Genomic DNA, 72,089 nt, shown 5'->3' on the forward strand with positions numbered 1-72,089 from the left:
CATCTATAGCTTTTAGTAACATATAAGTGGTGTCACTAATACGTTTGTACGTGTTGGAGTTGCACAGGAACATTTCAGGGGGAGGTGGGCGAGGAGTGGAGCAATCGACATGGGAGACGTGAGCGTTGTGATCGCGAAATCGAGGATGTAGAGGAGTGGAGCAACCGACATGGGGGACGCGAGCGTTGTGATCGCGAAATCGAGGATGTACAGATGCCTCTTGGGTTCATCGGAATATCTACATCAAAACGTCATCAAAGTTGGAATGTTTTGTTTGTTTTGGAGTTTTAATGTGATGAATAATGTGCGGGTGCTTTTGTGTTGAGCATTGGCATGGTGTTGAAAACAAATGCTTTCATGCATGTTTGGTTTTTGGTGTTGAACTTTCATATCAATTAAAATATATAACATATATTACGTTGTCGGGTTATTTATTTGTTGTTTTTGGTTGTAGTAGCGAGATTGAACCCATCCTTGCGACGGTAACATTCAAGGTTCCGTCGCAACGCACGGTGGGATAAAAAGCTAGTTCCATTGAAAAGTGGAAGTTACATTAGGTTTTCGACGAATTATTATTACATTATAACGAATGGTAATATATATATATATATATATATATATATATATATATATATATATATATATATATATATATATATATATATATATTTTGAACGGCTGGTAAAATATATATTACTTTAAATTTTATCATGTACCAACAAAACATGTTTTTAAACGTAAATATTTTCAAATTCAAATTCTATTTCCGTAGATCAAACAAGACATTTTTGAAAAACAACCTTTTTACACCACAACACCATCTAATCCTGCACTTGTGGTGACTTTACCCACGTTAATTTTATAAAGAGATTATGGATGTAAATCATATCACTAAACCAGTAGATTATATTATAGATGCAAACCTTAAATATTAAGCAATACAATATAAAGTTTGGTACGGGAAAGTAACCTAGTGGCATTAAACCTCTTTTTTTTCCAATTAGACCAAGATCTGATTTTTATGCACCAAAAACTAAATTCAGTTCAAGCCCTGGCCACCAGTTATAACGTTGGATCCTGGTTTGAACTCCGGTCACCAGTCCGACCGACCAGCCACCTTCAAGACGGTTCTGCACCCTAAACCGGACCGGGGTAGACCACGGTTCCCGGTTCAACCGGTCAGATCGGCCAGTCTGGTCCGGTTTTGAAAACGTTGATAAAACCTCAATAAAGCCCTATAATCATTTCTATCATTTATTAATTTCATTTAATTTTATTTTTTATTATTGCTTTATTTAAAAAAATTATAAATTTAAATAAAAGTTACATAAAAGAATTAAAAAAATACATGATTAAACAAAAAATGCATAATAAAATAAAAGATACATAATTAGAATAAGATTACGGGGCTGTTTGTTTACCTCTTACTGAGGCTCTTAAGGGTTCAGATCTCTTGCTGGTTCAACACTTAATGGTTCAAATTGTTTATTTGGTGAGCAGATGTCTGAATAGTTCAGACATTTGCCTCTGAATGATTAAGTATTATACATAGTCTGAATGGTTAAGACCTCTAATCTGAATTGGTAAGACATTTGCCTCTGAAGGGTTAAGCATTATACTGACTCTTAATGGTTCAGACCTCTGACTGGTCAGCACTTACTGGTTCAAATCACTTACTGGTTCAGCACTTAACCATTCAGAAGTTGTCAAACAGCCCCTACATTAGAAACAACTTAATTAAAATAAAAAGTTTGTAACTAAAATAAAAACTACTTAATTATGTAGTTATCCCACTGGTCATGGTTTCTCACAATTCGTCTAACCGTAAAGTGAGCAAATTTTCGGGTCGCGTAGAGGCGTCGGTACTCACGATAGGTTGCCTCAATTGCTTCATCCTTTGTTAGCATCTCCTCGCGGTTCATCGCTTCGTTCAAGACTTTCTCGTATCTTTTAGACATTGCTTTGATCTCCTTAAACTTAGGGCTGTAAACGAACCGAATGTTCAGCGAACAGTTCGTGAACCGTTCGGCGGGAAGTTCGTTTATGTCCGTTCGATTAGCTTAATGAACGAACACGAACAAAAAATTTCGTTCGATTAGCTTAGCGAATGAACACGAACACAGGTCTCGCTCGTTCGACTACGTTCGTGAACGTTTGTTAATAGGTTCGTTTACGTTCATTCGTGTCCGTTTAATTATATCAAAAAAAATAATAATAAACCTTTTATCTAAACATATTGAAAACTTGAAACCCTATTTTTTTCTAAGTTAACTAAAATTTGGACATTCTAAGACATTTTTGGGGATAATTATGTCTAAATTAGTTAAACTTGATTCATCGTTTGGTGGTCTATTAGACTTCTTGTGTTTTGATTTATCATTTGATTGTTGTATTTAACTACTTATATCCAATGTTTAAGGATAACAATGTTTTTATTTTCAAGTTAAATGTTCGTTTGCTTTTGTTTTTATTTGTTTGCGTTCGTTTGTGTTCGAGACCAGTGTTCACAAACTGTTCATGAACAACTGAATTTCCTTAACGAACGAACACGAACATAAACTTATGTTCGGTATGCGTTTGTGAACAGTTCGTGAACATGTTAATTTTCTTAACGAACGAACACGAACATGGCATTGTTCGTGTTCGTTCGGTTCGTTTACAGCCCTACTTAAACTTTGAATGAATATCATAAACCTTGCGGGGGGGGGGGGGGGGGGGGGTTCACCCACATATTGACGGAATTATGCAAAAACGACATTCTAGAACTACAACGATGCTTCAGACCACATTTGCTCGGCGACATTCGCCCAACCCGTAGTCAAAGCGATCTCCTCTGTCCAACGTCTTGCCATTTGAAAACATAAGAAAATAACCCAGAGTGAAAGATTAGGTGTGAGTTTTGGTTTGGTTTGGTTTGATTAAATACATGTGTATTTAGATTGAGAAAGTGTAAAATACAAGAGTACTTATCGTGCGTTGTGTATTTGAGCAGGAGTTTGAGATACATGCAGTGGCGGAGTATTATGGGTGCCCGGGGGTGCACCCGCCCACCCCAATGTTTCGGTTAGAAGTGTATAAGTTCCGATTTTTCGTCCGAAAATTTTAAAATTATATAAGTTGGCCCGTGATTATTTTTCCTAAATTGTATATCATAAATATTTATAAACTTTGTATATAAATGATGGGTAGTTTGGTAAATATACATTTTGTTTTATTTGGAACTATTATTATTTAACCCGACTTGAATCGAATAACCAACCCGACCCGACCCAAAACATAACAAAAGGGAAAAAAATTTTGGGTCCCATCACTTTACGCCCCCTCGAAACTTTTGGTCAAGCTCCGCCACTAGATACATGTTATTATTGTTTATGGATATAACATGTGTGATTACTGATTAGGGTTTGTTATTCGTAATTATATGTGATTGTTCATGCGTGATTTTAACCACATGCATGATTTCGGTAGTCATGGTGATTTATGTTTTTTTTTTCTTTTTTATGCGTGATTTCCGTATGAATGACATATGAATGTATGGCGATGTATATTATAATCTCCTACTAACACGTATGCATAGGTAATATATTTCCCTTTAAAGCTTTCTTCTCCAATTTAATTCCCTTCCGTAGGTGTTTTTTAATGATATTCTAATATATAATGTTCATGCGTGATTTTGAGTTACTTAATTCGTGATTAGAGTTTGAATATTATAACATGAGTAATTTATTCAGGTTCGCTTTACACGTTAAGGATTATTGTACGTTAACCGACCTCTATATATATATATATATATATATATATATATATATATATATATATATATATATATATATATATAGATTTTAAAATTTGAAACGACTTTTTTTTATGTGTTACCGTTTATCAACAGTCAAAAAAGAGGTATCCCAACATTTTGTAACCTTTAACGCCCGTTAAGGGCTTGGCGAGACACTCGATGATGTCCCTTTTTGTTGGAGCCAGGGCGGTGTAGGAGCCGCTACCCGATGAGGTTGCTAGAGGCGTTAATGGAATGGACGAGAGAATGGAATGGATCATTACCATTCTATGTCTTGTTTGATTACCATGTGGGAATGTAACGAATTATTACCGTGTATTGCTTGGTAAGCAAGAAAAGACGAAGGGATAAAATTGGCGGTGAGTGGTGGTCGGTGGCAGCGGTGGGTGGCGGTGGCGGCGGTGGTGACGGGTGGGTGGCGGCGTCGGTGGTGGTTGGTGGCGGCGAAAACAGCGATAGGTGGCAACGATGATGGGCGGGTGACAGCGGTGGATGTCAGTGGTGGTTGATGGCGGCGACGATGGTAGTGGTGGTGGCGAGTGGCGGTGATAGCGACGACAATGGAGGGCTTCTATGGTGATTGGTGGCGATGGAGGCAGCAGTGAGTGGCAACAGAGGCGAGTGGGTGGCGGCGAAAGCGGTGGAGGGTGTCGGCGACTGGTGGGTAGCGATGGCATTGGGCGTCGGTGGTGGCGGCGACGACGATGGTAGTGGTGGCGAGTAGCAGTGATAGCGACGACAATGGAGGGCTTCTATGGTGATTGGTGGCGATGGAGACGGCAGTGGGTAGCAATAGTGGCGAGTGGGTGGCGGCGAAGGCGGTGGAGGGTGTCGGCGACTGGTGGGTAGCGGTGGCATTGGGCGTCGGTGGTGGGTGGTGGCAACAATGTTGGGTTGTGTTGTTGTAAACGAAGGATGCAAGAGGGGATATAATGAAAAGAAAAACATATGGGCAGATGGAATGATTTTGAGATAATGAAATAGCTTATGTAACGAGTGATTTTATTCCATTAAACAACCAAATTGTTCCTTTGTAATGGTTCATTTCATTCCATTCCGTTTCTCGTTCCGCATAAACACTTAGGCCACCCGGGGCAGTGGCTTTTTTGCACGTTATACAATTTATTCATGCGTGGAAGAACGGAACAAACTACTGCCACCGCATAAGTTTAACGCGTGGACTTGAAATCACGTTAACATTTTGACGCGTTATGTTTTGTTGGTTGGGGGAAATTGTTGGGTGTGGTGGTGAGTGATGGACATTTCCACTAAGACTAAAGGGTATGGGGAGGGTCATCCCCATGAGGATGGGCCGCCACGTAGGACGCCACATCACCATCCTCCATGGGATGGCACTGCTAGCAAAATGAAGGGGGTGGAAGATGGGCCTACCCCACACCAATTATTCTATAATTTTTTAACTTTTTTTGGTTAACTTGATAAAAACATCTTAAAAATTAAATAAAATTAAAACATAAAACAACATAATTAAATCCATTACATAACATAAAATTACATTTCCTAAAAATTAAAATTACTAATTCTAGAAATGGAAAACATAAAAGCGAAAAAAAATAAATAACGATACGACTAAAAAGTACGAAACAACCTACGACGTTCATTTTTTATTAACTTCCTCTTTCATCCTCCGGTAAACCTCGCGTTCATCCTCCGGAACCGAGTCGAGATCCAACCTCATAATCCTAAAATCCTCCGCTCGAGCATAGTCGGCCAACAAGTTTTTCTTATAACTATATTTTTCCGCCGTGAGCTCTTTGAACGAACGGAATTCGGATATCAACTCGTCCATTTTCAAACCCGCCCCAGAAGACGTTTGGCTCGAGCGCCCCCTTTTCTCTTTCCGGCCGCCTCTTTTTTTGCTTTGTCCCTTCCGGGGGGACGTTCCGACTTGTGAACGGCCAACACCTCCTCGTCAAATTCCGTGTCGTCGTTTATGTCGATGTGACAACGAGCGGTGGAGCCTCCCGCACTATAACTTCCGTACTCAGAAGTTTTACTCCGTTTGGCGATTGCGACCTCATTTGGAACCGACCTCCATTTGTTTTCTTTCTTTAAAATGTTCCATGCTCAGAGGTGTTGGAAAGGAGTTGTATTCTTAGAGTCTTATTTAGCCAAAGCATGGTTGAGAATGTCCTCGTCGTTACTCCCACTAGGATGATTAGTGTAAATTTGGTTATAAAACCCGCTAAAGGTGTTGATGGCCTTGCTTATTTTACGCCACTTTGTAACACATCGCAAAAATCATGCTCAATATAATAAAGACACGTGTCATGAACTTTAAACGTGTTATAAACCCGAATCATGTTAAAAGATAACTGGAGGGATTAAAAGTGTCAACATGTTAATTATTACCTCTGAGTGACCTTTTAACGTTTCCAACCCTGGGTAAAACATTAATATACTCTCATGAATATCTGATAAGGATTTCATAAATATCCGGTTCAATCTTGTGATAAATAATTCAAATTTTCAAAGAAATGGGATCCTATATGCAAACACGACAATTCTTCATTTCATGGCCTTTTACAAAGACTCCAAATCAACACTAATGCATGGCAACACTTCCAAGAGCATTCAGGCATGATCATGTGGTCCCCTTCTGCTGAAAGTGGCCTTATATTCCAGTTAAGAAAGTTGCATGGTCAAATGTTAAGGTTCTCAAAAATTTGTCTTCTGCTTTGAGGCTTACCGACCGCAAAGCATCCACCTTACGGACCGTAAGGTGGCTTAACTGGGCGATACAATTTGAATTATGGATACGGACCGTAAGGGCTTAGGCTTACGGTCCGTAAAGACTGTATCTGGGTAGTAAAATGGACAACTGCAGGTTACAGCCCTTCCACTGCCTTTGCAAGCTAGTTTTTCGATACCAGGGACTGTGCAACTGGTTTTACTACCCTAGGGATACTTGGGAACATCTGGTAACATCCTAGGGACAGTTTCAATGATCCAAGAGCATAAAACTTCCTATATAAAGGGCCTTCTTGTTCTTTGTTCATGCACAAATCTTTTTGAACTCTCTCAAGCTACTCTCTGGAGCATCCTGACTTGGAAGGAAGCTCTTTTAGTGATTATTTTCGTGCTAAGGACTCTTGTAAGCGTTCTTAGCTTCTTTAATTAAGGTTTTATTAGCTTAATGACCGAAAGTCAAAGTTATCGTAATTAAGCTTTGACTTGGTGATTAATCACTAACGGTTTAGCCATTTTTCGAATTGAAAGTGGCTATGTGTTGGTAATTATGTAGGTGATAAACCCTTAAAAGGGCACCTCCTAATTACCACGTTATCTCAGTCAATTGTCGGGTCAAAGTTATGAACAAAAAGTCAAATGAGTCAGTTTTTACAAAATAATCCATAATTGATAATGCAGAAGTTATGGAACATGTTTTAACACTTAAATAACTTGGTAAATAATATAAGAACATGTTTAGGCATGTTCAACCCGACAATTCTGAGTTTAGGCTCGGTTCGCAACCGAAAGTCGCAAAAGTAGACTTTTGCTTTGACTTTCAGTTCTGACCCGATTTATCTTAGTTTATTTATGCCTTAGGGTTCCTTTGGGACCATATTATATGTTAGTGTAACTCTCTGAAGTTATACTACATTGTTCCTTAGAAATCGTAGTTTACATGCATGTTCCGTTAATTGCTTAAAATTGACCATTTTGCCCTTTTAACATTAAAACAAGATTTTTGAAAATGTGAGAGAACAAAAATCTTTATTACTGAATTATAAGTATGTCCTAAAAATTTGACATCAGTTTCTGGTCTAAAATGAAAGTTATGCGCGATATCGTAAAATGAAAGCTTTTTGTTAATTAAATAGCATTTTTGGCATAGATCATATTTAAACCCAATTTTTGGCACCAAACTTTCTACCCACTGATGTAATATAATATTTAGGGATTTTTGCAAATTTTTATCAAATTTTATACTAACCATAGCATAGAGCTCTAGCATAAATTCGGTATATGACGATAATGCCCTTTTTGTTAATAAAATGAGTTTTACATATCATTTTGATACCAAACCTTTTTCTACTGACTTTATACATTAAATAAGACATTTTAAACTGTTGAGACTGATCAAACTCTTAGATTTCCTTAAACAACCCGAGCATCGTCAAATATCGACTTTTATGCGATTTAGGCGCATAGTATGGTTTAAAACCATATTTAGCACCTAAGACTTATTACCTACTGATTTTAAAAATAAATTTTTATACTTAAACAGTAAGCTTAAGTCTTGAACTCAGACTTCCAAATTTGACCCTTAAAGCATATGTGAAATGACCAAAATGCCCCTACGGTGCATAGTTTGGCCATAAACGATTAAACACACATATGTATGATATCTTGCTGATATAACAACATAAAATAAATATTTTTCACAGAAGGTTTTGGACCAGAACCTCAGTTTATGTTTAAGCCTCTTTTATAAACTTTAGAATGACCAAAATAGCCTTTCAGGGCTTAAATTGGTTTTAAATTCATTTTGGGCATAATGGAAGGTATCCTACTGATATCACAACATAATTTAAGCATAATAGCTTATGGAACTTGTATATGACTCATTCGGTTACCCATTATGCATATACGCGTTCGGTAAGGTTTATGTAACTGGTTTGCATAAATTAGCCGAAACGGGTCAAACCTTATCATTTTTACTTCAAAATCCAGAATGTATTTATCATTAAGGCAAAGAATGCAATATCTTCGATTCAAAATTTACGATAGAATGTCAAAGGAGTTTACCCATTTTATACAAGTCTTCATACTTGTTGGGTCTAAATCACATTCTAATCCGGTCTTCGCTTAATCTTGTGTTTTGAACCGTATACCTTTCTTTAAAACTAACCGGTCTAAGTTATAACTTAAATAAGACCCGTTAGGAATCTAATAGGTTATTAAAATATTTGTTCCGGATTAGGAGCCCAGTAAAAGCTACTTGTACTTGCTGATTCGATATACGACTGATGTGTGTAAAATGCAACATATAAAACACATCATTTAAGGCATAAAACTAACCCTTTTTAAGTACTAATGTTGGAAAAAGAGTGTTTTTGTCTTCCTTTTGTATTTTCAGGATGAAATGAGCTCAAAATCACAAAAGAAGCAAAAAGACCACTAATTCTACCATAAATACAAGAAAAGGAACAAAAGTAAACTGCCTGGACCCTCAACGGCACCTCCCAAGACAAAGAGAAGAGAACAGAGCCTGAACACGCCCCGTGTCCAGTGAACACGGGGGCGTGCCCAGGAAGCAGCAGAAAAGACAAACCAGTAGAAGCTTCCATTGCTCACCACGGGGCCGTGCCCAGCGGACACGGGGGCGTGTTGAAAGTACAGCAGGCGCATTAATTGTAATTCGCAATTACAATTAATGAAGAGAGAGAATGTCAGACGGGCACGGGGCCGTGTTCAGCGAACACGGGGCCGTGTCCAGCGTTCTGTTCAGCCTATAAATAGAGGAGCTTGGCTTCATTCTCTCTCATCCCTTGGCACACCACCTCTCTCACACTTCATCCACCACCCACCACCACCATATCACCATCATCCACCACCATCATCCATTGTCCATCATAGAGTGTGTGAGTCGTCTCGGGATCCAAGATTGATCGTAAGAGTTCTTGACAATCAAGGCCATGTTTGCCTAAGTCTCTTACATCACTTGGTGAAGACAAGTGTTTAGTATAATACTTTTTATTTTTAATCTTTTGCACTTTTTATTTGGTTTTGTATTAATGACTTTAATAACTAGTTACTTATGTTGAAGGTGATCTTTCCTTATCGTTTGTCCGTGGTGTCTTGGCATTATTTTACTGTCTATATAAAATAAAAGATTTTCACCATTCATATCTCCACGGTCTATATGGAGGTATGTTGGCTACCTGGTCGGGGGTTAAGGGAACGGTTTGGTAAAGGTCTTGCCCTTGTTCAGCGTTTAGAGGTCCTGCTTGGGACCTGGGTCAAATTTAGTAGGATCTCCTTCAATGCCCATAGGTATTGGATGGCGGGGATCCAAACTCTTTGACCCCCTCATAAGCTAACTACTATTAATACTATAACCCGGCTATTTAGGACTGTATCCCTGCTGACTCAGACTACTTAGCCGAGGGTAACGTCACCGCCAAAAGCGGGGCCTACCATAATTTGCATTAATAACTTAATTCATTATCTTTCAATAATCCGACCCTTTAGGATTGTATCCTTGCTGACTCAAACTACTGGGTTGAGGGTAACGTCGCCTTCAAAAGAGGGGCCTACTACAATAACTAAGATAATCTCTTAAACAAGTGCAAAAGTGCGAAAATAATCAAAGGTTATACTAATACACGTGTCGGACCCAAGTGATTCATCTTGTCTATCTGTTTTTATTTTATTTTCTTTTTCAGCATTTAGTTAGTTTTTATTTTTCTTAGTTTAAAACATTTTTCTAACTTTTTGATTTGATTAGACGTTGAGGATAAACCGGTATTAAAAGCTCTTGTGTCCTTGGACGACCTCGGTATCTTACCAACACTATACTACGTCCACGATGGGTGCACTTGCCCATATGTGTGTTTAGTGTTAGTAAATATCGTGTTTTATAAATTTAAAACTTGGCTAAAAGTGTAAAAAGGGCTTAAATATATATCTAAAAATATAACACACTTCACGCACATCAAGTTTTTGGCGCCGCTGCCGGGGACACAAGGATTTTAAGAAAGCTTAAAATCGACGGCCTAATCAGTTTTTCAAAACGCGCGCATTTTTCTGCATTTTAGTTTAGTTTTGCATTTACAGTAGCTTGAACACGGGGCCGTGCTCGCTGAACACGCCCCCGTGCTGCATATTTTTTAGTTAGATACCCAGATACAGAGTCTGAACACGGGGCCGTGCTCACTGAACACGCCCCCGTGCTCAACGTGACCAGTTAATTTAATTAAAACGCCCAGATACAGTCCCTGAACACGGGGCCGTGTTCACCCAACACGGGGCCGTGTCCAGCTTCTGTTTCCGTCTTATTTTTGTTTTCTGGTCCCGAGACTCAGTTGTGGTCTGTTGAGTGATTCTTATGGATCAATACTCAAGAGATTACAACTACACCTATGATGAGGATGATTATAGAGGTAATTATTGCACTAATTGTCGTAATGCACACTCGGTTCAATATAATACTTCATATCAACCATCCAATTCATACAACCATTATGAGGAGCCCAGGTACGAGCCATCAACTTCATACACATCCTATGAAGACCAAAGGTATGAACCTCCTTCCTCATACTCATATTTTGATGAACCAAGGTATGAGCCTTCATACTCATACTTTGAAGATTCAACATATGAGCCACCACCTTCATACACTTATTATGAGGAACCATGGCGTGAACAACCCACCTCATATGAGTACTATGAAGAACAAAGTTTCGACCCTTATCCATCATATACTTATAATGAAGAACAATGGTGTGAACCATCTACTTCATATGAGTACTATGAGGAACCAAGGATCGAACAACCGGATTCAAGCTTAGAGGATCCAAATTCTTTCAATCTCACCGAAGTGACCAATAGGATATTAGAACACATTAAAACTATCGAACGTTGCATGAAAGAATCTCGCGCAAGGGAAGAGGAATCCCGCGCGAGAGAAGAGTTAAAAAGTAATAATAACGTAGAGATAGTTGAAAATGTAAAAATGGAAGAACAAGAAAGTGAAAAACAGAGACATGAGTTAAACAGCGAAAATGGTGAGTCCGATAATGTTAAAATTCAAGAAGAGTCTAATTTAGATGAAATTATTCTCTTGTCACCTACTTTCGAAAACCATTGTTTAATAACCCCTCATGCTAAGTTTTTAAAAGAGTTAAACACTAGTGCTAAAATCAAAGAAATGGTAAGTGTTAAGTTAACTAATGATCAAACCTCGCTAATAAAAGAAGATCCTTTTGAAATTAACATCACACCGGTTCCATGTTTCTTTCAAAATTCGTTTATTAGTAATGTAACTATTGATAAAGATCTTTGTGTTAACATAATGCCCAACTACATTTTTGAAAAGTTAAGTATTAGTGATTTTACTCCACTTCAAATACCCATTTTTCTATCCGACCGAAAAGTAATGAAATCAATCGGTGTAGTCGAAGATATTTTGGTTCAAACAAATCAAATGGTAATCCCAACCGACTTCGTCATCTTAGATGATGCCCCCCTAGTCTTGAGAAAACCTTTTGTACAAACTCACAAAGCTTTGAAAAACCGGAAATTCAACACTCTAACTCTTCAATTAGGGGCATTCAAAAGGAGCATAGATCTTGAGCGCTCAATGAAATATCCTTTTGGCAACAATGACCCCCTAATTGAAGATGAAGCTGAACCACCTGATACAAACCACGAGGAAGACCACTTTGTCGACGAAGAGGTAGCCATAGAACAAACTTTTAAAGTTCTTGATCTAGATGAGCCACAAAATAAGGTGTCTCCTAAAGACCCACCCATCGAGCTCAAAGAACTCCCTAAGGGTTTGGAATATGCTTTTCTAGGCAAAGATGGTAGTCTACCTGTAATTATTTCGTCTAAATTAACTAGCATAGAAAAAGAAAAATTAGTTAACCTACTTAAAAAACACAAAAATGCGATCGCTTGGAAGCTTGTAGATATTAAGGGAATAAGTCCTTCCATGTGCACGCACAAAATTTTAATGAATGATGACTACAAAACAGTGATTCAACCACAACGAAGAGTGAACCCCAATGTTCAAGAAGTGGTTAAAAATGAAGTCATCAAACTACTCGACGCCGGACTAATCTACCCTATCTCCGATAGCCCGTGGGTAAGTCCCGTCCAAGTAGTCCCAAAGAAAGGAGGTATGACGGTAATAACTAATGAGAAAAATGAATTAATACCCACAAGAACCGTCACAGGATGGAGAGTCTGTATAGACTATAGGAGATTAAATGAAGCAACAAGGAAAGACCACTTTCCTTTGCCCTTCATTGATCAAATGTTGGAAAGATTATCCGGTCATAAATTTTATTGTTTCTTAGATGGTTTTTCAGGTTACTTTCAAATACCGATAGCACCAGAAGACCAAGAGAAAACAACTTTCACATGCCCCTATGGAACTTTTGCATATCGACGCATGCCATTCGGTCTATGTAATGCGCCTGCAACATTCCAACGTTGTATGGTCGCCATTTTCCATGATATGATTGAAAAAACCATGGAAGTCTTCATGGATGACTTTTCCATCTTTGGAGACTCATATGATCAATGCCTCGATAATCTTGAACGAATGCTATCCCGATGTGAGGAAACTAACCTCGCCCTTAACTGGGAAAAATGCCATTTCATGGTAACAGAGGGAATAGTACTCGGACATAAAATCTCAAGCGAAGGAATGGAAGTTGATCGAGCAAAAATTGAGACTATATCTCGATTACCTCCTCCATCCTCCGTGCGAGCAATCAGAAGTTTCCTAGGGCATGCCGGATTCTATAGAAGGTTTATCAAAGACTTTTCGAAAATTTCAAGACCTCTAACAAAATTGCTTGAAAAAGATGCACCCTTCATCTTTGACAAGGAATGCAATCAAGCATTTCTGACCCTCAAGGAAATGCTAGTCAATGCACCTATCATGATAGCACCAGATTGGAAATTTCCTTTCGAAATCATGTGCGATGCAAGCGACTTTGCTGTTGGAGCAGTATTGGGACAAAGAAAAGAAAAACATTTCCACCCAATTTATTATGCTAGTAAAACTCTAAATGATGCACAAGAAAATTATACAACTACAGAAAAAGAGTTACTAGCGGTGGTGTTTGCTTTTGATAAATTTCGTTCTTATCTTGTTCTTTCTAAAACAATAGTTTATACAGACCATGCAGCCATCAGGTACCTCTTCAAGAAGCAAGACGCAAAACCCCGTTTGATAAGGTGGATTCTACTCCTCCAAGAATTCGACATTGAAATCAAGGACAAGAGAGGAGCAGAAAACACTGCTGCAGATCACCTCTCACGCTTAGAAGACCCAGCTTTGGAGACAACCAGGGACGAGCAAATCAACGAAAAATTTCCCACGGAGTCCCTGGAAATGATGGAAAGCAGACAAGAACCATGGTATGCCGACTACGCTAATTTCTTAGCCAGCGGTATAGTCACCAAAGGATGGCCACATCATCAAAGGAAAAAATTCTTTGCTGATGTAAAGCATTACTTTTGGGAAGACCCCTATCTTTTCAAAATGTGTGCCGATCAACTCATCCGAAGGTGTGTCCATGGTAATGAAGCACGAAGAATACTCCGTCATTGTCATGAAAGTCCATACGGAGGACATCATGGTGCCGCAAGTACCGCAAGAAAGGTATTTGATTCAGGATTTTACTGGCCAACCATTTACAAGGATGCACAAAACCTTGTAAAGACATGTGATGCCTGCCAAAGATCGGGTAATATTTCTTCCAAAAACGAAATGCCTCAAAATGGCATTCTCGTTTGTGAAATCTTTGATGTGTGGGGACTCGATTTCATGGGACCTTTCCCACCTTCAAAAGGAAACAAATATATACTTGTGGCGGTCGATTACTTGTCTAAATGGGCAGAGGCCGAAGCTCTTCCAACAAATGATGGAAGAGTAGTAGTAAAATTCCTAAAAAAAATTTGTTCTCTCGTTTCGGCACACCAAAGGCATTAATAAGTGATAGAGGTACCCATTTTTGTAATCATCAACTCGAAAAGATCTTAACAAGATATGGGGTCTATCACCGGGTTTCAACAGCATATCATCCTCAAACAAATGGGCAAGCCGAAGTGACTAATCGAGGTTTAAAACGAATACTTGAGAAAACCGTAGGGATAAATAAAAAAGAATGGGCTGACAAACTAGATGACACTTTATGGGCTTTTCGAACCGCTTATAAAACCACTATAGGCACAACCCCATATAAACTAGTCTATGGAAAAAGTTGTCACTTGCCAGTAGAAATTGCTCACAAAGCCTACTGGGCAATTAAAAACGTAAACTTAGACTTAGAAGTTGCCGGTAAGAATCGATTTTGTCAAATAAACGAATTAGAAGAACTTAGGAATTATGCATATTCTAACTCCGAAATTTATAAAGAAAGAATGAAAAATTTGCATGATAAATATATTAAATCTAATGAATTTCGGATTGGAGACCAAGTTCTACTGTTCAATTCGCGACTTCGATTGTTTCCTGGTAAGTTAAAATCTAGGTGGTCGGGACCTTTTTCAGTCACCCATGTTTTTCCACACGGTGCAGTAGAAATTAAAACTCGAAATGGGACACCATTTAAAGTCAATGGCCAACGGCTGAAACTCTACAGAGGATCCATTGAGGATGAGGAAGAGGAAATCGCACTTCAAACGGTCAACGAATAAACTCATACCCGACATATTACAGGTAAGTATACATTCGAAACCGGTAAAATCGTCTAACCACTATTCGGAGATAAGGGGCATGCACACGAACACGAAAAAAAAAAAAAAAAAAAAAAAAAAAAAATTTCACCCGGCACGGGGCCGTGTTCGCTGAACACGGGGCCGTGTCGAGGCGACTGTCGGGATAAAACCCTCTTTTTCTATCAGTTACACCATTCCACACGCCCCGTTTCGCCGAGAACTCTCTGGTTTAGAGCGATTTTCTGCCGATTTCGAACGTTACCACCAAGCCTAACAACGTCAAGGTATGATTCTATCCTTCTTAGTAGTTAGATTAGTTACTTGCATGTAGTTAAAACATCAAAAAAATTGGGGGAAATCTAGGGTTCTTCACGTTCATCCGGATCAAACTCAAAATTTTTGATGAAAATTGTTAGTAGTAGTTTAGAGTAGAGTAGTAGGAAGTAAATAGCCATGTATTGTTGATAGATTTGTCCGATTTCCAACTAAAAACACAAACCCTTGTTCTTGAACCGAAAAACTCAAAATTGAAAGGGTAAATGGTTTGATTTTGGAAAAATGACACTTAGGGTTTCATTTTCGGGGGAAACCGCTGCTATTAGGCTAAAAATTTTCAGATTTTCGAAACCGGGACGAAAAAATGAAAATTAGGTGTTACAGACGCCTGAACACGGGGCCGTGTTCGCTGAACACGGGGCCGTGTCCAGCCCACTGTTTGCAGTTTTCAACCCGAATTTCCATGTTTCGCACTAACTTTTGTTGTATTCTTTTCAGATGTCCAAATTCACACGGTTCAATGCCAGCGAACTTGACGCCAGGGCTCGCTATGAGGTCCTACAAACAAGGCCCGAAGAGTATCCAAGGCGGGCATGTACCGATCTTCTGACAATGGTGAACCAACTGGACCGCTTCAACAACATAGTGACAGGTCCACTGCACGTAGCATTAACTACCCGACTTCGGTCGGTCCATCAATGCACATTGGAGTTCTATAGCACGTTCATCTTCAACTCGAGACGCGACCCGTTTGATCACGAGGCGGTCGAGTTTCGATGTGGGGGTACGACCTATAGAACCTCCATGGCGCAGTTCGGATCAATCATTGGGCTGTACAAAGACGAAGAAGCGGGGAACGAAGAGAATACCGGGGGATTGCGAGACCTGGACGCAACAGAACGCCAAGCCGCATGGGCTCAAATCGGTGAGGGGATCTACAACTCCAGCAGCACAAAGAGTACCAAACTGAGAGACCCGTTATATCGCTACATCCACAGGCTCCTCACGTACTCGCTGAACCAACGCCATGACAGTAGTGGCGTTGTTGGGGTTAGAGATTTGGTTGTCCTTCACTGCATCCACAACCGGAAGCCTCTCGATGTTCCTTACCTCCTACTGCGGAACATGCACTTGAACCGCCTTGCCTCTGCTCCTACACCAATCTTCTTCGGGGGATGGGTGTACCGTCTTTTCAAGCACTTCGCGAACATCCCGAAGTCCTTCGAAAGGAGCCCATGGTCGGGACGGGTTGATTACCATATCTGCCGGGCCATGAACTTGCTCTATGAAGCGGAGGACGGGACGGTGAGCTTTCAGAGGACGCAAGGCTACGCATGGAACCCGCAAGAGGCTCTAGTTCTTCATGCACCACCTCCACAGTACCAATACCCTCCCCAAGGCGAACAGGGTCAATCCTCCTCTCAAGGAGGCGGTTTTCCTAATTTCCAAAGTTTGCATGATCTTTTGCAGGAAAACCTCATGTGCACCCGGAACACCTACAACCTCGCCAACAACACACACCTCCGGGTAGGAGCTATCGAACGCAGCGTCAACGATATACAAGATGATATCGGTAGCATCCGGGAGTACATGGCGAGGCAGGGAGGCGGAGGTGAAGACAGTGATGAAGATATGGAGTAGGAGGCTGGGAGGAGCAAAGGGCTAGCTGGTGATGAGCCCACAGGTTTGATTACCCTTCTTATCCATCGAACAATTCATGGCCTGCGTGCCATTTGTCAAGACAATTTACTTTCCTTAACTACTTTTTATCTTTATTTTGTTTTTACTTTATGTTTGGATAATATTTGACTATGGTAAGATTAGGATGGTTTGTGCTTGGTTGGATGGTATTGAATGCTTGAACAGGTGCAATGCAAGGGTTAGAATGCTAAACATTAGCACTCGCAGCCCTAGGAGGAAGAAACCGGGAGAAAACCCTATTTTTTTCGGCTAACAGACTGTCACCACGGGGACGTGTTCACCCAACACGCCCCCGTGTCCATCTCCCAGTTCTGCTGTTTGGCTACTGACCTGCAGATTTTTGTCGAACACGTGGCCGTGTTCACCCAACACGCCCCCGTGTTCACCCTCTGTAAGTTTTTCGTTACTGGCAGTTCACCACGGGGCCGTGTTCAATGGACACGGGGCCGTGTCCAGAGCGCCAGTAACACAAATCTTTGTCTTTAAACACGATTTTACATATTCAAATCAACCAAAAACTTTATTTTTGGACACATTGAGGACAATGTGTAATTTAAGTGTGGGGGGGATGCTAAAACCTTGGAATTTTGCAAAATCCTAAAACAAGCCTTACACAAAACTCTATTGGAACCGCTAAACACCCCAAATTTTTTTTTTCAAAAACTTTTTCAATTTTTTTTATTTACTTGTCTTAGTTTAAGTTGGGAATAACAAGTTATAAAAAGGTTATATTTTTACAAACTTACAACCGATAGCGTCGTGATAAAAAGAACTAACATAAGAAAATTATGAAACGGTATAACAAGTCTAGCTAAAATTCGATTATATATGCTTGGTCACATTAAAAACCCATTCCCACAAAAAGTGAGTTTTGAGCCTTTATTGAGCATAAAAATACACATATTTAGATTAAATGCTCATTTTTCGTTTCTTGTGTGAATAGCCGCTCGGTCTTTACAAATCTAGAACTTGCCACGACGATACATTCCCGGTCCTTACCAACTTAAACCCAAGTAAGTAAATGATGGAGGCATTAGGACTAACTATTTTTCTTTCAAAACCATTATTTTTCATTTTTTTTACCTACCCAAAATCCCCCTAGAAAACCCCTTTGAGCCTAAACCTTTCATTTCATTACCCCCAAAACAATTTTCTACCCACCAAAAACCTTTTTCATTTTTTCACCTTTATTTTAGTGACAAACTCGGTTTTTCATAAACATACCTTTACGTGATCAAAAAAAAAAAAAAAAAAAATAAGGTATTTCACGAAAACCGACACTTGTTACGATTTTCGCCCTTTTTACTAACCACTAACCAACCACCCACCTTTAAACCCAAGCCTTCACCCCAAAAGACCTCTTGATATTTACAAAGGTAAAAAGTTAAAAAGGAGGAGGATTGATCGCTTGGCAAGCATATGGAAAATGTAAATCCGTGCCGCTCTCGAGCGATTCACTTAAATATACACCTTCGGCCGAGTGATTGAGTGATCTCCCGTGAGGTATGTGAACTTGTATATAAATGGAATTTTAATAAGGCATGCTATGCCCAAATAAGTAGTTTATCTTATGAAAAGTTCAAAATAAACCATGACGAATAAGATTGTAAATAAGGTAAAAATAGAACCTATACAAACCTTGGATTCCCGACACTCTAGGACAAGACTTCTCTTCTACCTATTCCATTTGGGAGTGTAAGCCACATTAAAAGAGTTTTGCTTGAGGACAAGCAAAAGTTCAAGTGTGGGGGTATTTGATGTGTGTAAAATGCAACATATAAAACACATCATTTAAGGCATAAAACTAACCCTTTTTAAGTACTAATGTTGGAAAAAGAGTGTTTTTGTCTTCCTTTTGTATTTTCAGGATGAAATGAGCTCAAAATCACAAAAGAAGCAAAAAGACCACTAATTCTACCATAAATACAAGAAAAGGAACAAAAGTAAACTGCCCGGACCCTCAACGGCACCTCCCAAGACAAAGAGAAGAGAACAGAGCCTGAACACGCCCCGTGTCCAGTGAACACGGGGGCGTGCCCAGGAAGCAGCAGAAAAGACAAACCAGTAGAAGCTTCCATTGCTCACCACGGGGCCGTGCCCAGCGGACACGGGGGCGTGTTGAAAGTACAGCAGGCGCATTAATTGTAATTCGCAATTACAATTAATGAAGAGAGAGAATGTCAGACGGGCACGGGGCCGTGTTCAGCGAACACGGGGCCGTGTCCAGCGTTCTGTTCAGCCTATAAATAGAGGAGCTTGGCTTCATTCTCTCTCATCCCTTGGCACACCACCTCTCTCACACTTCATCCACCACCCACCACCACCATATCACCATCATCCACCACCATCATCCATTGTCCATCATAGAGTGTGTGAGTCGTCTCGGGATCCAAGATTGATCGTAAGAGTTCTTGACAATCAAGGCCATGTTTGCCTAAGTCTCTTACATCACTTGGTGAAGACAAGTGTTTAGTATAATACTTTTTATTTTTAATCTTTTGCACTTTTTATTTGGTTTTGTATTAATGACTTTAATAACTAGTTACTTATGTTGAAGGTGATCTTTCCTTATCGTTTGTCCGTGGTGTCTTGGCATTATTTTACTGTCTATATAAAATAAAAGATTTTCACCATTCATATCTCCACGGTCTATATGGAGGTATGTTGGCTACCTGGTCGGGGGTTAAGGGAACGGTTTGGTAAAGGTCTTGCCCTTGTTCAGCGTTTAGAGGTCCTGCTTGGGACCTGGGTCAAATTTAGTAGGATCTCCTTCAATGCCCATAGGTATTGGATGGCGGGGATCCAAACTCTTTGACCCCCTCATAAGCTAACTACTATTAATACTATAACCCGGCTATTTAGGACTGTATCCCTGCTGACTCAGACTACTTAGCCGAGGGTAACGTCACCGCCAAAAGCGGGGCCTACCATAATTTGCATTAATAACTTAATTCATTATCTTTCAATAATCCGACCCTTTAGGATTGTATCCTTGCTGACTCAAACTACTGGGTTGAGGGTAACGTCGCCTTCAAAAGAGGGGCCTACTACAATAACTAAGATAATCTCTTAAACAAGTGCAAAAGTGCGAAAATAATCAAAGGTTATACTAATACACGTGTCGGACCCAAGTGATTCATCTTGTCTATCTGTTTTTATTTTATTTTCTTTTTCAGCATTTAGTTAGTTTTTATTTTTCTTAGTTTAAAACATTTTTCTAACTTTTTGATTTGATTAGACGTTGAGGATAAACCGGTATTAAAAGCTCTTGTGTCCTTGGACGACCTCGGTATCTTACCAACACTATACTACGTCCACGATGGGTGCACTTGCCCATATGTGTGTTTAGTGTTAGTAAATATCGTGTTTTATAAATTTAAAACTTGGCTAAAAGTGTAAAAAGGGCTTAAATATATATCTAAAAATATAACACACTTCACGCACATCAACGACTGAGAATAAAATTATATTTTAGCTCAGGTAAATACTTTTAACTTATTTTCCGATATACGGGCTTGGGATACGGTATTATAATAATACCGCTTGGTCGGGTATGAAATCATTTAATTGGATTGTGATTAATAAATTTACATAACCCGTTTTAATCTGTTTTGTTTGATGCAATGCCTTTGGGGGGTTAATGACCATGTCCTGATATCCTCGACTTATTCATTTGAAATGGCCACGGCTTAAGCACGGGGTGTAGGCATACACCTGACAGTTGCGTATGTAAAAACGGTATCTCACTCTCTTGTGGGCCTATACTTGTGGTGTGTTTATTAATCTAATCCGGCTCTTCTAACCAGGTCCTGAACGGACGACAAACATGTAAATCTGTATACAAGATTATTCTAAATAATTGTCCCAAGTTATAAAAGAATATTTGTACCTTGTGCATTTAAATCAATTTTATAAACATTTTTCAAAAGAGTCAGTTAATTGTATTTACCAGTGTAAACTGACGTATTTTTCAAAAAGGTTAAGTGCAGGTACTACGCGTAATGGGCTGGAAACTCCGAGTATTAAATAAAAAGTCTTGCAAGCTATTAATACTTTGAGTCTATTGAACAATATTTTCTTTCTGTTTTAGATCCACATGTGGATCCACTTACAACCGTTGTGTAACATTTCATTATACTTTCAGTTCGGTTTGTATTATTACTTTAGACTTCCGCTGTGCATTAAACTGTGATTATTGACTATGATGATATCAACTACGTCATGATACTCCCCACCGGGCCCATCGGTAATAGGTGGAAATATCGGGGTGTGACATTGCCAGAGACGAAGTCGATATCACGCATTGGGCCTTGCTCCATATGCGCGTTAAATTTTTCCGTTATCGCCTTCCAAAAACCGGTACCCGTTTGGCTGTTCCCTAAATTTAAAAAAAGAATGCCTTAGTAAAATAAAAAATAAATCTTTTTAAATTTAAATTAAAAAAAAAACTTTGGTCATACCGATAATCGGGCAAGTTGAGGACTTAACCCACGCAATTGCTAGCGCCTCCTCCTCTAATTTTGTCCAAGGTCTCGCCTTTGGTTTCGACTACGGTTTCAACCGCCTTCCACTTATTTTTTTTTTGCCCTTGAGATTTTGAGGTGGCAATTCGAGGATGACTTCTTCATCATCCTCAAGTGGAAACGGGGGGGGGGGGGGGGGATGTTGGCGGTTGCGATTGGAATTGCGATTGAGATTCAAACGTGTTACATAGCATCATTTGTTGGAGTGCTTGGTAATGTTGCATTTGTTGGACTTGAGACATTTGTTTGAACGCGTTGGGTGATTGTTGGAAACCTTAAAACGTAAATTGCGGAGACACCCATGAAGGATCGATAGTTGGAGTGTAAGCGGGAGTCGAAAAAAAAATTAGTTTGATTCGGGTTCGGGTTGGGATTGTTCGGGTGGGGATTGTTTGGGTTGAACAGATTCATGATTTTATAAAAAAGATGGAGTCTTTTTATAAAAATGGATGAGAGAAGGGAGAAGTTGGGAGATTTTGGATATAAAAAATGGATTGAGGTGGGGTATTTATTTAAAGTGAAAAAACCTTTTTTAAAAAAAATAGCCGTTGGCAACGGCATTATTTCAAAAAGTTTGCCCGTCGCCAACGTGCTTGGGCCGACGGAGAAGACGGGACGCTCCACAGGGGGGCGGTGTGGCGCCGGGCCTCGCCGGGCCAAGGCCGACCTCCATACCGTTTAGTCTAAAAAAAGTTGTGAGTGATTGAATATAGCTCGATGACGTGGCAAAACTTGGTTATAAGTTGTGAGTGATAAATTGATATTAAAACACTAAACTTTGGGGGTGTTTGGCCTAGCTTTTTTTGACAAAGCTTATAGCTTTTTTTAGCTTTTTTTACAAAATAAGCTTCATTTGGTGTTTGTTTTAGCTTTTTAAACTTATGCTTATTAGCTTATATAAGCTAATTTGAATAAGCTTATTTGAGGATGGTTTTTAAGCTTATTTGAAGAATGATAGAAATAAGCTATAAGCTAATCCAAACACTTAAAAAAAGCTTATCAAATAATAGAAAATAAGCTATAAGCTACTTTAAAATATAAGCAATAAGCGAAAAAATAAAAGCTAAGCGAAACACCCCCTTTATCTAACCAAAGAACAAAAACTTGAAGTGCATGAGCTTTCAAACATCTATCTTCCTCAATCTTCGATGCCTCTATCCTCAATCCCTCTACAATGTTATTGAAACCCACCTTCAATCTATCCCTCAAAACCCTAATCGCTTACAAACCCCCATCTTTCTTCCTCAATTGCCGTTCATGCCGCACTCGTTCCTTAAAACCCTTAAACCCCATCACCCAATTCATATTTCCCAAACCCTCTCAACACTTTTGCACCGCCGCCGCCGCCTCCGCCGCCGATGACGGAGCAACCCTGATAAAAAAGCACCAATCTTTCATCACCAATCGACACCCACAATCCCAAATGAGCCGCAACGCAGAGAAACGACGTCGTTATGAATCCCCATCTGGTAAACTTCTGTTTTTATTAGGTCTTTGTTCTAAAGATAATAATCTTGAAGAAGCCCTTCGTCTATACGACGACGCATTGGTTAATAATGTTCCACTTAATGTTGAGCATTATAATAAGCTGTTGTATTTGTGTTCTGCTAGTGATTCTGATTTAGGGTTGAAAAGGGGTTTTGAGATTTACAAACATATGGAAAGTTGTAAAAATAATAATGGAATTAAAGTGATTCCGAATGAAGCAACATTTACTACAATGGCTAGATTAGCAGCTGCGAAAGAAGACCCCGAATTGGCATTCGATTTGGTTAAAAGAATGAAAGAAGGATGTGGGATTTCGCCGAAACTGAGGTCTTACGTGCCGGCTTTACTCGGGTTTTGTAAAAAGGGGATGGCGGATAAAGCGTACGAGGTTGATTGTTACATGGTTGAGAACGGTGTTGCGGCGGAAGAGGCGGAGCTCGCGATGTTGTTACGGGTTAGTTTTGATTCGGGAAGGACGGATAAAGTGTACGAGATGTTGCAGAGGTTGCGGGCGAGTGTGCGGCAGGTTGGTGAGGATACGGCGGGGTTGATAGAGGATTGGTTTAGGTCGGATTGTGCGGCGGGTGACGGGGTGGTGGATTGGGATGTGGGGAAGGTTAAAGAGGCAGTGGTGAAAGGTGGTGGCGGGTGGCATGGGCAAGGGTGGTTCGGGAAGGGGAGATGGCAAGTGACGCGAACGGAAATGGATGAGACGGGTGTTTGTAAAGCGTGTGGTGAGAGGCTTGTTTGTGTTGATATTGATCCGTTGGAAACCGAAAACTTTGCTAGCTCTTTAAGTACTTTGGCTTGCCAGAGGGAGACACGGGCTGATTTTTTGCAGTTTCAGGTATAATCCTGTGTCTCTAGTTATGTATTCATGATACTTTATCTTGTTCAGTTAAAGGTAGGGGTATTGTAACCGAAATGTTTGGTTTTTGGTTATTGAAAACCGTTTGGTTTTGGTTTTTTCGGTTTTAGCAACGGATTGGTTTGGGTTTTTGGTTTTTTCGGGTTTTGGAACAAAATTACGTAAGATTCAAAAATAAAAAGTATAATCCATGATTCAAGAATCTTTCTTAGATGTTTACATTTATTTATTATATTTAATGATTTTAATTAATTTTGTTTACATTAATCTAACCTTCTAATCTATGTTTATGTTTCTCCAAAGTTTTTATTAAGACATTTTCTTTTACAATATTTTGAAAATCATTTAATTTATATGTTAAATTTTGTTATTTCTTCTAGGCAATGGATAAATCATTTCAAAGAGAGATAAACATGTTAATGTTTTTATTATAAGTTATAAATACTTAACATTCTAGAACAAAACTAATAATTGCTAAATCAATATATAACAAACGGTAAAAAAATTATTTTTAGGTTATTCGGTTCAGTGCGGTTTTTTCGGTTTTCAAAAAATGTAAAACCGTAACCAAACCGTAAATTTCGGTTCGGTTTTTTCCGGTTCGGTGAAATCAGTTTTTTCGGTTTTCTGCTCACCCCTAGTTAAAGGGCGTTTGGTCGTGTGTTTTAAAATGTATTATGTTGCATAATCACAAGGAGATAATCAACTTGAAGTTGTAATAATCACGTAACTAGTGTTGTTTGAGTGTTAAGATAAATTCTGATCGCTGATCGTTCTAGAAGTTAATAGATGAAATGAATAGAACATACTTTTTTATTTATTGTTAAAGTATCGAACTTAAAACACGACAGTTTCTTTCTTTCCATACGCCTTAAACTATAGTATCAAATAATTCGTTTTATAACACACTTTCAAACACATCCTAAACCAACTTATGCTGCCGCTAACCGTACTCATTTAAGCAAACTCATGCAGGAATGGCTTCAAAAGCATGGTCCATTTGACGCAGTTGTGGATGGTGCAAATGTGGGTCATATCAAGCAGAATTATTTCTTATTCAATCAGGTTTAAATTAAACAAAAAGGCTTGAATCAAGGCCGTTCTTTACTGTCTTTGATGTTATAAACAAAGTCACAAAGTAATAATATATATTTTTGTAGCTTAAATCTGCAGTGAACTTAGCACGTAAACTGAGTCCATCAAATAAATTACCACTAGTAATTCTGCATAGTGGGCGCGTAAAAGGTCAACACATCGGGAATCCAAAGAATAAAACCACATTGCAGCATTGGCAAGAATCTGGGGCACTTTATGTCACTCCACAAGGATCAAATGATGATTGGTAAAGCTTATATTTTTAAAATCCGGGAACTTCTATCCATTCATATACAAGCGGGTTGATTTGGGTTATGCTACAAAGGGGAAGGTTTAAATGAGAACGCTAAATATTGTGAGAACCGTGAGAACAAATGAAAAAACCGCGAGAACTTTGTAAAAACAATTCAAATTCAAATTTTTTTGCTACACTTATCATTATTATTCGAATACAATGTTAGAAATTTAATTTACACGTTTAAATTTACGTGAATTCGTAAATAAAGAAAATTTACACATGTGTAAGTTTGTCATTTGCACATGTGTAAATCTGTTATATTTACACGTGTAAAAAATCCAAAAAGAGTGATTTTGAAAGGATAAATGAATTATTTGATGTTGTAAATTCTTTTTTTGATGTTGTATCTTAATTACAATGACGTTTGTATTAAAAAAAATTGGTTTTGATTGATTTTTTCATTCGTTCTCACGGTTCTCGCAATATTTAGCGTTCTCAAGATAACCCTCCCCTATATAAGGTTAAAGCTAAAAAATTGACTAGAGGAAATGGGTCAAATGGTTCGAAAGCCAAGGAAAATGTGTTTAAACTTCTAAATTTATTTATTTAAAAAAAGCTGAGATTTTTATTGTTATATTTGATGCAATATGTTTATACAAAACTATAAAATTGTATAAAACGAGAGATCAATTGCATATAGGCTCGATTTTTATGTGGTTGTGGAGGCTCGTATAATATTAAACTCAACTTTTTAAAGTTAAACTACACAAGCTGTTTGTTAATTTATACGTGGATAACTTTTTCCAGGTATTGGTTATATGCTGCTATAAGTAGCAAGTGTTTGCTAGTGACAAATGATGAAATGAGAGATCACTTGTTTCAATTGCTAGGCACAAGCTTTTTTCCAAGATGGAAAGAAAAGCATCAGGTATGATTTAATTCTTTCTGTTTTATTAAACATCTAAAAGCGATTGACTATCAGTCAGATGTCTAAAATACCATGCAATTATGATATATAGAGAATCTTGTGAACTGAATTATTATCATCATTAAGTTATCATGTCCTGTAATGAAAGCATTCTGCAACGTTTACTAAATGTGTCAAAATGATTGGGTCAAACATCATACATTTGGACTACTTTTTAGTTTGACTTGGGTAAGATAAAACACAAAGTAGTTGTTGGTTAGCCCCCAAACAATTGGACTACTTTTCATGTAGCTTCTATGGAGTTTTTATATTATGTCGGTTTGCAGGTTCGATTGTCAGTTACAAGAGAAGGACTTAAATTCCACATGCCTCCACCATATTCCATTGTTATTCAGGTGTGTTTCTTGCTTTTAGTCATTTTGTTTATTAATAATAAAAAGATTAACTCGGAAACTTTTAATTATCTAATACAATCTTTAAACACTAGAATCATATCCAAACAATATGTTCTTGTTTTGTTATATCTGTGGTTATTTATTATTATCGAACAATGGGTTGCGATTGCAGGAGTCGGAACAAGGCAGCTGGCACATACCAACTGTGATCGGAGATGACTTTGAGACACGTAGGCAATGGGTTTGCGCCAACCGGACCAAGCGTTAACTTCGCTATATTACGTCCTCCCATCCGACCCCTCAAACCCGTTCTTTCATTTTCACAGTAAAGATATCCTACATGGAGAAGTCGGAAGAGAGAAAAAATATTGGTTTGATTCAAAATTTTTCATTTATGATTTGTATAACCTTTGTAGCTCAACATAAAGCATTTGGTTTCATATATGATTCAAATGGGAAGATATCAAGTCAAAATGTTTAATAGGTCAAATGAGTTTGACTATTCTTTGTATAATGATTCATATATTCTCAGTTGGCTAAGTTCTAATCAATTATAATTATAACAAAAAATATAAATATTTAATAATTAATTAAATCATTCATTCATTTTTATTAGTTTTTAAAAGCTAGTAACATTTGTTATTTTGTAATGATCAAGTCATTTGCAACCTTAGCCACATCTTAGCTTATCTATATTACTATGCATGGTTGTAAAAATCCCGACTAGGCGCCGATTAATCCTCGATTAATCACCGATTAATCTCGATTAATTACAATTAATCGCGATTATATCCGGTTAATCCCTGGTTAATCCCGATTAATCGCTAGTCCCCACTCCACCGACCGACTAGTGACTAGCGATTTCAACAACCATGCTACTATGTTATACACAGTGAAAATTTTTGAAACCGTGGCGTTTTGGCACGAAGAGTATGAGATTTTACTCGGTGGGTAAATCATGTAAACTTATTTAGGTTTTGTCGATAGATGAGATAAAACAACAGGGCAAGCCTATTTAGCTGAATGAGAATCACCTCTTTTTCTACGCAAAAAACAAATGACCATTTTGTCAAAACGACTAAATATTTTCTGGATGAGGAGCGCCCCTTTTTCTACGCAAAAAACAAATGACCATTTTTTCAAAACGACTAAATATGGGAACATTTGAGAGCTTAAATGTAATTTCTTAAACCTTAAAAGCAAAAGTGTCATTTGACCTATCCATGTAATTAACTTTAAAATAATACCAAGAAAAAAACTCAAGAGACCAAAGAGAAAGTAAACATTTAATTACTATTTTTTTCATAAACGCACTAGATCAGCCGTATTAGATTAAAATCTAATACAACATAACTGGTCTGGTTGAGTCGATTTGAACTGTCTGACTACTGGTCAAACCGATGAGCCTACGGATTTCGAAATTTCTTCTAAAATCTTATTTATTAGCAAGACTCCAGAATTTATATTTATATGTTAAATTCATTAATAATTGCTCAACTTTTATATTTTATTTATTTAAAGCTTTTATGTGTTATTACTATAGTAAATCCATAACAAAATATTACATAACTGTTATTGTCATGAAAACATTACGGTCACTGAAACATGATTAAACTTATATAAACATTATTTTTTGAACTGCTAAATGTTACATTTCTCGGGTATTGAACCTATAACCTTCTCCTATCTAAAAATCTAGAGAGTTTTTTCTTTTACCACTCAATAGCCTTATAATCTTATATAATTTCCTTTACCACTCAATAGCCTTAGGCTGGAGGGTATAATCCTCGGTGACTTGCTCGGGGAGTGGGTGTCACCGATCGGTGACCACCCCCACCTGTTTGAGTTGGAGAGAGGATAGGGAATTCGGTGTGTAGTCACCGATTGTGTTGAGAGGAGAGGAGAGAGAGATGAGAGACCAATCAAGTTTTTTTTTTTTTTTTTTTTTTAATTGAGGGGTGTTTGACCATACCTAGTGATTGAGTGTAAAATGGGGAGTAGAATGGGGAGTTGACATGACATAATATTATTGGGTAGGATTTCACTCAAACACCCTAGGGTGATTGACTATACCCTCCACCCTTGCCTTATAATCTTATATAAACATTATGATAAGATTTTTGATTATTCTCTAATATATATATATAGCCTTAGGATCCTGTAAAAAAAATTTTCGTGAGAAGTGTGAGAAGGCATAAAAATTGACATGTAGGCTTGGTTTGGACTTGAATCTATGTTGTCAAAAGCGAGCTAGGCGCACAGGCGCAGCGAGGCGCAACAAAACCGCCTGGTGGAGTCTTGGGCGCGGATCTGCGTCTTTTTTCAAAAAACGACATTCAGGCGTGCGCTTGGTGTTAGGCACAGGCGACTCCAGGCGCTCTTTTGGCAAAATTTTGGCCAATAAGGGTTTCCGGCTACCTTCCAGCCAAATTCCGGCCAAAGGTAAGCTTGAACTCCTCGGAATTGTTTCAGATACCTGAAGAGAGAAGAAGGGTAGAAAAGAGATAAGGTTAAAAGAAAGATGCTTGTAACAACCCGCACTTTCGTGCGTTGTTACTATTCGATACACTCGTTACGCCAAGCACCAGAGATTCGGATAATAATGTAACTATATCAGATATATCGCTAAATCGAAGTATAATCGAATAATTACGCATATTCTATCGCTATTACAAACCTATTTTCAATAAATTATAACACTCACGATGATGTTGAGTGAGGACTTAATCTACCCTCCTCGATAACCGTGAGGTGTCAAAACGTAAACAAGCAATGCTAACAAAGACTATCGGGTGAGTACCATGTCTCCAGCCATCATGACGATGACGGCAACACGAGCAAGTAGTGCCCCGATAATCATTGTGGCACATCGCACTCGAAGGCATGAATAAATCGATCATCACACCGAATATTGGATATATAAATGCGTATATGCGACCTTTTTGTGATTAATTATAATAAATAATTAAATAATTATATAAATATATGAAATTATGGCCCAAACTGTCGAAATCGCACCAAAAACGAGGATCAAGGGCTTCCGTACGGACGAGCCAGCCAAACGGGTAGGCCAGTCGATCGGACGGGCCAGCCGAGCGGCTGGGCCGCCCGATCAAACGGGCCAGCCGATCGGCTGGGCCGGCCGATCGGACAGAACAGCCATCCGGCTGGACCATCCAATCGAACGGGCCAGCCGATCGGCTGGGCCGTCCGATCGGACAGGCCAGCCGATCGGTTGGGCCATCCGATCCAGGCCACTTTTCCTCCTTTTTCCTCCTTCCTTGCCTATAAATACCCCTCTTCACCCTCCAAGCACTTGTTGTTGCTGCTGCCACTCGACCAAGACATTCCAGCTCCTTAATCTTCCGATTTCTCGCGATTCTTGTAAGTTTTTAACTCAAATCTTGTACTACTTCGATCTATATGCAATCCTTCATCTTTCTATCTTTCAAAATCCGACTTTTAACCGTGAAATCAACGGATTCGGAGTGTTCTAGGGTGATGTCACCATGGAGTTCTTCAAAGGTGATGTCATCCTATGAAGAACAACTCAGATCCGAATGGTTTCCATACGATTCTTCATGAATCTCGTCCAAATCCATGTTTTCTAATCAAGAAGTTACGGATTTGAGATGTTCTAGAATGATGTCATCATGAAGTCCCTATGAACTTCAAGTGTTGGCCTCATTCCACTAAGAACAACTCAGATCTAAGAAATTCCGTAAGGATAATCAAGGTTTTCATATCAGATCTATACACAAAAATGGTAGAAACAGAGCTTAGACCGACCTTCTACTCATTCTTAGTGTCGTGTTGGTCAGGGATCTGATTCCTACCGAAGAGACGACCAATTTCGGGTTAAACACGGAAAAACCGCCAAGAACGGCCAGTTCTGATGGAACGGGGTGATTCCCGGCCGATAGAACAGGTCGGAATTGATGGAATTTCAGTTGTTCAATGCGTCACAACAACGTCTCGACCAAAAACAGCGAAGAACACTCGAAAATCATCGAAAACAGCTGGACAGGCTGGCCGATCGAGCGGCCCAGTCGATCGAGCGGCCCAGCCGATCGGCTGGACCAGCCGATCGAACGGCCCACTCGATCGAGCAGCCCGGCCGATCGAGCGGTCCATCCGAATGGGCCAGCTCAATCTAACTTTTCGTCCAATTTCACGTAATTCGATACCGTTTAACGCGTAATCCAACACTTATGCAATTAGTCTGAAATCAGGACATTCTCAGGCACCATCCCGTCAATCCAACCGAATACGCACTGTGAGTATACTTGACCCCTTTTATCGAATTTTGGGTGTAACATACGTTCCTTATAAATCGAACTTATCAAACGAATGATTCAAATTGTTAATCTATCACTTGCGAATAACTGTTTGCATAGATATACGTGATGCTAGTTGCATGTATGCTAGGACTTATACTCGTGACGTCCCACCCAAACTAGTATAGTACTATTGCGCCCGACGGGGTCTAGTTATGCCATCGAAGAGTCGAGCATCGAGGACTTAGCTGGTAGTATCAGTTTTGTGAGTATATATGTCGTGTATTACGTTTATGCATATGGAAATTCGCAGCACTTTTAATCTATCATACTATTACATATCAAACCTGTATACTCGCCAATACTTTTGTATTGATGATGTGTGTAAAATGCAACATATAAATCACATCAATTAAGGCATAAAACTAACCCTTTTTAAGTACTAATGTTGGAAAAAGAGTGTTTTTGTCTTCCTTTTGTATTTTCAGGATGAAATGAGCTCAAATTCACAAAAGAAGCAAAAAGACAACTAATTCTAGCATAAATACAAGAAAAGGAATAAAAGTAGACTGCCCGGACCCTCAACGGCATCCTCCAAAGCAAAGAAGAGAAAGCAGAAGTCTGAACATGCCCCGTGCTCAGCCAGCACGGGGCCATGCCCAAGAAGCAGCATAAAAGACAAACTTATAGAAGCTTCCATTGCCCACCACGGGGCCGTGTCCAGCGGGCACGGGGGCGTGGTGAAAGTACAGCAGGCGCATTAATTGTAATTGCGAATTACAATTAATGAGGAGAGAGAGTGTTAGACGGGCACGGGGGCGTGTCCAGCGGACACGGGGCCGTGCCCAGCCTTCTGTTCAGCCTATAAATAGGAGTGCTTGGTTTCATTCCATCTCATCCCTTGGCACACCACCTCTCTCACACTTCATCCACCACCCACCACCACCATAACACCATCATCCACCACCATCATCCATTGTCCATCGTAGAGTGTGTGAGTCGTCTCGGGATCCAAGATTGATCGTAAGAGTTCTTGACAATCAAGGCCATGTTTGCCTAAGTCTCTTACATCACTTGGTGAAGACAAGTGTTTAGTATAATACTTTTTATTTTCAATCTTTTGCACTTTTTATTTGGTTTTGTATTAATGACTTTAATAACTAGTTGCTTATGTTGAAGGTGATCTTTCCTTATCGTTTGTCCGTGGTGTCCTGGCATTATTTTACTGTCTATATAAAATAAAAGATTTTCACCATTCATATCTCCACGGTCTATATGGAGGTATGTTGGCTACCTGGTCGGGGGTTAAGGGAACGGTTTGGTAAAGGTCTTGCCCTTGTTCAGCGTTTAGAGGTCCTGCAAGGGACCTGGGTCAAATTTAGTAGGATCTCCTTCAATGCCCATAGGTATTGGATGGCGGGGATCCAAACTCTTTGACCCCCTCATAAGTTAACTACTATTAATACTATAACCCGGCTATTTAGGACTGTATCCCTGCTGACTCAGACTACTTAGCCGAGGGTAACGTCACCGCCGAAAGCGGGGCCTACCACAATTTGCATTAATAACTTAATTCATTATCTTTCAATAATCCGACCCTTTAGGATTGTATCCTTGCTGACTCAAACTACTGGGTTGAGGGTAACGTCGCCTTCAAAAGAGGGGCCTACTACAATAACTAAGATAATCTCTTAAACAAGTGCAAAAGTGCGAAAATAATCAAAGGTTATACTAATACACGTGTCGGATCCAAGTGATTCATCTTGTCTATCTGTTTTATTTTATTTTTATTTTTCAGCATTTAGTTAGTTTTTATTTTCTTAGTTTAAAAAACATTTTTCTCACTTTTTGATTTGATTAGACGTTGAGGATAAACCGGTATTAAAAGCTCTTGTGTCCTTGGACGACCTCGGTATCTTACCAACACTATACTACGTCCACGATGGGTGCACTTGCCCATATGTGTGTTTAGTGTTAGTGAATATCGTGTTTTATAAATTTAAAACTTGGCTAAAAGTGTAAAAAGGGCTTAATTATACATCAAAAATATATTACACCTAACGCACATCAAGTTTTTGGCGCCGCTGCCGGGGACACAAGGATTTTAAGAAAGTTAGGAATCAACGGCCTAATCATATTTTTATTTTTCTTTTTAATTTTTAGGATTTTTCTTAGTTTTTCAGCTTCTGCAGGGCTCAGCACGGGCCGTGCCTGGTCGGACACGGGCCGTGCCCAGCATCGTTACTGGCAGTTTTTTGTTTTCCAAGTTACAGAAGGCTGACCACGGGGCCGTGCCGGTGCAACACGGGGCGTGTCCAACTTCCAGTAACTGGGATCTGGAAAACAATTCACTGAAACTCCGACCACGGGCCGTATTCGCTAAACACGGGGCCGTGGTGAACCTTCTGACCAACATTCTTTTCTGTTTTTATTGCAGGACTTGGAACCCGACGCCAACCTCACGTAGTGTATGAGCTCCAGTTCCAATAAAGACATAAAAGAACCACTAGAAGAACCTGAACGCTTTCTCAGAAAAAGGTTAAAAGCCAAAAACCAAGAGAAGGTTTCGGGTGATCCACCTCCAATGGCGGACCAACGTACCCTTAAGGATTATCTACGACCCACCGTAGGTAATCTAGGCGCCGCTATCAATGCTCTGAATGTCGAAGCTAATAACTTCGAACTCCGGCCGCATTTGATACAAATGCTCCAAAACTCCGCAACCTTCCATGGGCTTGCGGACGAGGATCCCCATCTACATATAACTAATTTCTTGGAAATATGTGATACCTTTCGGATCAATGGAGCATCAAACGACGCCATCCGCCTCCGTATGTTTCCCTTCTCACTAAAAGACCGAGCAAAAGCTTGGCTCAACGCCCTCCCAGCTGGATCGGTAAACACCTGGGATGAACTAGCCCAAAAATTTCTATATAAGTATTTCCCTCCTGCTAAAACTGCTAAGTTAATGACTGAAATTAATACATATTCACAAGAGGACGGGGAATCCTTATATGAAACTTGGGAAAGGTTCAAGGAGCTATTACGCAAGTGTCCCCATCACGGCCTTGCAATATGGCAACAAGTATCCACTTTCTATAATGGATTGTTGCCACACACTAGGCAGACACTTGATTCTAGCTCCGGGGGACTTTTAGGTAATCGACGCCCACACGAAATATATAATCAAATTGAGGAAATTGCTCAAACCAATTTTCAATGGCACACCCCCCGGGGAAATAAGTCTATCGCCCCAGGCGCCCATAAGGTCGATGAAAGCACTTCTTTACAAGCCCAAATCGAGGCCCTTTCTTTAAAGTTAAAAAAATTGGAAATGACAAAAACAGTCTCGGTTATGGCTTGTGAAGGGTGTGGTGGGTCACATGAAAATTGGAGTTGCATGAAAGAAACAGACGATCAACAAGAAATGGTAAACTACATTGATAATAGACCTAGGCCGTCGGGTCCCCCAACGGGAACTTACAACCAAGGATGGCGAAACCACCCAAACCTTGGTTGGAGGGAACCCGGCAATAGTAGTAACCAACAAACCCAACGAACAAACTTTCAACAACCAAGAAATGAGTCACAAAATTTCACTCAACAACAAAGTGGACGAGAAAGGCTCGAAGATACTGTATCTCGCCTCGTCTCCGACACTGATAAGAAAAACTCGGAAAGGTTTCTACAATTAGAATCAAATTTTAGAAATCAACAAGCTAGTATTCAAAACATAGAAAAACAATTAAATCAAATAGCTCAAAATTTTGCCGAGAGACCGCAAGGCGCATTACCTAGCAATACCGAAACGAACCCAAAAGCGCAAGTCTACCTCATCACACTACGGAACCGCACCGTAGGGCCTGCAGAAGTGGCACCGCCAACGGAAGAAACAGTACCCACACCTCTGCAGGAAAAGAACTCCCCTCCAGAGCCTACCAAGGCTCCTCGAGTTCCATACCCCGGTAGGTTAATTCGTCAAAAGACCAATGAGCAATTCGCAAAGTTCGAAAGTCTGTTAAAACAATTGCATGTCAATATTCCTTTTATCGAGGTCCTAACCCAAATGCCCAAGTACTCTAAATTCATGAGGGACTTCCTTACACATAAAAAGAAAATTGAAAGTTTGCAATTAGTCAATTTAGGCGAAGAATGCTCTGCCCTCGTACTCAATAAACTTCCCCAAAAGAAAATCGATCCCGGAAGCTTCACGATTCCCTGCTCAATAGGGGAATCGCCCGTTCGTAATGCCTTAGCCGACCTTGGGGCTAGCATTAACCTCATGCCCTCATCAATGTTCAAAAGACTCGGCTTAGGAACCACGAGCCCTACAAAAATGAGCATACAACTCGCTGATCGATCCGTCAAATTCCCACAAGGTGTCATCGAGAATGTCTTGGTAAAGGTAAGCAGATTCGTTTATCCAGCTGACTTTGTCATACTCGATATGGAGGAAGACACCGAGGTCCCCCTCATACTAGGGAGACCCTTCCTTGCCACCGCCCAAGCAGTGGTAGATATGAATGATGGGACACTCACCTTGAGGTATGGGGATAATGAAGTGAAGTTCGAAGTTGGGAAGAGAATAGAGGACGACGACCCGGTCAATTACATGAAGGTTATTGATTCGAGCTTGGATGCTGCTCTCCGACGGTGTAACATGGGACGCCAGGCATCCCACTCAGAAAACATATAACCTCGCATTAGGTCTAGCCAAGGACCCTTATAAACGTGGCGCACCACGGAGGCATTCCGCGGAACTATCCTTAGTTTAGTTTAATCTTTTAGTTTTAATTTGCAGAAATAAAACACACTCATGGTGGTAATGGACGAAAAAGGGAACGAGAAAAATGGCCCCATGCACAAAGAACAGAGCAACCCGACACAAATCTCCATCACAGAAGGCTCAACACGGGCCGTGCCCAACCAACACGGCCCCGTGCTGAGCCACCTGCAGAAAAACGCCCAGTTCAGGTAACTGGACACGGGCCGTGTTCAGCGGACACGCCCCCGTGTCCAGGCTTCTGTCTTATTTCTTTAATTTCTGTTACTGGCACCTGACCACGGGGCCGTGCCCGGTCAACACGGGGCCGTGTCCAGGATGCCAGTAACATAAATCTTTGCTTTTTAACCCACTTTTACACATTCTAATCAACCGAAAATCTTATTTTTGGGACACATTGAGGACAATGTGTAATTTAAGTGTGGGGGGATGCTAAAACCTTGAATTTTGCAAATCCTAATTACAAGCCTTACACAAAACTCTATTGGAACCGCTAAACACCCCAAATTTTTTTCAAAAACTTTTCGTTTTTTTTACTTGTCTTGGTTTAATTTGGGAATAACAAGTTCTAAAAAGGTTATATTTTTACAAATTTACAACCGATAGCGTCGTGATAACAAAGAACCAACATAAGAAAATTACGAAACGGCATAACAAGTCTAGTTAAAAATTCGATTATATATACTTGATCGCATTAAAAACCCATTCCCACAAAAGTGAGTTTTGAGCCTTTATTGAGCATACAAATATACATCTTTAGATTAAATGCTCATTTTTCGTTTCTTGTGTGATTAGCCGCTTGGTTCTTACAACTCTAGAACTTGCCACGACGATACATTCCCGGTCCTTACCAACTTAAACCCAAGTAAGTAAGTGATGGAGGCATTAGGACTAACCATATTTTTCTTTCTACACCATTATTTTTCATTTTTTTTACCACCTACCCAAAATCCCCCTAGTTAGCCCCTTTGAGCCTAAACCTTTCATTTCATTACCCTAAAACCCTTTTTACCCACCAAAAACCCTTTTTTATTTTTCACCCTTTATTTTAGTAACAAGCTCTGTTTTTCGTAAGCTCGCTATTTTATGTGACTTATTAAAAAAATGATGAAGTCAAAAACAAACAAAAGCTATATAAAAGCTTGTTTGGAGAAATACTTCAAAATAAAGAGTCACTAAAAACAAGGTGTGTCACGAAAACCGATGCTTTTTACGATTTTCGCCCTTTTACTAACCACTAACCTATCCACCCACCTTTAACCCAAGCCTAACCCTTCACCCAAAAAGTCCTCTTGATATTTACAAAGGTAAAAAGTTAAAAAGGATGAGGATTGATTGCTTGGCAAGCCTATAGAAGGCGTAAGTTCCATGCCGCTCTCGAGTGATTCACTAAAAAAAATACACCTTCGACCGAGTGTTGAGTGATCTCCCGTGAGGTATGTGAACTTGTATATAAATGGAATTTTAATAAGGCATGCTATGCCCGAATAAGTAATTTATCCTGTGAAACGTTCTAAATAAATCATAACGAATAGGATCGTAAATAAATAAAAATAAAACTTACAAAGATCTTGGATTCCCAACACTCTATGACAAGCCAAAAACTTTCTCTTCTACCTATTCCATTTGGGAGTGTAAGCCACATTTAAAGAGTTTTGCTTGAGGACAAGCAAAAGTTCAAGTGTGGGGGTATTTGATGTGTGTAAAATGCAACATATGAATCCCATCAATTAAGGCATAAAACTAACCCTTTTTAAATACTAATGTTGGAAAAAGAGTGTTTTTGTCTTCCTTTTGTATTTTCAGGATGAAATGAGCTCAAATTCACAAAAGAAGCAAAAAGACAACTAATTCTAGCATGAATACAAGAAAAGGAATAAAAGTAGACTGCTCGGACCCTCAACGGCATCCTCCAAAGCAAAGAAGAGAAAGCAGAAGTCTGAACACGCCCCGTGCTCAGCCAGCACGGGGCCGTGCCCAAGAAGCAGCATAAAAGACAAACTTATAGAAGCTTCCATTGCCCACCACGGGGCCGTGTCCAGCGGGCACGGGGGCGTGGTGAAAGTACAGCAGACGCATTAATTGTAATTGCGAATTACAATTAATGAGGAGAGAGAGTGTCAGACGGGCACGAGGGCGTGTCCAGCGGACACGGGGCCGTGCCCAGCCTTCTGTTCAGCCTATAAATAGGAGTGCTTGGTTTCATTCCATCTCATCCCTTGGCACACCACCTCTCTCACACATCATCCACCACCCACCACCACCATAACACCATCATCCACCACCATCATCCATTGTCCATCGTAGAGTGTGTGAGTCGTCTCGGGATCCAAGATTGATCGTAAGAGTTCTTGACAATCAAGGCCATGTTTGCCTAAGTCTCTTACATCACTTGGTGAAGACAAGTGTTTAGTATAATACTTTTTATTTTCAATCTTTTGCACTTTTTATTTGGTTTTGTATTAATGACTTTAATAACTAGTTGCTTATGTTGAAGGTGATCTTTCCTTATCGTTTGTCCGTGGTGTCCTGGCATTATTTTACTGTCTATATAAAATAAAAGATTTTCACCATTCATATCTCCACGGTCTATATGGAGGTATGTTGGCTACCTGGTCGGGGGTTAAGGGAACGGTTTGGTAAAGGTCTTGCCCTTGTTCAGCGTTTAGAGGTCCTGCAAGGGACCTGGGTCAAATTTAGTAGGATCTCCTTCAATGCCCATAGGTATTGGATGGCGGGGATCCAAACTCTTTGACCCCCTCATAAGTTAACTACTATTAATACTATAACCCGGCTATTTAGGACTGTATCCCTGCTGACTCAGACTACTTAGCCGAGGGTAACGTCACCGCCGAAAGCGGGGCCTACCACAATTTGCATTAATAACTTAATTCATTATCTTTCAATAATCCGACCCTTTAGGATTGTATCCTTGCTGACTCAAACTACTGGGTTGAGGGTAACGTCGCCTTCAAAAGAGGGGCCTACTACAATAACTAAGATAATCTCTTAAACAAGTGCAAAAGTGCGAAAATAATCAAAGGTTATACTAATACACGTGTCGGATCCAAGTGATTCATCTTGTCTATCTGTTTTATTTTATTTTTATTTTTCAGCATTTAGTTAGTTTTTATTTTCTTAGTTTAAAAAACATTTTTCTCACTTTTTGATTTGATTAGACGTTGAGGATAAACCGGTATTAAAAGCTCTTGTGTCCTTGGACGACCTCGGTATCTTACCAACACTATACTACGTCCACGATGGGTGCACTTGCCCATATGTGTGTTTAGTGTTAGTGAATATCGTGTTTTATAAATTTAAAACTTGGCTAAAAGTGTAAAAAGGGCTTAATTATACATCAAAAATATATTACACCTAACGCACATCAATTGACAATATTTTAACGTATGTTGGAGGATTAGTCGAAGTCTACATCAAATCAAGCTAGGAAGTCTAGAAACACACCTAAATTCTAAGTTGACGGATTTGAATTGTTCGAGAGGACAAGAAATCTGTGATAACTTATGTGATTGTATTGTTTGTTAGTATGGGATGACAAATGTAATGGATATTATCGCAATATAGTTGTTATGGATTTTCTTGAGCAATCTGATTCGCCTAGTGCCGCGCCCCGATGATTCAGCCATCGGTTGGGGTGTGACAGATTGGTATCAGAGCCATAACTATAGGGAATTAGGCGAGACTCGACCTAGTCCGAGTCTACGTCTTAAAGAATGACCTAGTCTATAGTCTAAGCACCCAGAGGCTGCCTCGTACGAACCCAGTAGGGTTTGTATTGCGCCTACCTGATGCTTCTGATCGAAATTGCAAAAACTATGACTTTGTGTGAACCCCGCGTACTACAACTTCACACGAAGAAGCCTTTCCTAAGGCTGGAATACTACTAGCCTTTCCTAAGGCGGGCATAATACACATGTTTTCGAAAATACTCGCATCTCACAACCGAGCGATCCAGTCGAGACCAGGTGTGAAAACCAGTAACTCTCGATAGGATTGCTCACTCAGCGCATTTATCTAGCACGAGAATCTTTTGTTGAGTCAGGAGTGACATCCATACCTCGACGAAAGCCTCCCTTTCGAAATTCTAGTGAAGCTCTCGGATTCATTCGATGAGCGTAACCACAAATTGGGAACGAAACTGTTAAGTCAGGGGTGAAACCCGTACCTTAATGAACCGTTCCACTCCCTAAAATGTTTTTCAAAAAGCTCTCACCAGGGACTCGACCATTACAATGACTCGAGCCTCGCGATGACTTGGAGGATGAATGCCATGAGCTGCATCCCAGTGGAAGCATAAACCCCCAAAGTCAACGCGTGTGCACGAACTTGTTGGGTGTGATTGAGTTACTTTGGGTAGTCGACGCCTAAACACCCGAGGCACTCCGAGTGTCTTAATAAGCCTACAACTCACCGGATTTTACGATTTGATGAACTCAGTTACGTTTTATGTATTTAATTGCGATTATCAATTTTCGCTCCCTGTTTTACAAAGCACACAACTCGCACAACCATCGCAATCCGAAACAAAGACCGAATGATCGCAACAAGACTAATGTCCAATTATCTGATTTCTCTCGCAATCCCTCCCTCAACGCGTCCTCGCGCATTCTAAACTATATATATGTGTGTATAAGTATGAACTACAACTATCTATATCTAAGTACAACCAAGACATCACGTGAAAATCTAGGAAGTTCGTGTCTCCTATGTGGCTCCTATGTGAAGTCTATTTATATTGCACATTACAAGTTTCGACCGCGCTCGATCGCATCGTAAACTCGAAATCATTATGATCGAATCTCATTCCAAATCTCTCCCTGTCTAGATGCCTTCCAACAACTCTATCTCGGGACGAATAGCTAAGAGAAGAGCCAAACGAAGCGTCGATAAGAGGATTTCCTCGATTGTGACCAAGGAAGTGGTCAAGCTCATTCCTCAAATTGTTGCTCAAGTGCACTCTCTCAGTAACTCTCGAGCCATGAAGGACTCTATGACGGAATCGCCGCAATCTACTTTCCTCTACAAACACTTCAAAGCCTGTGACCCGATGGAATTCACAGGTGAAGGAGGTGTGACCCAACTGCTCCAGTGGTTCGATTCTATCGAAGTCACCCTTCGACAAAGTGGGTGTCCCGATAGTTTCCGTACTACTTGTGCTACCGCGGTATTTCAATCACGAGCACTCGACTGGTGGACCGCCGAACACAACAAACGTGGGATCTCCGCAGCTTACGCCCTCTCTTGGGACGAGCTGAAGGAACTCATGAAGGAAGAATATTGTCCCCCTCACGAAGTCCAGAAGCTAGAAAACGAATTTTGGGAAATCAAGCAAAACGGAGGTGACAATGCTGACTACACAGCAAGGTTCAAGCAGCTTAGTGCAATCTGCCCAAGTCAAGTTGACACTCCAAGGAAAGCCATCGCGAAGTACCTCCGCGGCTTACCTGAGAGTGTGGGTGATTTTGTAGAAGCTGCAAGACCTGCTACCATCGAAGAAGCCTACCGTTTAGCCACAGAGATCAACAACAAACGAGTCTTGGACGGGTTTTTCTCCAAGAAGCCTGTCAAACAAGCTCGTCAATTAATCATCATCAACTCATCCGACGATTCCTCTGGCGAATCGATCGAGGAATCATCTGACAGCTCCTCTGAAAGCTTTTCTAAGGATTGCTCCGACAATGTCTCCATCAAATCATCAGGCGAATCTGACAACGACACTGCATCATCTCAGGAAGCACAACCAAGCCGCAAACGAGAGATCGTGAGCCCAGACTCATCAACAACTGGACTGCCGCAACCCGAACCTCAGTCCTAGTTCAATCGAAACGTGCTTACAATGGGCCCCATCCCCTGTGTTTCACGTGCACGTATCATCACCCGCCAGAAGCAAATAGTCGCTATTGCACAAATTGCAACTGGTATGGTCATCATACACAACACTGCCGCGCAGGACCGCAACTCTGAAGGAAGTCAACAACAGCCGCAGTCTCCGCTAGTGTTCTCCACAGCAACGTTATTTTGCTTCTAATGTTGTTTTAATAATATGACTTATCGCTTTCATTTCCTTTTATGTGTGGAGCTTATTTCATCTATCGTCGCATGTGGACTCTATTTCTCTTTTACTCCAGCACCACCTAAACGCTAGCACTATGTACTATATAATGTATTTTACCCTTACAACACTCTTAGAATGAGGTACGATATACGTGCAAGGAACAACTAATCGCGGGTGCACACGGGATTATTCTGGTCAGTGCACGGAGATCGTAGTGAAGTTCTAATGGTGCCATAACGTTTAAAAGCATGATCAAAGGTCTTGGCCATGTCAACGAAGCGTGACACCAAAGCACGGGGCATAAGTAGTAGGGGTAACGCAAAGTGTGCTTTACCATACTACCGAAGCTTCGTGAAGAAAGTGCCTTGTGGAGTTGGACGTTATTAGACCTATTATATTATAATGGTTACTTTCAACACGATACAAATCGATCACAAGGCGTAACAAAACTAAAATCGCATCACTGCGAGACTTCTCGTAAGTCTGCGTACGCAACGCAATTGCCACATCAATGGACTTAGGTAAGTTCACCCCGAAGAGCAATTGAAGCAACGCAAGACTGGTCGTAAGTCTAGAACGCAACTTAATCGCAGTTTTGCTGGATCCATCTCGCAATCTAAATCACTCGACATGTGGCTCGAAATCACAATCGCATCATGTGTTCATCTCGCAATCTCTAACGCTAGTTATTAACTACTGTGTGAACTTCTACCGCCTGGTGTGGATCGCTTATTGCGGAACGCTAGACGAATACCAAAAATCACTCGTCGCTTTTCGCTTTAACGCATTTCGCGCCTATATCATCGACTCAATACTCTCATCGCGTGTTGCTATCACTCATCGATACTCGTGTTATCTGTGCTATCTTAGCAGGCACGACCTCGCTTCACGAGACAAAACTAATAGGGTCGAAACATGGTGGTGTTTCGACCATATTAGCAGACTTTCATGGAAAAAGGCCATGCGGGCTAGCAATGGTTACTGTTTGTGGTGTATTCAACTCAATCGAATCACATATCGTTCACAACGCAACGAACGTCTCTTACCATCTATCAGGGTCTATTGCCTATCGATATTCGGTTATCACTTGGAAGTCATCGCAGTTGTGTAGAATTAGGGTACATGACGTCGCTTCACAAGACAAAGCTAATATGGGAAACGTGGTGTTTTCTATATTAGCAACTCCCGTGGGAACAAGCCATGTGGATCTTATGTGGAACAAATCGAAATCGCATTGATGTGCGTGAAGTGTGTTATAATTTAGATGTATATTTAAGCCCTTTTTACACTTTTAGCCAAGTTTTAAATTTATAAAACACGATATTCACTAACACTAAACACACATATGGGCAAGTGCACCCATCGTGGACGTAGTATAGTGTTGGTAAGATACCGAGGTCGTCCAAGGACACAAGAGCTTTTAATACCGGTTTATCCTCAACGTCTAATCAAATCAAAAAGGTTAGAAGAATCTTTTAAACTAAGAAAAATAAAAACTAACTAAATGCTGAAAATAAAAATAAAAATAAAAACAGATAGACAAGATGAATCACTTGGATCCGACACGTGTATTAGTATAACCTTTGATTATTTTCGCACTTTTGCACTTGTTTAAGAGATTATCTTAGTTATTGTAGTAGGCCCCTCTTTTGAAGGCGACGTTACCCTCAACCCAGTAGTTTGAGTCAGCAAGGATACAATCCTAAAGGGTCGGATTATTGAAAGATAATGAATTAAGTTATTAATGCAAATTGTGGTAGGCCCCGCTTCTGGCGGTGACGTTACCCTCGGCTAAGTAGTCTGAGTCAGCAGGGATACAGTCCTAAATAGCCGGGTTATAGTATTAATAGTAGTTAACTTATGAGGGGGTCAAAGAGTTTGGATCCCCGCCATCCAATACCTATGGGCATTGAAGGAGATCCTACTAAATTTGACCCAGGTCCCAAGCAGGACCTCTAAACGCTGAACAAGGGCAAGACCCTTACCAAACCGTTCCCTTAACCCCCGACCAGGTAGCCAACATACCTCCATATAGACCGTGGAGATATGAATGGTGAAAATCTTTTATTTTATATAGAGAGTAAAATAACGCCAAGACACCACGGACAAACGATAAGGAAAGATCACCTTCAACATAAGTAACTAGTTATTAAAGTCATTAATACAAAACCAAATAAAAAGTGCAAAAGATTAAAAATAAAAAGTATTATACTAAACACTTGTCTTCACCAAGTGATGTAAGAGACTTAGGCAAACATGGCCTTGATTGTCAAGAACTCTTACGATCAATCTTGGATCCCGAGACGACTCACACACTCTACGATGGACAATGGATGATGGTGGTGGATGATGGTGTTATGGTGGTGGTGGGTGGTGGATGAGGTGTGAGAGAGGTGGTGTGCCAAGGGATGAGAGAGAATGAAGCCAAGCTCCTCTATTTATAGGCTGAACAGAAGGCTGGACACGGCCCCGTGTCCGCTGGACACGGCCCCGTGCCCGCCTGACACTCTCTCTCCTCATTAATTGTAATTGCGAATTACAAATAATGCGCCTGCTGTACTTTCACCACGCCCCCGTGCTCGCTGGACACGGCCCCGTGGTGGGTAATGGAAGCTTCTACTGGTTTGTCTTTTCTGCTGCTTCCTGGGCACGCCCCCGTGTTCGCTGGACACGGGGCGTGTTCAGACTCTGTTTCTTCTCCTTTGCCTTGGGAGGTGCCGTTGAGGGTCCGGGCAATCCACTTTTGTTCCTTTTCTTGTATTTATGGTAGAATTAGTAGTCTTTTTGCTTCTTTTGTGATTTTGAGCTCATTTCATCCTGAAAATACAAAAGGAAGACAAAAACACTATTTTTCCAACATTAGTACTTAAAAAGGGTTAGTTTTATGCCTTAATTGATGTGTTTTATATGTTGCATTTTACACACATCAAATACCCCCACACTTGAACTTTTGCTTGTCCTCAAGCAAAACTCTTTAAATGTGGCTTACACTCCCAAATGGAATAGGTAGAAGAGAAGTTTTTTAGCTTGTCCTAGAGTGTCGGGAGTCCAAGGTTTTTATAGGTTTTATTTTTATTTATTTACAATTCTATTCGTTATGATTTATTTTGAACTTTTCATAAGATGAATTACTTATTTGGGCATAGCATGCCTTATTAAAATTCCATTTATATACAAGTTCACATACCTCACGGGAGATCACTCAACACTCGGCTGAAGGTGTATATTTTAGTGAATCACTCGAGAGCGGCACGGAACTTACGTCTTCCATAGGCTTGCCAAGCAATCAATCCTCCTCCTTTTTAACTTTTTACCTTTGTAAATATCAAGAGGACTTTTTTGGGTGAAGGCTTGGGTTTAAAGGTGGGTGGTTGATTAGTGGTTAGTAAAAAGGGCGAAAATCGTAACAAGCGTCGGTTTTCGTGAAGTACCTTGTTTTTAGTGACTTTTTATTTTGAAGTATTTCTCCAAACAAGCTTTTATAGCTTTTGTTTGTTTTTGACTTCATCATATATATATATATATATATATATATATATATTTTTCATCGTCACATAAAAAGGTGATGTTTACGAAAAAGCGAACTTGTTACTAAAATAAAAAGAAAATAAAAAGGTTTTTGGTGGGTAAAAAGGGTTTTGGGGTAATGAAATGAAAGGTTTAGGCTCAAAGGGGCTATCTAGGGGGATTTTGGGTAGGTAAAAAAAATGAAAAATAATGGTTTTGAAAGAAAAAATGGTTAGTCCTAATGCCTCCATCATTTACTTACTTGGGTTTAAGTTGGTAAGGACCGGGAATGTATCGTCGTGGCAAGTTCTAGATTTGTAAGGACCGAGCGGCTATTCACACAAGAAACGAAAAATGAGCATTTAATCTAGATATGTGTATTTTTGTGCTCAATAAAGGCTCAAAACTCACTTTTGTGGGAATGGGTTTTTAATGTGACCAAGCATATATAATCGAATTTTTAACTAGACTTGTTATACCGTTTCATAATTTTCTTATGTTGGTTCTTTTTTTTTATCACGACGCTATCGGTTGTAAACTTGTAAAAATATAACCTTTTTAGAACTTGTTATTCCCAACTTAAACTAAGACAAGTAAATAAAAAAAATGAAAAAGTTTTTGAAAAAAAAATTTGGGGGTGTTTAGCGGTTCCAATAGAGTTTTGTGTAAGGCTTGTGTTTAGGATTTTGCAAAATTTCAAGTGTTTTAGCATCCCCCCCACACTTAAATTACACATTGTCCTCAATGTGTCCAAAAATGATGTTTTTGGTTGATTAGAATGTATAAAAGTGGGTTAAAAAGCAAAGATTTATGTTACTGGCAGTCTGAACACGGCCCCGTGCCCATTGGACACGACCCCGTGGTGAACTGCCAGTAACGATAACTTACAGAAGGTGAACACGGGGGCGTGTCGGCTGGACACGACCACGTGTCGGGCAAAAAATTGCAGGTCAGTAGCCAAACAGCATATCTGGGAGATGGACACGGGGGCGTGTCGGCTGGACACGTCCCCGTGTGGACAGTCTGTTAGCCCGAAAAATAGGTTTTTCTCCCGGTTTCTCCATCCTGGGGCTGCAAGTGCTAATGTTTAGCACTTTAACCCTTGCATTGCACCTGTTTAATCACTTAATACCAACCAACCAAGCACAAACCATCCTAAATTACCATTGTTAAACATTATCCAAACATAAAGTAAAAACAAAATAAAGATAAAAAGTAGTTAGGGAAAGTAAATTGTTCGACAAATGGCACGCAGGCCATGAATTGTTTGATAGATAAGAAGGGCATTCAAACCTGTGGGCTCATCACCAGCCAGCCCCTTGTTCCTCCAAGCCTCCTACTCCATGTCTTCATCACTACCATCACCTCCATCCCCTTGCCTCGCCATGTACTCCCGGATGCTACCGATATCATCTTGTATATCGTTAATGTTGCGTTCGATAGCTCCAACCCGGTGGTGTGTGTTGTTGGCGAGGTTGTAGGTGTTCCTTGAGCACATGAGGTTTTCCTGCAAAAGATCATGTAAACTTTGAAAGTTAGGAAAACCACCTCCTTGAGAGGAGGATTGGCCCGCATCGCCTTGGGGTGGATACTGAAAATGGGGATGTGGTGCATGAAGAACTAGAGCCTCTTGCGGGTTCCATGCATAGCCTTGCGTTCTCTGAAAGCTCACCGTCCCGTCCTCCGCTTCATAAAGCAAGTTCATGGATCGGCAAATGTGATAATCGACCCGTCCCGACCATGGACTCCTTTCGAAGGACCTTGGGATATTCGTGAAGTGCTTGAAAAGACGGTACACCCATCCTCCGAAGAAGATCGGTGTAGGAGCATGAGCAAGGCGGTTTAGGTGCATGTTTCGCAGTAGGAGGTACGGAACATCTAGAGGCTTCTGGTTGTGGATGCAGTGAAGGACAACCAAATCTTTCAACCCAACAACGCCACTACTGTCATGGCGTTGGTCCAGCGAGTAAGTGAGGAGCCTGTGGATGTAGCGGTATAACGGGTCCCTCAGTTTGGTGCTTTTGGTGCTGCTCGGGTTGTAGATTCCTTCACCTATTTGAGCCCATGCGGCTTGGCGTTCGGTTGCATCCAAGTCTCGTAACCCCCCTGTATTCTCTTCATTCCCCGCTTCCTCTTCACTGTACAGCCCAATGATGGCTCCAAACTGTGCCATGGAGGTTCTAAATGTGGGCCCTCCACATCGAAATTCGACCGCGTCATGATCAAACGGTTCGCGCCTCGAGTTGAAAATGAAGGTGCTATAGAACTCCATCGTGCATTGATGTACCGATCGTAGTCGGGTGGTCAATGCGACATGCAGTGGACCCCTCACAATGTTGTTGAAGCGGTCAAGTTGGTTTACCATGGTTAGCAAATCAGTACACGCCCGCCTTGGGTACTCTTCCGGTCTTGTTTGTAGAACCTCGTACCATGCCCTAGCGTCCAGTTCATTTGCGCTAAACCTTGTGAATTTCGACATCTTGACGTTGTTAGATTCGGTGGTGACGTAGAAAAACTGCAGAAAATCGCCTCGAACCAGAGAGTTTTCGGCTAAACGGGGCGTGTAGAATGGTGTAACTGATAAGAAAAGAGGGTTTTATCCCGACAGTTGCCTCGACACGGCCCCGTGCCGGGCAAAGTTTTTGAAATTTTTTTTTTTATGTGCTCGTGTGCATGCCCCTTATTTCCGAAAATGGTTAGAAGATTTACCGGTTTTTTTTAAACGTACACTTACCTGTAACATGTCTGGTATGAGTTTATTCGTTAACCGTTTGAAGTGAGATCTCCTCTTCCTCATCCTCAATGGATCCTCGGTAGAGTTTCAGCCGTTGGCCATTGACTTTAAATGGTGTCCCATTTCGAGTTTTAATTTCTACTGCACCGTGTGGAAAAACATGGGTGACGGAAAAAGGTCCTGACCACCTAGATTTTAACTTACCAGGAAATAATCGAAGTCGTGAATTAAACAATAGAACTTGGTCTCCAACCCGAAATTCATTAGATTTAATATATTTATCATGTACATTTTTCATTCTTTCTTTATAAATTTCGGAGTTAGAATACGCACAATTCCTAAGCTCGTCTAATTCGTTTATTTGACAAAATCGATTTTTACCGGCATTTTCCAAATCTAAGTTTACGTTTTTTATTGCCCAGTAGGCTTTGTGAGCTATTTCTACTGGCAAGTGACAACTTTTTCCATAGACGAGTTTATATGGGGTTGTGCCTATAGTGGTTTTATAAGCAGTTCGAAAAGCCCATAAAGCGTCGTCTAATTTATCGGCCCATTCTTTTTTATTTATTCCTACGGTTTTTTCAAGTATTCGTTTTAAACCTCGATTAGTCACTTCGGCTTGCCCATTTGTTTGAGGATGATATGCCGTTGAGACCCGGTGATAGACCCCATACCTTGTTAATATTTTTTCGAGTTGATGATTGCAAAAATGGGTACCTCTATCACTTATCAAAGCTTTTGGTGTCCCGAAACGAGAGAACAGCTTTTTCAGAAATTTTACCACCACTCTTCCATCATTTGTTGGAAGAGCCTCGGCCTCTGCCCATTTAGACAAGTAATCGACTGCCACAAGTATATATTTGTTTCCCTTTGAAGGTGGGAAAGGTCCCATGAAATCGAGTCCCCACACATCAAAGATTTCACAGACGAGAATGCCATTTTGAGGCATTTCGTTTTTGGAAGAAATATTACCTGATCTTTGGCAGGCATCACATGTCTTTACAAGGTTTTGTGCATCCTTGTAAATGGTCGGCCAGTAAAATCCTGAATCAAATACCTTTCGTGCGGTACTTGCGGCACCATGATGTCCTCCGTATGGACCCTCATGACAATGATGGAGAATTCTTCGTGCTTCATTACCATAGACACACCTTCGGATGAGCTGGTCGGCACACATTTTGAAAAGATAGGGGTCTTCCCAAAAGTAATGCTTTACATCAGCAAAGAATTTTTTTCTTTGATGATGTGGCCATCCTTTGGTGACTACACCGCTAGCTAAGAAATTAGCGTAGTCGGCATACCATGGTTCTTGTCTACTTTCCATCATTTCCAAGGATTCCGTGGGAAATTTCTCGTTGATTTGCTCGTCTCTGGTTGTCTCCAAAGCTGGGTCTTCTAAGCGTGAGAGATGATCTGCAGCAGTGTTTTCTGCTCCTCTTTTGTCCTTGATTTCAATGTCGAATTCTTGGAGGAGTAGAATCCATCTTATCAAACGGGGTTTTGCATCTTGCTTCTTGAAGAGGTACCTGATGGCTGCATGGTCTGTATAGACTACTGTTTTAGAAAGAAAAAGATAAGAACGAAATTTATCAAAAGCAAATACCACCGCTAGTAATTCTTTTTCTGTAGTTGTATAATTTTCTTGCGCATCATTAAGAGTTTTACTAGCATAATAAATTGGGTGGAAATGTTTTTCTTTTCTTTGTCCCAAGACTGCTCCAACAGCAAAGTCACTTGCATCGCACATGATTTCGAAAGGAAATTTCCAATCTGGCGCTATCATGATAGGTGCATTGACTAGCATTTCCTTGAGGGTTAGAAATGCTTGATTGCATTCCTTGTCAAAGATGAAGGGTGCATCTTTTTCAAGTAATTTTGTTAGAGGCCTTGAAATTTTTGAAAAGTCTTTGATAAACCTTCTATAAAATCCGGCATGTCCTAGGAAACTTCTGATTGCTCGCACGGAGGATGGAGGAGGTAATCGAGAAATAGTCTCTATTTTTGCTCGATCAACTTCCATTCCTTCGCTTGAGATTTTGTGACCGAGTACTATTCCCTCTGTTACCATGAAATGGCATTTTTCCCAGTTAAGGGCGAGGTTAGTTTCCTCACATCGGGATAGCATTCGTTCAAGATTATCGAGGCATTGGTCATATGAGTCTCCAAAGATGGAAAAGTCATCCATGAAGACTTCCATTGTCTTTTCGATCATATCATGGAAAATGGCTACCATACAACGTTGGAATGTTGCAGGCGCATTACATAGACCGAATGGCATGCGTCGATATGCAAAAGTTCCGTAGGGACATGTGAAAGTTGTTTTCTCTTGGTCTTCTGGTGCTACCGGTATTTGAAAGTAACCTGAAAAACCATCTAAGAAACAATAAAATTTATGACCGGATAATCTTTCTAACATTTGATCAATGAAGGGCAAAGGAAAGTGGTCTTTCCTAGTCGCTTCATTTAATCGCCTATAATCTATACAGACTTTCCATCCTGTGACGGTTCTCGTTGGTATTAATTCATTTTTCTCGTTAGTTATTACCGTCATACCTCCTTTCTTTGGGACTACTTGAACGGGACTTACCCATGGGCTATCGGAGATAGGGTAGATTAGTCCGGCGTCGAGTAGTTTGATGACTTCATTCTTAACCACTTCTTGAACATTGGGGTTCACTCTTCGTTGTGGTTGAATTACCGTCTTGTAGTCATCATTCATTAAAATTTTGTGCGTGCACATGGAAGGGCTTATTCCTTTAATATCTACAAGCTTCCAAGCGATCGCGTTTTTGTGTTTTTTAAGTAGGTTAACTAATTTCTCTTTTTCTTTATTACTTAATTTAGATGAAATAATTACGGGTAAACTACCTTCTTTGCCTAGGAAAGCATATTCCAAACCTTTAGGAAGTTCTTTGAGCTCAATGGGTGGGTCTTTAGAAGACACCTTATTTTGTGGCTCATCAAGATCAAGAACCTTAAAAGTTTGTTCTATGGCTATCTCTTCCTCGACAAAGTGGTCCTCTTCGTTGGTTGTATCGGGTGGTTCAGCTTCATCTTCAATTAGGGGGTCATTGTTGCCAAAAGGATATTTCATTGAGCGCTCAAGATCTATGCTCCTTTTGAATGCCCCTAATTGGAGAGGTAGATTGTTAAATTTCCGGTTTTTCAAAGCTCTATGAGTTTGTACAAAAGGTTTTCCCAAGACTAAGGGGGCGTCATCTAGGATGACGAAGTCGGTTGGGATTACCATTTGATTTGTTTGAACCAAAACATCTTCAACTACACCGATTGATTTTATTACTTTCCGATTGGATAGAAAAATGGGTATTTGAAGTGGAGTAAAATCACTAACACTTAATTTTTCAAAAATGTAGTTAGGCATTATGTTAACACAAAGATCCTTATCGATGGTGATATTGCTAATAAATGAATTTTGAAAGAAACATGGAACCGGTGTAATGTTAATTTCAAAAGGATCTTCTTTTATTAGCGAGGTTTGATCATTAGTTAACTTAACACTTACTAAGTTTTTGATTTTAGCACTAGTGTTTAACTCTTTTAAAAACTTGGCATGAGGGGTTATTAAACAATGATTTTCGAAAGTAGGTGACAAGAGGTTAATTTCTTCAAAATTAGACTCTTCTTGAATTTTAGCGTTATCGGACTCACCATTTTCGTTGTTTAACTCATGTGTTGGTTTTTCACTTTCTTGTTCTTCCATTTTTACACTTTCAACTATCTCTACGTCATTATCATTTTTTAGCTCTTCTCTTGCGCGGGATTCCTCTTCCCTTACGCGAGATTCCTTTATGCAACGTTCGATAGTTTTAATGTGTTCTAATATCCTATTGGTCACTTCGGTGAGATTGAAAGAATTTGGATCCTCAAAGCTTGAATCCTGTTGTTCGATCCTTGGTTCCTCATAGTACTCATATGAAGTAGATGGTTCACACCATTGTTCTTCATTGTAAGCATACGATGGATAAGGGTCGAAACTTTGTTCTTCATAGTACTCATATGAGGTGGGTTGTTCACGCCATGGTTCCTCATAATAAGTGTATGAAGGTGGTGGCTCATATGTTGAATCTTCAAAGTATGAGTATGAAGGCTCATACCTTGGTTCATCAAAATATGAGTATGAGGGAGTAGGTTCATACCTTTGGTCTTCATAGGATGTGTATGAAGTTAATGGCTCGTACCTGGGCTCCTCATAATGGTTGTATGAATTGGATGGTTGATATGAAGTATCATATTGAACCGAGCGTGTATTACGACAATTAGTACAATAATTACCCCTATAATCATCCTCATCATAGGTGTAGTTGTAACCTCTTGAGTATTGATCCATAAGAATCACTCAACAGATCACAACTGAGTCTCGGGACCAGATAACAAAAATAAGACGGAAACAGAAGCTGGACACGGCCCCGTGTTGAGTGAACACGGCCCCGTGTTCAGGGACTGTATCTGGGCGTTTTAATTAAATTTACTGGTCACGTTGAGCCCGGGGGCGTGTTCAGTGAGCACGGCCCCGTGTTCAGACTCTGTATCTGGGTATCTACTCTAAAAATATGCAGCACGGGGGCGTGTTCAGTGAGCACGGCCCCGTGTTCAGGCTACTGTAAATGCAAAACTAAACTAAAATGCAGAAAAATGCGCGCGTTTTAAAAAAAGAGTTTTGAAAAACTGATTAGGCCGTCGATTTTAAGCTTTCTTAAAATCCTTGTGTCCCCGGCAACGGCGCCAAAAACTTGATGTGCGTGAAGTGTGTTATAATTTAGATGTATATTTAAGCCCTTTTTACACTTTTAGCCAAGTTTTAAATTTATAAAACACGATATTCACTAACACTAAACACACATATGGGCAAGTGCACCCATCGTGGACGTAGTATAGTGTTGGTAAGATACCGAGGTCGTCCAAGGACACAAGAGCTTTTAATACCGGTTTATCCTCAACGTCTAATCAAATCAAAAAGGTTAGAAGAATGTTTTAAACTAAGAAAAATAAAAACTAACTAAATGCTGAAAATAAAAATAAAAATAAAAACAGATAGACAAGATGAATCACTTGGATCCGACACGTGTATTAGTATAACCTTTGATTATTTTCGCACTTTTGCACTTGTTTAAGAGATTATCTTAGTTATTGTAGTAGGCCCCTCTTTTGAAGGCGACGTTACCCTCAACCCAGTAGTTTGAGTCAGCAAGGATACAATCCTAAAGGGTCGGATTATTGAAAGATAATGAATTAAGTTATTAATGCAAATTGTGGTAGGCCCCGCTTCTGGCGGTGACGTTACCCTCGGCTAAGTAGTCTGAGTCAGCAGGGATACAGTCCTAAATAGCCGGGTTATAGTATTAATAGTAGTTAACTTATGAGGGGGTCAAAGAGTTTGGATCCCCGCCATCCAATACCTATGGGCATTGAAGGAGATCCTACTAAATTTGACCCAGGTCCCAAGCAGGACCTCTAAACGCTGAACAAGGGCAAGACCCTTACCAAACCGTTCCCTTAACTGTCACACCCCCAAAATCCACCCGCGGAATACTACCGCTTGGAGGCGTGACTGACCAGGATCCAGCCACCAATCATACTGAACAAGCATATAAATAATCATAAAAGTTTAACCAATACGATTGGTGTTCCAACAAAACCAAATTTAAGTTGCAAGCGGAAGCATAAGTTTAAAGTTAAAACATAAGTTCGAATGTTTTCAAATAGAACATGGCACGCAGCAATCCGTGTCCCACAACGACTCTCCTCCATGCAAGCTCCATCTGAGTACCTATGGTCCTGCAAAGCATGTAGTAACGAGTCAACAACTAGTTGAGTGAGTTCACAGTTGGGTGTTCGTTTTAGTTGTTTCGAAAACAGTTTCCTTTATCTGGCATCCTGCCGTGGGGGTTACCCCATAGTTTGAAAACGTGACTTGTTCATTCCCGGTTACTCCGGCATTCCAGCCGTGGGGGCTACCCCATGTTAGTTATCAGGCATTTCGGCCGTGGGGGCTACCCCATGCGTACACTAGACTCGTTACCATATCGACTGCTGACTGTAGTCATGTTTATGTGCCCTGAAAACATCAATGTCTATCATCATTGACGTGCCCCAGATCCATTAGTTCACGCCCGCCCTCTGCGGCACGGTGTGAGGTTTGTCAGACCTAAATAGCGCTATCTAACTAATGACCCGCTCGCCATTGGCCCGGCGATTAAGTCGATATAAAAAGGAGGGACTTCGTGATGGAGTTTTGGTCTAGTACGAGTTATCCGTCCATCCGGACGAGGAATCACATTCCTGAACCACTGCTGTCCTACCCAAGGAGGACGAGGAACCCACGTTCCTTAACCCCGTTCCCAACCCAGGGAATCCCATGCTTTGTAGAGGGTGTGAACTCACCTTGGTTTGCTCGGCAGTTAATCACAGAAGGGTCGGTCAAGTTGCAAGTGGTCAACTACGTCCTAACATAGATACCATTTATAATCAGATTCTAACCAAGCAGTGCACGTACAAGTAGCAATCACGGTGTACAGGTTAACATATTCAGTTAATAGTAACACATACAGCCCATAAGTTCAACCCAACTACTCAGCCCAAAACCCGCAGTAACAGTTAACACAGAAAGCCCATAAGCCCGGCCCATAAATCGGAGGCCCAAAATTAAGCAAGCCCATTAAGTGTGGTTGCGAGTCGCAACAAGACTCGCAACTACGTGGTCTCGGGTTGTGCTGCTTTTGGTTGCGAGTCGTAACCGGACTCGCAATCATGGTCTCGGGTGATCATGCTAAGGTCTCGAGTCGCAACGGGACTCGTAACCTGTGTCGCAACCGTGGTCTCGGCTTGTCATGTTATGGTTGCGAGTCGTAACCAGGTGTTCTCGACTCGCAACTGGTGTCGTAACGTGGAGATTTCGAGTCGCAACCAGGGGTCTCGACTCCCAAACAGTTGCTGATTCTGCACAGTTGTACTATCCAATAGAATTCCAATTGCATGCACCCTATTTGTGTACTATCCACTTAAACATGTTTTCTTGTCTAAACATTAACCGAAATAGATCAAACAAAGCAGAATTCAAATATTCATAACACATTCAAAGCATATTCAAGTAATTCTTCATATATTCAAGGCACATTCATCAAGTTCTTCAACACTCATAACATAAATAACCCTTATTCAAACAAGATTATGTACAACCATCAACACACAATTCACTAGCATGCATCCTAGCATTCGGTTTCCATTTATTACTCAATCCCACTTGTTCAAACACCCAAACTCTTCGGATCCAAACCCAAGTAAAGCCGATACACTCATTCATAGTCAAGCATATATTACACACCTTAACATAACAATGCACTATCTTAACATAACCTTCATAGTTATCAACCGAAACATAAAACACCTTAACATACAATGCACTATCAATAAACAACAACAAACATCAACCAAAACATCATAACTACTAACCGGTTGGTGAGGTGTGTGAAGGAAAGTTGGTTTGTTGTCCGAAAGTTTCCGAGTGAAGAACACAACGAATCCGGGAGCTTGGCTCGATCCTTGAATCCGGCACAAGGGAGAAGGGTGGTGTTTGCTAGAGTTTTAGTGAGAGAGGGGAGTAGGAGAGTGTGTGTAGGAGGGTGAGTGTGTTGTCCAAAGAAATGGTGAGTGTGGCCATGAGTGTAGTATATATAGTGGACTTGGTGCACCCTAGTGGGCTTAGAAGTCGATATAAGGGGTTTACGGCCCAAAGGCCCAACCGGCTATACTGTTCACTCGAGACCTCATGGTCTCGAGTCGGGTTCTCGGCTCACGTAATATACATACATATATACCATACGTACAAGCAAGAACATAGTCACATAAAATGTTCACTTATGTTATCACATTAACAAGTTACTAGTCACGAAATGTTTCAAGCAAGTTACATCAAGATACAAGAAAGGTTCTAAATTTCGGGTTGTCACATCATCCCCAAGTTGAAAGAAATTTCGTCCCGAAATTTGATGGCACTCACTGAGGAAGCTAGTTAAGTTGTAAGGTTTTCCCGGTTATCCTGGGGTGTCACATCCACCCCCCGTTGATCTGGAATTTCGTCCCGAAATTCCGTAGCTTCAGCCTCAGTAGTGGTTGTACCGTTTGCAAACAGTTGGGGATACTTTTGTTTCATCCGATCTTCGCGCTCCCAGGTGAACTCTGGGCCGTGACGTGAGTTCCAACGAACTCGAACGAGAGGTATTCTAGTGCTCTTGAGGACCTTAACATCCCGATCCGTGATTTCGACTGGTTCTTCGACGAATTTCAACTGTTCGTCGATCGTGAGTTCCTTCAGAGGAACTACGTGGGTCTCATCTGACAGACACTTCTTCAGATTCGACACATGGAAAACGTTGTGAACTGCACTGAGTTCTGCTGGTAAGTTCAGTCTGTAGGCCACCTTGCCTATTTTCTCAACGATTTCGAAAGGTCCAACGTATCGTGGGTTGAGTTTGCCTCGTTTACCAAAACGAACCACACCTTTCCAGGGTGAAACCTTGAGTAATACCCGCTCCCCAACCTGGAGCTCAAGTGGTTTCCTGCCCTTATCGGCGTAGGCCTTCTGACGGTCACGAGCGGCCGCCATGCGTTGTCGTATTTGAGCAATCCGCTCAGTAGTGTCTACCACATGTTCTGGACCAGTGATTTGACTATCCCCCACCTCTGCCCAACAAAGAGGTGACCGGCATTTACGTCCGTACAATGCCTCAAACGGAGCAGCTTTAATGCTGGTGTGGTAGCTATTATTATACGAGAATTCCACAAGTGGCAGATGCCTTTCCCAGCTGTTGCCAAAGTCGATTACACAAGCGCGAAGCATGTCTTCTAATGTCTGGATAGTGCGCTCGGACTGCCCGTCCGTCTGTGGGTGATACGCTGTGCTCATATCTAGACGTGAGCCAAAAGACTTGTGCATTGCCTGCCACAGTTCCGAAGTAAAACGTGCATCTCGATCAGAGATGATAGAGGTGGGCACCCCGTGCCTCGAAACAACTTCCTTGAGGTATATTTCCGCTAAAGTGGAGAACTTATCCGTCTCCTTAATTGCCAGAAAGTGTGCGGATTTTGTGAGTCGATCCACGATCACCCAGATAGTATCGTTTCCGCGCTGAGATCTTGGTAGGCCAGTAACGAAATCCATGGAAATTTGCTCCCATTTCCATTGCGGTATCTCTGGTTGTTGCAGTAAACCTGAGGGTTTCTGGTATTCTGTCTTGACTCGCGCACAAGTCAAACACTTGCTGACGTAAGTTGCTATGTGGGCCTTCATGCTAGGCCACCAATACGTAGTCTTAATATCGTGGTACATCTTGTCCGAACCAGGGTGTACCGAGTAGCGAGATTTGTGTGCTTCATCCATCACAAGTTCTCGTAAGTCGCCATAGAGTGGGACCCAAATGCGTCCTGTTACGTAGTAAGCACCGTCTTCCTTCTGTTCTAGGCGTTGCCTTGACCCGCGTAGGGCTTCAGCTCTAACGTTTTCTGGTTTCAGTGCTTCTATCTGAGCAGCTCGTATTTGCGAAGGTAGACTAGAATGGATCGTGAGTTGTAGAGCTCTTACGCGCTTAGGCGCAGTGTCCTTCCGACTGAGGGCGTCAGCCACTACATTGGCCTTGCCCGGGTGATACCTGATGGAGCACTCGTAGTCGTTCAGCAGCTCGACCCATCGTCGCTGCCGCATATTCAGTTCCTTCTGCTTGAATATGTGTTCTAGGCTCCTGTGGTCAGTGTAGATTGCGCACTTGGTTCCGTACAGGTAATGCCGCCATAACTTAAGTGCGAAAACAACAGCTCCCAGCTCCAAATCATGTGTAGTGTAGTTCTTCTCGTGAACTTTGAGTTGTCGTGAGGCGTAAGCTATGACTTTATCTCGTTGCATCAATACACAACCAAGACCTTGAATTGATGCATCACAATAAACCACAAAATCGTCTGTGCCCTCTGGCAGTGAAAGGATAGGTGCACTACAAAGTCTATCCTTTAGATGCTGAAAAGCTAACTCTTGTGCATTTCCCCAATGATAAACAACGCCTTTCTGTGTTAGCGAGGTGAGAGGCTGCGCGATCTTTGAAAAATCCTTAATGAATCTCCTGTAGTAACCTGCCAATCCCAAGAATTGGCGAATTTCCTTTGGTGTACGAGGCGCATGCCAGTTCTTAATAGAGTCCACTTTGGATGGATCAACGTGAATCCCATCCTTGTTTACCACGTGGCCTAGGAAATGGACTTCACGAAGCCAGAAGTCGCATTTCGAAAGCTTTGCGTAAAGCTGTTCTGTTCGAAGGAGTTCCAAAATAAGTCGTAGATGCTGTTCGTGCTCCTCTTTGCTCTTAGAATAGATCAGGATGTCGTCGATGAAGACTATAACAAACTTGTCCAGGTACGGCTTGCAAACTCGGTTCATCAAATCCATAAAAACTGCCGGTGCGTTTGTCAGCCCAAACGGCATGACCAGAAACTCATAGTGCCCATAACGAGTTCTAAAGGCTGTCTTAGAGACATCCTCTTCTCGAACTCTCAACTGGTGATATCCCGATCTCAGATCGATCTTTGAATAGTAGCTCGACCCCTGCAACTGGTCGAACAAGTCGTCAATGCGCGGTAGGGGATAACGGTTCTTCACAGTCACCTTGTTGAGTTCTCGATAGTCTATACACATTCTGAAGGTACCATCCTTCTTTTTCACAAATAGTACTGGAGCTCCCCAAGGCGATGAGCTAGGACGAATGAAACCCTTATCCAAGAGTTCTTGTAGTTGCGTGGAGAGTTCTTCCAACTCGGATGGAGCTAAACGATAAGGTGCACGGGCTACAGGCGCAGCTCCAGGAGCTAGTTCAATCTGAAACTCGACTTGGCGATGGGGCGGAAGACCAGGTAATTCCTCAGGGAATACCTCAGGATAGTCACGTACAACTGGAAAATCTTCTAGCTTCTTCTCTTTCTCTGTGGTATCAGTAACAAGAGCCAAAATCGCAGTGTGGCCCTTTCGTAAGCACTTCTGGGCCTTAAGGAGAGAGATGATGTTCTCAACAGCACTTCTCTTGTCGCCACGAATCATGAGAGGTTCACTACTTAAACCAGGAATACGAACGATCTTCTCGTTGCAAAGAATCTCTGCTCGGTGTTGGGATAACCAATCCATCCCAATGACAACGTCGAAACTACCCAAGACGATAGGAATAAGGTCAATAGAGAAGGTCTGGTTAGCGAGAACAAGTTGGCAGCCTTTGACTACGTGCGAGGCCTCCAAACTCTTACCATTAGCTAGCTCTACGGTGTGCTTGGTGTTCAGGGGTGTTGGAATACGCTTAAGCATTTGACTAACTTCTAGTGACACATAGCTAGTATCGGCACCCGAATCAAATAAGACTGTAACATAAAAGTCGTCGAGAAGGAACTTACCCGTCACCACGTTGGGATCATTCCTTGCTTCACCTTGACCAATCACGAACACTCGTCCCCTAGCACCATTGTTGTTGTTGTGGTTCCCATTGTTACCATTCCCCTGATTGTTGTTGTTGTTGTTCTGGTTCAGTTGGGGACAATCTTTCTTGAAGTGGCCTTCAGCTCCACACTGAAAGCATCCTTTGTTGTTACCCTGTTGCTGTCGCTGGTTCTGTTGAGGTTGCTGACGATTCTGATTGGCGGGATATGCGTTCCTGCAATCCTTTGCAACATGACCCGGCTTGTTGCACCGATGACAGTTGCCCCTGGTGCATGGCCCACTGTGGTGTAGGTTGCAACGATTGCATTTGGGGTGATTCCCCTTGTACCCACCATGGCTTTGACCACCAGACGATTGCTGACTGGGGCTCTTGTGGTCGTCAGTCTTTCTCTGCTGAGACTGAGATTGCACAGAAGTTGAACCCCTGCTTGAAGTTCCATCCCATTTCCGTTTGTCCCCACTAGAGGTACCAGAAGTAGTTGCAGCACCTATGCGCTTTGGTAACTTGTTCTGCTCCACCGCCTGATCAGTGAGACGGTGAGCCAACTGAACAACCTGCTGGATAGTAGTCAAGTTTGCTGAAGTCACATGGCTTTGGATCTCTGGCACCAAGCCCTTGAGATAGAGTTCAATTCGCTTATAGGGAGGATCCACCATAGTAGGACACAACAAGGCAAGCTCATGCGATCTCTTAGTGTACGCCTCAATCTCTGACCCCGTCATCTTGAGATTGTAGAACTCATCTTCCAGCTTATGGATGTCATCGCGACTGCAGTATTCCTCCTTAACCATTTCCTTGAAAGTTTCCCCTGGGGTGGCGTTGGCAGCAACCAACCCCAGCATTTGCACTTGAGCATTCCACCACGTGAGGGCCAAACCCTCGAGAGTACCAGTAGCATACTTTACCCTGCGCGCTTCGGGGCATTCGCACATTTCGAACACAGATTCTAGTTTCTCAAACCAGTGTAGGAGACCTACTGCTCCTTCAGTTCCGCTAAAAGTAGTGGGTCGGCAGTCCATAAAGGTCTTAAAAGTGCACACCGGTGCCTGAGCATGATGACCTAAGGTGGGTGGAAAGAAAGACAGAGTTTAACACAAAGGTTGGTTCACGAGAGTAGGATCCAAATGATCCTAGAACAAATTCGGACTGCAGGATATACCTCCTGCATTTGCAGCTGCAAGCGCTGCGGCAACTCGTTCGTTGATCAAAGCCGTCAACTGGGCTTGTGTCATGTTAACGCGTCCAGACATGATTCTTCATAATAAGAGTAATACGAGTGAGAGAGGTTCGCGAAAGTACGATAGTAGGACAGAGTAAGCACGCACGTGTTCAAACAACAGTAGTTATACTAATCAAGCATACCATGAGCAATGTACTATGTATCTAACAAGTAGGCAATATACACATATCATATCACCTAGAATGTCGAGCCTTGCATGTGGGGTGGAGCGTCGTTGTGGACCGTCGAGCACTGTACAGGTTATAGTCTGGTTTTAACAAAAACGTTTCACCTTTATTAAAACCAAGTTCACTATAACCAATGGCTCTGATACCAATCTGTCACACCCCCAAAATCCACCCGCGGAATACTACCGCTTGGAGGCGTGACTGACCAGGATCCAGCCACCAATCATACTGAACAAGCATATAAATAATCATAAAAGTTTAACCAATACGATTGGTGTTCCAACAAAACCAAATTTAAGTTGCAAGCGGAAGCATAAGTTTAAAGTTAAAACATAAGTTCGAATGTTTTCAAATAGAACATGGCACGCAGCAATCCGTGTCCCACAACGACTCTCCTCCATGCAAGCTTCATCTGAGTACCTATGGTCCTGCAAAGCATGTAGTAACGAGTCAACAACTAGTTGAGTGAGTTCACAGTTGGGTGTTCGTTTTAGTTGTTTCGAAAACAGTTTCCTTTATCTGGCATCCTGCCGTGGGGGTTACCCCATAGTTTGAAAACGTGACTTGTTCATTCCCGGTTACTCCGGCATTCCAGCCGTGGGGGCTACCCCATGTTAGTTATCAGGCATTTCGGCCGTGGGGGCTACCCCATGCGTACACTAGACTCGTTACCATATCGACTGCTGACTGTAGTCATGTTTATGTGCCCTGAAAACATCAATGTCTATCATCATTGACGTGCCCCAGATCCATTAGTTCACGCCCGCCCTCTGCGGCACGGTGTGAGGTTTGTCAGACCTAAATAGCGCTATCTAACTAATGACCCGCTCGCCATTGGCCCGGCGATTAAGTCGATATAAAAAGGAGGGACTTCGTGATAGAGTTTTGGTCTAGTACGAGTTATCCGTCCATCCGGACGAGGAATCACATTCCTGAACCACTGCTGTCCTACCCAAGGAGGACGAGGAACCCACGTTCCTTAACCCCGTTCCCAACCCAGGGAATCCCATGCTTTGTAGAGGGTGTGAACTCACCTTGGTTTGCTCGGCAGTTAATCACAGAAGGGTCGGTCAAGTTGCAAGTGGTCAACTACGTCCTAACATAGATACCATTTATAATCAGATTCTAACCAAGCAGTGCACGTACAAGTAGCAATCACGGTGTACAGGTTAACATATTCAGTTAATAGTAACACATACAGCCCATAAGTTCAACCCAACTACTCAGCCCAAAACCCGCAGTAACAGTTAACACAGAAAGCCCATAAGCCCGGCCCATAAATCGGAGGCCCAAAATTAAGCAAGCCCATTAAGTGTGGTTGCGAGTCGCAACAAGACTCGCAACTACGTGGTCTCGGGTTGTGCTGCTTTTGGTTGCGAGTCGTAACCGGACTCGCAATCATGGTCTCGGGTGATCATGCTAAGGTCTCGAGTCGCAACGGGACTCGTAACCTGTGTCGCAACCATGGTCTCGGCTTGTCATGTTATGGTTGCGAGTCGTAACCAGGTGTTCTCGACTCGCAACTGGTGTCGTAACGTGGAGATTTCGAGTCGCAACCAGGGGTCTCGACTCCCCAACAGTTGCTGATTCTGCACAGTTGTACTATCCAATAGAATTCCAATTGCATGCACCCTATTTGTGTACTATCCACTTAAACATGTTTTCTTGTCTAAACATTAACCGAAATAGATCAAACAAAGCAGAATTCAAATATTCATAACACATTCAAAGCATATTCAAGTAATTCTTCATATATTCAAGGCACATTCATCAAGTTCTTCAACACTCATAACATAAATAACGCTTATTCAAACAAGATTATGTACAACCATCAACACACAATTCACTAGCATGCATCCTAGCATTCGGTTTCCATTTATTACCCAATCCCACTTGTTCAAACACCCAAACTCTTCGGATCCAAACCCAAGTAAAGCCGATACACTCATTCATAGTCAAGCATATATTACACACCTTAACATAACAATGCACTATCTTAACATAACCTTCATAGTTATCAACCGAAACATAAAACACCTTAACATACAATGCACTATCAATAAACAACAACAAACATCAACCAAAACATCATAACTACTAACCGGTTGGTGAGGTGTGTGAAGGAAAGTTGGTTTGTTGTCCGAAAGTTTCCGAGTGAAGAACACAACGAATCCGGGAGCTTGGCTCGATCCTTGAATCCGGCACAAGGGAGAAGGGTGGTGTTTGCTAGAGTTTTAGTGAGAGAGGGGAGTAGGAGAGTGTGTGTAGGAGGGTGAGTGTGTTGTCCAAAGAAATGGTGAGTGTGGCCATGAGTGTAGTATATATAGTGGACTTGGTGCACCCTAGTGGGCTTAGAAGTCGATATAAGGGGTTTACGGCCCAAAGGCCCAACCGGCTATACTGTTCACTCGAGACCTCATGGTCTCGAGTCGGGTTCTCGGCTCACGTAATATACATACATATATACCATACGTACAAGCAAGAACATAGTCACATAAAATGTTCACTTATGTTATCACATTAACAAGTTACTAGTCACGAAATGTTTCAAGCAAGTTACATCAAGATACAAGAAAGGTTCTAAATTTCGGGTTGTCACATTAACCCCCGACCAGGTAGCCAACATACCTCCATATAGACCGTGGAGATATGAATGGTGAAAATCTTTTATTTTATATAGACAGTAAAATAACGCCAAGACACCACGGACAAACGATAAGGAAAGATCACCTTCAACATAAGTAACTAGTTATTAAAGTCATTAATACAAAACCAAATGAAAAGTGCAAAAGATTAAAAATAAAAAGTATTATACTAAACACTTGTCTTCACCAAGTGATGTAAGAGACTTAGGCAAACATGGCCTTGATTGTCAAGAACTCTTACGATCAATCTTGGATCCCGAGACGACTCACACACTCTACGATGGACAATGGATGATGGTGGTGGATGATGGTGTTATGGTGGTGGTGGGTGGTGGATGAGGTGTGAGAGAGGTGGTGTGCCAAGGGATGAGAGAGAATGAAGCCAAGCTCCTCTATTTATAGGCTGAACAGAAGGCTGGACACGGCTCCGTGTCCGCTGGACACGGCCCCGTGCCCGCCTGACACTCTCTCTCCTCATTAATTGTAATTGCGAATTACAATTAATGCGCCTGCTGTACTTTCACCACGCCCCCGTGCTCGCTGGACACGGCCCCGTGGTGGGTAATGGAAGCTTCTACTGGTTTGTCTTTTCTGCTGCTTCCTGGGCACGCCCCCGTGTTCGCTGGACACGGGGCGTGTTCAGACTCTGTTTCTTCTCCTTTGCCTTGGGAGGTGCCGTTGAGGGTCCGGGCAATCCACTTTTGTTCCTTTTCTTGTATTTATGGTAGAATTAGTAGTCTTTTTGCTTCTTTTGTGATTTTGAGCTCATTTCATCCTGAAAATACAAAAGGAAGACAAAAACACTATTTTTCCAACATTAGTACTTAAAAAGGGTTAGTTTTATGCCTTAATTGATGTGTTTTATATGTTGCATTTTACACACATCAGCATCTAGTAGAATCAAAATCGCGTCTTTCGCCATCACTTATCAACCATCGTCTAACCCAGTGTGCCATATCAATGTCTCGAATGATCGAACTACTCGCATTCGCTATCAACGCTTTGTCTACATCCAAGTCGCTTCAGTACTCGGTCTAGCGTCCTATCGCTTGGACCAAGGGGTCGAAATTCTATCTGTGTCGTATCAGCGCGCGTGACACCGCCTCACGAAACAGAGGTAATATGGGTAAAACATGGTGGATACGCCGCTGGTACTTCCTATATATAAGTGTTTTAATCATATTAACAAACTTTCGTGGGAAAGTGCCACGTGGGGCTCGATGTAAATTATTTTTCCGTACTGTTAAAGAAAACCGATTTTTATAAAATTTTGTTAAAACCGTTGGACAAGTGAAATCTCCTTACAACATGGAGAAAACATCGAATCAGTTTAAGCTCCGTGCCCAAAGGAAGTTTTATAAGTTCAGTTTTTCCTTAAAAACTTTTGCAATGACAAAAGAAATCTTCCCGAAAACGACGGTTCGACAATCGAGTTTCAGCTCGAACTCACGTTGTAGGAAGTTTTCTTAAAACTTATTTTGCCACCGAATTCTTTTTAAAATGTATAACTCGAAAATCTGTTTTCAAAATAATAAAAACCCTCCCCATTGCGTTGGTGTGGACATCGATGCAGTTAGCACCGCGCCATGAGGGGATTTTCTGAAATATCTTCAAAGATTAATCGATTATCGGAAGGTTTAAAACATTATGGAATCGCTTTTGTGTGTGTCATCGCTTTTGGTTATTCGAAACCGTATCTTCTGACCGCTCTCGCTCGCCGAATCGTTAATCGATCGTTCGCTTATCTAGACGCTTTTAATCGCTACTCTCATTCGCATCAACTCTTACGACCCTACTAATGGATTAATTTCGGGACGAAATTTCCTAAAGCAGGGGAGACTGTAACAACCCGCACTTTCGTGCGTTGTTACTATTCGATACACTCGTTACGCCTAGCACCAGAGATTCGGATCATAATGTAACTATATCAGATATATCGCTAAATGGAAGTATAATCGAATAATTACGCATATTGTATCGCTATTACAAACCTATTTTCAATAAATTATAACACTCACGATGATGTTGAGTGAGGACTTAATCTACCCTCCTCGATAACCGTGAGGTGTCAAAACGTAAACAAGCAACACTAACAAAGACTATAGGGTGAGTACCATGTCTCCAGCTATCATGACGATGACGGCAACACGAGCAAGTAGTGCCCCGATAATCATTGTGGCACATCGCACTCGAAGGCACGCGTAAATCGATCATCACACCGAATATTGGATATATAAATGCGTATATGCGACCTTTTTGTGATTAATTATAATAAATAATTAAATAATTATATAAATATATGAAATTATGGCCCAAACTGTCGAAATCGCACCAAAAACGAGGATCAAGGGCTTCCGTACGGACGGGCCAGCCAAACGGCTGGGCCAGTCGATCGGACGGGCCAGCTGATCGGCTGGGCCGCCCGATCGAACGGGCCAGCCGATCGGACAGAACAGCCATCCGGCTGGACCATCCAATCGAACGGGCCAGCCGATCGGCTGGGCCGTCCGATCGGACAGGCCAGCCGATCGGTTGGGCCATCCGATCCAGGCCACTTTTCCTCCTTTTTCCTCCTTCCTTGCCTATAAATACCCCTCTTCACCCTCCAAGCACTTGTTGTTGCTGCTGCCACTCGACCAAGACATTCCAGCTCCTTAATCTTCCGATTTCTCGCGATTCTTGTAAGTTTTTAACTCAAATCTTGTACTACTTCGATCTATATGCAATCCTTCATCTTTCTATCTTTCAAAATCCGACTTTTAACCGTGAAATCAACGGATTCGGAGTGTTCTAGGGTGATGTCACCATGGAGTTCTTCAAAGGTGATGTCATCCTATGAAGAACAACTCAGATCCGAATGGTTTCCATACGATTCTTCATGAATCTCGTCCAAATCCATGTTTTCTAATCAAGAAGTTACGGATTTGAGATGTTCTAGAATGATGTCATCATGAAGTCCCTATGAACTTCAAGTGTTGGCCTTATTCCACTAAGAACAACTCAGATCTAAGAAATTCCGTAAGGATAATCATGGTTTTCATATCAGATCTATACACAAAAATGGTAGAAACAGAGCTTAGACCGACCTTCTACTCATTCTTAGTGTCGTGTTGGTCAGGGATCTGATTCCTACCGAAGAGACGACCAATTTCGGGTTAAACACGGAAAAACCGCCAAGAACGGCCAGTTCTGATGGAACGGGGTGATTCCCTGCCGATAGAACAGGTCGGAATTGATGGAATTTCAGTTGTTCAACGCGTCACAACAACGTCTCGACCAAAAACACCAAAGAACACTCGAAAATCATCGAAAACAGCTGGACAGGCTGGCCGATCGAGCGACCCAGTCGATCGAGCGGCCCAGCCGATCGGCCGGACCAGCCGATCGAACGGCCCACTCGATCGAACGCCCACTCGATCGAGCAGCCCGACCGATCGAGCGGTCCATCCGAATGGGCCAGCTCAATCTAACTTTTCGTCCAATTTCACGTAATTCGATACCGTTTAACGCGTAATCCAACACTTATGCAATTAGTCTGAAATCAGGACATTCTCAGGCACCATCCCGTCAATCCAACCGAATACGCACTGTGAGTATACTTGACCCCTTTTATCGAATTTTGGGTGTAACATACGTTCCTTATAAATCGAACTTATCAAACGAATGATTCAAATTGTTAATCTATCACTTGCGAATAACTGTTTGCATAGATATACGTGATGCTAGTTGCATGTATGCTAGGACTTATACTCGTGACGTCCCACCCAAACTAGTATAGTACTATTGCGCCCGACGGGGTCTAGTTATGCCATCGAAGAGTCGAGCATCAAGGACTTAGCTGGTAGTATCAGTTTTGTGAGTATATATGTCGTGTATTACGTTTATGCATATGGAAATTCGCAGCACTTTTAATCTATCATACTATTACATATCAAACCTGTATACTCGCCAATACTTTTGTATTGACAATATTTTAACGTATGTTGCAGGATTAGTCGAAGTCTACATCAAATCAAGCTAGGAAGTCTAGAAACACACCTAAATTCTAAGTTGACGGAATTGAATTGTTCGAGAGGACAAGAAATCTGTGATAACTTATGTGATTGTATTGTTTGTTAGTATGGGATGACAAATGTAATGGATATTATCGCAATATAGTTGTTATGGATTCTCTTGAGCAATCTGATTCGCCTAGTGCCGCGCCCCGATGATTCCGCCATCGGTTGGGGTGTGACAATGCTTGCTTTTGTATTTAAATGAGATGAAACGTGATTTAGCACTGTTTATAAACAGTGAACAGTGAAACAACATGACCTTGACTGATGAGAGTTACCGACAATGTAGAGTTTGACCCTAAAAGTGAACCATGAACTCTAGAAGTGTATAAAAAGTTAAGTAATCTTTAATTTTTAAAATTGTTTATGGTTAGATTACGAGGTGTCTATTATTAAAACTTATATTATTAATTTTTATGTCTATTATATATATTTTTTATTTTTCCTATTTATGCGCCTTGCTTATCTTAGGCCCTCGCTTTATAAGCGCCTTGCGCCTAGGCTCCGGGCAAGGCATGTGCGCCTTGAGTGTGCGTTGCGCCTATGACAACATAGACTTGAGTATAATATTTTGGGTTGTTTTGGCAAGCAAAACACCAAACATATCATTTTAAGACACAATGCAATGAATTCTAGACTTAAAACTTAAAACACCATGGCAAAAACGTTAAGTAATATGTTTTAAGTGTGAAACAGTGTGTTTTAGTTGTGTTTTGAATTTCACGCTCATAATACGTTGCATTGTATTTTAAATTGTTATATTTGGTATTTTTCTTGCCAAAACAACCCAAAACATTATGACTAAGTCTAAAACATGATGCTTACATATCAATTTCTATACCTTCTCACACTTCTCACGAAGGGGTGTTTAGGATTGCTTATTTTAGTGACTTATTAGCTTATTGACTTTCTAAAAAGTTAAAAGGTGTTTGACATGAAATTATTATGTGAGGGGAAAAAGTCTATAAAGGGGTGTTTGGGAGTTCTTATTTTAACTTATTGACTTTTTGAAAAGTTAAATGATGTTTGGGTTTAGGAGTGTATGTGAGGGGAAAAGTCATTGTGACTTATTAACTTTTCCAAAAAGTTATAAAGAGGTTTGAAAAGCTAAGCCAAACACCCCTTAAGTCACTTCATTGTGACTTATTAACTTTTTCAAAAAGTTATAAGTTGTTTTGAAAAGCTAAGCCAAACACAGCCGAAAAAAGTCCTTTTTACAGGTGTGTGTGTGTGTGTGTATTAGGGGTGTTCAAAAAACTCGTGGCTCGCAGCTCGTTCGAAACTCGCTCGAAAAAAGTTCGAAAAAAGCTCGGCTCGAAATTGGCTCGGTTGTAAACAAGCCAAGCTCGAGCTTGGCCTGGCTCTGCTCGTGAACTCGTGAGCCGGCTCGATAAGGTTTACATCCTTCATTTTTTTTGTCTCACATCGCTCAGAAGACAAAAAATTAAGGGAGTATCTCCCTTATAAGACCATGCGTAGTGGACGTGTTTTTTTTTTCAAAAAAAAAGCCCTCAAACATGCCTGATTACGCCAAGGCCCCACCCCCTTGGGCGTTATTTTCGAAAAAAAGCTCCGAAGCGTGTTTTAAATCATGCCAAAATGGAAAAGTTTTGGCCAATCACATGCAACCCTCTTTTTCTTGGCCAATCCCCTTTTTTTGGTTAGTTTTTTTATTTAATTCTTTACACCCCTTTTTAACATAATACCCACATCCCCACTATACCCATTTTAGAAAAAACGCCCAATAATGCCCCTTGCTAACTGGACTGTCACATGGCGGAAAACGCCCGGGTTGGGGCATTATTCACCCTTACCACTACGCATGGTCTAAAAGAAGGTAAAGAAAATGTAAAAAGTGAGTTAACTATTTATACTTGCATATTTAGCCATTTGGTTAAATTAAATTGCAATTATGACTCTTAGTCTATGAAAAAATAATCATTTTTAGGGCTTTTTATGTGACAACCCTCAAAATTCCATGTATTCCGTACAATTTATTGTTGATAATTAAAGTGCTTGACGACTGTGTGGAATTACTTAACTGCTTTCTGATATCTGTGTTATGCTTACATGTGCTTGTTAACATACTAGTAGTATGCAGAAAAGTCACTAAATAGTCCGTTATAATTTTCTAAGTGTTAGAAATTAAAAGTGTTACAAAAATATACATAAAAGACACTTTACGAATTAATTAAACACTTTAACGAAACAGTATCAAACCGAACAACCGGACTTTACCCGGAACATAAAAATATTGTCAATAACAATGTTTTTCCTTTTCTGAGCTAGTTAGGGTCCCCGAACACCCTAACACCCGTTATAATTCACAACACACATAACACACTAGTAAATCACCTAACTAAACAAACCAACACCTAACTATCTAGTTCAAACCAAACCAATTACCCCCCCCCCCCTGACCGATTCGGTTCCCCTAGGGAACACACACCACATAAAATATGATTATTTTATTTGTTTGTCTAATATCTTGGCTACACTTTGTATGATGGACAACAAGAATGGATGGACTATAAATAAACCCAAGAGACCATTCATTCCATACACATCAACACTTAACCAAAAATTGAACTCTCCCTCTCCTCTCTTTCTTTAAAATCGGCAGCCACAACCATCCACCATACACCCACCATCAAGCCACTTTATAGCCATTTTCCATCCATACAAAGGTGCAAGAAGGTGAACAATGAAGCTTGGTGCACTCGCAAGTTGAAGGACCGCTCTCGTTTTCTTTTATCCACCACTTTTCTACACTCGAACTCTCCCAGCCTTGTGCTAGTGGTAAGCACTTAGATCCTTGTATTTTACTTGTTATTTAAGTGGTTAATGATGTTAAAGATCAAAAAGATAGGAACTCTAAAGAAACTTAATCAAAGTCTTGAACATTAACCAACACATGATAAAGTAGTGTTAGAATGATGGTGAAATATGATAATGCATGATAAATCTGTGACAAATAAGTGATAATCTGCTGTAAACAACTTATGTACGAGATAAATCATTATTAGAATGAATGGTAGTCGTAAGAGTACTTTTTAATGACACTTATACTACAAAACAGCTTGCTGATCTGCATTTCCAGCCGCCTTTAACTGGCTGTAACTGAACCTTAAGTAAACAAAAAATGTATTTTCTGAAGTCTATAATGTGTTATTATAAGATACGGTTCTAATGGAACTGGAATCATAATTTTTGGACTTCGTTTACTATTTTTAAAGTGTCATTCCGTAACAGCAGCTAGAGCTGCATTTTTCTGCAGAAAATTGGCGATATGTTTTCAGTCATAACTTGAGTTCCGTGTCGAATCAGCCCATGAAATCTGTACAGTAGATGGACAGTGATGTCTAGTAATTGTCCCACTGGAATTTCATCAATCCGACTTACAATGAATTTTTAGTGAATTATTCCGTGGGCTGCAGTCAGAAAATAATAAATCTGAGTGCAGTCAGGAAAATGATTTTAATAAAATATTGGTGATGAATTAGATCCCGAGATTTTTACACAATAATATATGGGTCTTTTAGCATCTTCCGTAAAAAGTTGGGAATTTTTGAAATAAGATAACTATTTTATTAAAATGCTCGAAAACAGCCCAGTTTCGGATAATTAAATTGAAACGACATAAGTAGTGATTTGCGTGTCTAAATGTCGAATATGTTATTTGTGAATGATCTAACATGTTATGTGTCGATAAAAGTGTTATGTGCAATGTCGTATGTTTATTGGTGAACGGGAATAGGTGGGGAGTTTATATGGGCATAAGTTGTTAAAGTGATGCATGTTATGTGTTAGATGCGTGTAGGAATTTTGTGCTTATTTGAAGTCACTAATAAACTAAGTGGTAATCCTACTAGGACGTGATTGACCGACTTTGACTATTAGCTATATTTGAGAATCTAACCGAGCAAACCAAGGTGAGTTCACACACTTTCTAAGACATGGGATTCCCGGTGGTTTGGGAATGGGTTAGAGAATTAAAACGGAATCTACATATCTTACTTAGGTAGGATATGTACGGCCATCCTTCTCGGGTAGGATGCCAGTATTAATCCTGCGTATTCTCTTTGGGAGAACTACGTACGTTCGTCCTCCTTGGGTAGGACAACAACCTTAAAACTTACTAGACAAAACTCTATCATAAGTCCCTCGTTTTATATCGACTTAATCGCCGAGGCCAATGGCGAGCGGGTCATTAGTTAATAGCGCTATTAGGTTTAACAAACCTCACACCGTGCCAGTCGGACGGGCGTGTACTAATGGACTATGGCAAACCATCAGTGATGATAGACGCTGATGTAGGGCACAACTTACTTGCTTAGTAGTCGATATCATACGGTCTAGTAGTTCACATGAGGAAGCCCCCACTAATCAT

At 40.9% G+C, this 72,089-nt stretch overlaps 2 protein-coding genes and 1 non-coding gene across 3 annotated transcripts; 1 reads left to right on the forward strand and 2 right to left on the reverse strand.

Annotated features, from left to right (window-relative positions):
• Nucleotides 1-4,291: 4,291 nt before the first annotated feature.
• LOC110888285 (extensin-like) lies at nt 4,292-4,654 on the reverse strand. The gene has a single exon (XM_022135817.1). The coding sequence runs from the start codon at nt 4,652-4,654 to the stop codon at nt 4,292-4,294; it is 363 nt and encodes a 120-aa protein (XP_021991509.1).
• Nucleotides 4,655-22,801: 18,147 nt separating this feature from the next.
• LOC110890322 (proteinaceous RNase P 1, chloroplastic/mitochondrial) lies at nt 22,802-27,279 on the forward strand. The gene is made up of 6 exons (XM_022137918.2): nt 22,802-24,055; nt 25,052-25,141; nt 25,237-25,418; nt 26,217-26,337; nt 26,664-26,732; nt 26,905-27,279. Exons 1-6 carry the CDS (start codon nt 22,895-22,897, stop codon nt 26,998-27,000), a joined length of 1,719 nt encoding a protein of 572 aa, XP_021993610.1. The 5' UTR covers nt 22,802-22,894; the 3' UTR covers nt 27,001-27,279.
• A 6,692-nt stretch (nt 27,280-33,971) lies between these two features.
• On the reverse strand, nt 33,972-34,078 carry LOC118484462. The gene has a single exon (XR_004873573.1). It is a non-coding gene; the product is annotated as a small nucleolar RNA R71 (small nucleolar RNA).
• Nucleotides 34,079-72,089: the final 38,011 nt, after the last annotated feature.

The sequence above is a fragment of the Helianthus annuus genome, chromosome 11, assembly GCF_002127325.2.
Source record: "Helianthus annuus cultivar XRQ/B chromosome 11, HanXRQr2.0-SUNRISE, whole genome shotgun sequence".
NCBI lineage: Eukaryota > Viridiplantae > Streptophyta > Magnoliopsida > Asterales > Asteraceae > Helianthus > Helianthus annuus.

Excerpts from the sequence above, each read along its gene's own strand:
- LOC110888285 (XM_022135817.1), bottom strand. The coding sequence starts at position 4,654 with ATGCCACCGCTACCCACCAGTCGCCGACACCCTCCACCGCCTTCGCCG.
- LOC110890322 (XM_022137918.2), top strand. The coding sequence starts at position 22,895 with ATGTTATTGAAACCCACCTTCAATCTATCCCTCAAAACCCTAATCGCT. Across the intron at positions 24,056-25,051 it reads CTGATTTTTTGCAGTTTCAG|GAATGGCTTCAAAAGCATGG; the intron begins GTATAATCCTGT and ends AAACTCATGCAG. Across the intron at positions 25,142-25,236 it reads ATTATTTCTTATTCAATCAG|CTTAAATCTGCAGTGAACTT; the intron begins GTTTAAATTAAA and ends ATATTTTTGTAG.